We start from the raw sequence: 72,089 nt of genomic DNA, 5'->3' as shown, positions 1-72,089 counted from the left end.
ATTCTTTCTCATCATTTTCTTCTGTATCTCTCTCTCTGCAGACATACCAACATCTTCTAGTCATGTTTCTTCCTCTCTGTTTGACCTACATTCTTTTGCCAAGTGACCTCTTTTACCTCACAGGAAACACTCCCCTCTCTTCTTTTTCCCCTCATAGTCCTGAATGCGGGGCCTTGTTCAGGTGTTTCCCATCCTTCTGTTCTCCTTCTCAATGACATACACATCATTACCTTCACCTACCATAAACACTTTCCCTTTCTTTACTCTCTTTTTTGATTGGAAGTGCTGCTCAGCATGCCTCGCATACTCAATCAGCTCCTGAAGTCTGCAGATCCTATGGCTGATCATGTGTTTGGTAACAAACTTGATATAGGGGCAAGCAGCCCCTTCAAGATTGCATTCTTTAGCTGTTGTTCATATGGGCTATCGTTTACTTGATTTACTGGGACTTCTATTCCTGAGTGATTATTGAAAATCTCCCTCATCCTAACAATGAAGTTGTCCACTGTTTCCTCTTCTCCCTGCACACACTGATTTATAATGGACCAGTCGGCTCGACATATCCATCTATTCTCTATCCTTGCTATAAGAGCATTTCTCCTGTTTTCGAGTGCTGCATCATCATGAGGCAACACCACTCCCTGATTGTTTAATCCACTCCAATCTCCCACTACATGATGCCAGTCGGGACCCAGGATCTGTCTGATGACCTGCTCTATTTCCCTCCCAATAAGATGATAGTTAGCAATCATTCCCCTGATACCATCCCTGATTTGAGCTATGTTGACCTTGGGATGTGGTACCCCTTCAGTAGTTTTTTTAACATCCTTGGGGGTCCAGGGGCGATATACCATCATAGTGTTGGGGACTACTATACCTCCTACATTTTGTCCTGCCCTAGGGTTGGGAACTTCAATTAGTGGAATTCTTCCTCTCCACATTCTGTTTGTTCCCCAGCTGAGGGGGATATCAATTTGTTCACCAGGTCCCCGAAAAATGTTGTAACCGTTGCTGTAAAGGGGGTCCCTTGTGGACTCCTCTAGACAGCAAGAGTCATCTCGAGAGGGGGTTTAGCTGCAGCCATAGGAGAATCGGTTGCATCTGCGGGTGACCCTGGTGACCACAGGGGAACAACAAACAGTGGAGAGTCAGGTTGCATTTGGTTTGTTACATTTTGTTCAGTCAATACTTGCTGAACTAAACTTCAGAGGACGGTCATATTATTGTCCTCCTCTTTGTTCAAAAACATAGTCTTTTTATGGTTTTCTGAATTTAACCTATGGTTAGCCTCCTCAAGCCATTTCTTTGCCTGGGGAAGGCCTAGTTTCTTCTGTTTTCTTATTTTCATGCCGGCATAATTTTTAAGCTTTCTACACAGTATTACACAACAATCCTTATTTAAAAACGCATTAAAATCATACTTTGTTTTCCACATTTTAAGAAGTGTCACATTCTCTTTGTCTAGACTACACATATACTTAACATCTTCATTCATACCAACAGATTTTCCATGGATCATACCTACTTTGTTTATCGTGCACACGGAGCTCTTTTTTTTGTTAATGTCTTCTCACAATGACACAACACACAATATCTTACACTTGCAATCACTCACAGACTTTCTAGTCATGATATATCACTTCTAGATTATTGATCTTGTGTATTGCTAAAACACTGGTGTCTTAGAGAATTACAGAATTACAAGGAGACTGAGTTCTCCTGACTGTTCTTTCATCGTTACTTCACTAACTTGTAGAGAGCATTTACAGAATTACAAGGAGACTGAGATCTCCTGACTGTTCTTTCATTGTTACTTAACACTTCACTAATTTGTAGAGAGCATTTACAGAATTACAAGGTGACTGAGTTCCCCTGACTGTTCTTTCATCCTATCAAAACATTTAATATTTCAGTCCTTGATCCAAGGGTATTTATGTGCCTGCTCAGGATTAATACAACATATGAGGCTGGCATGAACACTGCGGGTCCGTCAAATGTCCTCTTATTGTTACCTGGAAATCTATCAGGCCACACCCTTGTATCAACGGGGGGTTCTTTAGGTTTTTTATCTTGGAGTATTCTTGATCCAAGGGTATTTATATGCCTGGAAATCTATCAGGCCACACCCTTGTATCAATGGGGGGTTCTTTAGGTTTTGATCTAGGAATATTTATGTGTCCCCACAGGAATTTCTGCAGTTTACAAGGCTGTCAAACCGACAAATTTCCTTTATCTGCACCTGGATATTAGTATGGGACCATACCCCTATATCAAATGACAATTAACCAGGAGAAACAAACAAGAACACACAAGAGAGAACACCCGCAGTGCTCGACTGCCGCCAGGTCGCCCTGAGCGCGTCTTCCCAAAACGCGGGCTAGTCACTAGGTCTGCCCATCCAGGATGGCCACCAGATGGATCTATATGGGGAATACGTGACCACTTATTTCCCCTCAACAAGAGTAAAGCAGATAGGACAGAAACAGATAAACATTCGATTGATCTCTATATTGTATGTATGTATTCAAATTCCTTATTCATCAAATTCCTAATCAAGTCTAACACAAAAGGTTAATAATAAAATAAAAATAAAAATCTTACCTTGTCCCGAGAGCGGTCTCTTGTGCTGATCCGGTAAGTCGCTGCCCGGGAGGCACTAGTTCAGCGGACCAGCCTCTTTTTAACGTCTAATTTAAGACGGAGGACTTACAGTTTTTGCCGTACAGTCATCGGTCACTGAGTTGGCCAGTGCGTCTCGGGGAAATTGGACTCCCGGCTCTTCGAAGGACCAAATTGTTAGAGACATAATTCACCGTCTCAGACCATCCTCGGGCATCAAGGTAATATTTATTGCATATGGAAGAGAAATGAATTGAATTACATGTTCATGCTGTCATCGTCATTTCGGAAGAGAATACTGTGGTACATGTCTTTTTTATAAGCCCTGGACACCCCCCTTTCCTGTCTTAAAACATGCCCAGTCTCATGTATTTTCAACTTTATTCTGGACACAACAGGAAAGGTGGAAGTGTCTGTTACAGACTTTATCATCATCTAACAATGGTTACAGGATACTGACTTGAAAACTCCCCAAGCCAACACAAAAATACAGGATATATTCAAAAAACTGCACATCTAAGCTAAAATAGTGCTGACTCCATTTTATTACTAGTCTTTAGCTTAATCATAGATTCATAGTTTATTTCTAGGCCATGATAAACAAAATGGCGTTTTTCATAACTAACATTTAAAGTAAAATTTCTCTAACACAAGGTGAGAACTGAACTGCATTGTGGGAGGATATAAAAGGGTAAGGAGTGGCCATCTTAGGTCTCTTTTTCCTGGGACGCGTGGCCTGCCAGCAGAACCCTGCGTGTGTGTATGTGTCCTACAGGGTTGCGGCCTACTTTGCGAAGGAGCGGAGCGGCTGCAAGGATCCTGCCATTACATCACAGCATGCTGGAGCAGCCAAAGTGATCGTTCCGGAGACCCGTGGGGAGATAACCAAGGATTCCTGGTCTTTTGTGAATGAAACGGTGTGACAGCGTGGTGGTGTCTCGATATGGACTGAGAACTGCTGAGATGGAGACATCCATCTGCCTGGATCTCGTGTGGTGAGAGGGTTAACACCCAGAAGTTTGTTTAACTATTACACACACAGTTAGAACTGTTACACAGCATTGCTGGGACTGATAGTCCCACAGAACAAGTGAAGTTGGAGAACTTTACACCTGAATAGACTTCAGTATTCAAGAACGGATGCTAGATGCTTATTTCTTCATATAAAAAAACACTTAGTCAACCTGTTGGATTACAATTTGTTTTAGTGTGATACATTACTCTGCGCAACACCCAGGAGAAACCCCTTCTGGATTACAATTTTAAAAGCTAGCAAAGACTGAAGAAGTTCGGACTATCTTATCATTGCAGGGCCCTGCATTTAGTTACAAAGGATAGTGACTTTAAGGTCTAGAGCAGGGGGAGCTCCCGGGTATATTTATAGATAATTAGATATATTTGTGTCTGTTACTGATTGTCACAACTATTCCTTATACTGTCACACTACGTTGGTGTGATAGTATAGTCATTGTAATAATTCTTTATATAAATATATTATTTACTCAAAGAAAGAAGTTATTTTTGGTTATTACTAAAGTTTGTGTGCAGTGTTGTTATTTCCCCTGCAGGTGGAGCTACCAGCACCCAGGTAGAGGTAACTATAACTGTAAGTGTATATTGTGGGTTAAAGTTGATACTCGTATTATCACAACACTGCACTACATTTGTGTCAAGGGGATTGAACAATTTAAGAAGGGTGAAGAGCATAAAGGACAGGCCCGCTTTAAACCAGCAGCTCCACCGAGAGTTATTGCTACATATACATATTCATAACTGAGTACATGCTGTATAAAAGCCGAATTGTCTTGGCATCACATGAATGGAAAACTAATTTTTGCAGCAATTAACCTCATTTAAAGTCCCATTATTTTTCTTTGTTTCTATTTTAAAGGTCAGTACAAAGTGAGGTGGCATTCAGGGGTCAGTAATAAGTGAGGAAGTTGAGAGGTCAGTAGTAAGTGGTGCAGAGTTCAGTAGTAAGTAAGGCAGAGTTCAGGGGTTAGTAGTAAGTTGGGAAAAGTTCAGCGTTCACTAGTAAGTGAGGCAGAGTTCAGGAATCAGTAGTAAGTAAGGTGGAGTTCAGAGGTCAGTAGTGAGTGGTGCAGAGCGTTCAGAGGTCAGTAGTAAATGAGGCAGAGTTCAGGGGTCATTAGTAAAGGAGATGGAGTTCAAAGGTCAGTACTATGTGAGGTGGAGTTCAGAGGTCAGTATTAAGTGAGGCAGAGTTCAGAGGTCAGTAGTAAGTGGTGCAAAGAGTTCAAAGGTCAGTAGTAAGTGGTGCAGAGTTCAGCAATATGTGAGGCGGCGTTTTGGGGTCAGTAGTAAGTAAGGCAGAGTTCCAAGGTCAGAAGTAGGGATGAGCATAATTTCAAACATAAGTTTGACTCAACAAACATCAGGTGTTCGTATGTTCTAAAATGAACCAAACATATAGGGCGTTCACGGGAAATTTGAGCGCCAGCAAGATTGCAGTGCATTGCTGTATGATGATTGGCCAAAGCATGCACCTGACCTGCATGCTTTGGCCAATCACAGTATGCTCTGCTGAGAGAGCCATGATTAGCCAAAGGCAGGGTGCCTTTGGCCAATCATGGCTCAGGGGGACTAAGTCCACGCCCTACAATATATAAGGCTGCTAATATAGCGGCCGTGTATAGTGTATGGATGGAGATAGATTGAGCTAGTTTAGGCAGGATAGTTAGTGGCAGTGTATTTGAGATATATATATATATATATATATATATATATATATATATATATATATATATATATTGAGATATATATATATATATATATATATATATATATATATATATATACTCTCTATATTTAGTATACCTATATATTCAGTTTATACTCTATATTCAGTCAGTGCAGGCAGTGTAGTTTATATAACACAGTGTATTGAAGTGATTAAAGGTTTTTCCGGGTTTTTTTTTTTCTTGGGACCTTCAACGCTGTGATTGACAATTTACATCACGGGACACTTTTTGTTTTTTAATAAAGGAATTGGCAAAAACTGTCTGCTGTCGTTTTTACTTTTCTTACACTTTTTTGGTGAATGGGTAGGGGTACAATGTACCCCATACCCTTTCACATAGGGGGGTCGGGATCTGGGAGCCTCTTGTTACCATGTGGCCTGGTATGGTTCATGAGGGGGAAGCTCTTTCACCCCCCCTTTTCCTGCGGCCTGCCAGGTTGCATGCTCAGATAAGGGGATTTTGGGGGGGACCCACACACAATTTTTTTTTTCATTTGGCACGGGGTTCCCCTTAAAATCCATACCAGACCTGAAGGGCCTAGTATGGATTTTGGGGGGACCCCCACGCCATTTTTTAAAAAATTTTGGCGTGGAGTTCCCCTTAATATCTCTACCAACTTCTGGTTCCAGTGCCGTATGTGAGGGATAGGGAGACCGGTGGCTCCGCTCCAGCCCACAGAGAAATCTGCATATTAAGCCTCGGGGCAGCTCTCCCCCCACCAGAAAACCTCCAAACAACCTCCTCGCATTGCTATGGATGGAGCAGTATCTCACATGGGCACGATCTCGCTCCAATTCTCAATTGAGGGACACTTCCCCTTCTCCCTCAGGAGCTCCAGGGAAACCTAAGATGGCCGCTGCAGCACTAGCCTCATCTCCCGCACAGAGCAAACATCACAGGACACAGGTAACCTCAGTGAATGGGAGACTCTCTATGAGGACATGGAAGCTAGTGGGATATGGAACCAGGAGACAAGGGATGAGCTTTCTGTTCGGGTCGAAGATGAGTTCGACTTGCACATCGGCTGTTTGATCGTTCAACGAAGACCGAACATAATGGGGCATTCGTGCCAAATTCGAGCGGCGCGTCACGGCCCATAATGCACTGAGTCATCCCAGTGCATTGTTGGCTGATGATTGGCCAAGCATGCACTATGACCCGCATGCTTTGGCCAATCACAGCGCCATCAGCAAAGAGAGCCATAATTGGCCAAAGGCAGGGTGCCTTTGGCCAATTATGGCTCAGGGGTTTAAGTCCACGCCCCACACTATATAAGTGTCTGCTGTCTGCCTTGTGTAGTGTGTTCTTGGTCGGAGAGAGAGAGAAAGAGAGAGAGTGTAATTTCATTCACTTTGAGCAGGCAGTTTATTCAGTTAGCTGCAGTGTATTTAATATATATATATCCACTGTATCCAGTTTAGCTATATCTCACTGCAGTCCATTCCTAGTGTACTCTTTCTAATATACTTCAGACAGACAGGTGATTCAGTTAGCTGCAGTGTATTTAGTATATCTATACATCCCGGCTTTGTGTGTATATATCTATATATATCTATATCTATATAGATAGATATAGATATATATATCGATAGATAGGTAGATAGATAGATAGATAGATAGATAGATAGATAGATAGATAGATAGATAGATAGATAGATAGATAGATAGATAGATAGATAGATAGATAGATAGATAGATAGATCTACATACATATCTATCTATCTATCTATCTATCTATCTATCTATCTATCTATCTATCTATCTATCTATCTATCTATCTATCTATCTATCTATCTCTCTCTCTCTCTCTCTCTAGGCCATTCCTGGTGTACGTATTCAAAGACACTTTCAGGCAGGCAGGCCAGGCAGGTGATTCAGTGATCTACAGTGCATAAAGATATATATACAGTCTCCTACATATATATCCACTGCATTCTAGTCTAGCCAAGCCTATATCTGACTGCAGGCCATTCCTGGTGTACTTTTTCTAGTAAACTTCAGGCAGTGTTTTGCTAATCCAATTTTACAGCATGTCTGGAAGGCTACCAAGGAAAGGCAGACACTCACAGGCCACTAAAAGAGGGCAAGCAGGCTCTGTGTCTACAGCCAACAGTGCTGGTCGTGGACACGGTGTATCCTCAGCACGTGGCCGTGGGGCACGCTTGTCCTTTTTTTCGACAGCTGGCCGTGTTGAGCCACAACATGCAGAAGAGTTGGTAGAGTGGATCACAAAGCCGTTCTCATCCTCCTCATCCTCTGTCACCCAGGCTAAGAGAAGTTTGGATGGCAATGCAGCTGCCAAAGTGGCCTATTCCATTGGCTCAATGGCATCAGTCACTCCTTCCCTAGCCCCACCAACTTGTCCTGAGGATTCCCCCGAACTGTTCATCCACAGTGTCGGGTACATGCTGCAGGAGGATGCGCAGCGTTTTGAAGGCTCCAATGATGGTACCGAGGTTGAGGATGAAGGCATTAACGTGAGCCAGAAAGAGGTGGTGTCCAAGAAGGACAAGAAACTGGCAGTCATGTTCCCCCAGCTGCAGCATACTGCCAGGTTTTCTCCAGTAGTGAAGAGGGAGGGGATGATGAGGTCACTGACTCTATGTAGGTGCCTGATAGAAGAGAGGAGGAGGCACATCTCCAACAAGGCAGGATGCCCTCCAGGGCCAGCTTAAGGACAGCCAACCGACTGCATCACACCGCAGAGCTCCACATGTGCAGGGTGCTGCTGACTCCCCCCGTTTTTTCAAAAGTTCTTTGGTGTGGGCCTTTTTTGAGATGTGTGCAGCAGATCGCACCGTTGTTTGCAACATATGTCTGAAGCGTATCAAGCGTGGCCAAAACAGCAGCTGCTTGGGCACCACATGCTTGACCAGACATATGTCGAGCTCCCATGCAGTCCATTGGCAACAGTACTTAAAAGACCCACACCAAAGAACAAGGCGGACCTCTCCTTGCTCCTTATCAGCTGTGATATTAAACCCCACTATACTTTCAGTCCTCTCAGAGACCTGCACTGAGAGCAATGATGGTGTAGAATTAGGTGTCCCAAGCACTTGCGGGCAATCTGCTAGCGGTACACCTAAATCTGATTGTAGAAGGCAAATTTCCCTACTCCAGTTGCTAAACCGTCAAAAGAAATTTGGTCCCAGCCATCCACATGCTCAGCGGCTGAATGCTAGTTTGGCTAAATTGCTAGCACTCCAACTGCTGCCTTTTCAGCTGGTAGACTCTGCCCCCTTTCGAGAATTTGTGGAATGTGTGGTACCTCAGTGGCAGGTTCCCAAGCACCATTTTTTTTCTCAGAAGGCCATTACGGCTCTCTACCGGCAATGTCTTGGTGTCATTAGACAGGTTGGTTAGCGGTAAGGTGCATATTACCACTGACTCATGGTCCAGCAGGCATGGGCAGGGATGTTACCTTTCTTTCACAGTGCACTGGGTAACTCTGCTGGCAGCTGGGAAGGATGCAGGAAAGGGTGCAGTAATGTTGGAGTTTCTTCCACCACCACGCCTCCAAAGTGCTGGTAGTGGTGATTCTGCCACACCTCTCTCCTCCACCCCCTCCTCTTCTTCTTCCTCTATGGCCTCTTGCTGTGCAGATTTGTCCTCGGAACCAGTGGTGCTCCGTAGGCATTCTAGGGGCTACGCAAGCACTCAGACAAAAAGATGCCATGCAGTACTTGAGTTGGTCTGCTTAGGGGACAGGAGCCACATTGGGGCAGAGATTCTGGTAGCTCTGCAGGGGCAAGTTCAGAGGTGGTTGATGCCACGCCAGATTCAGCCAGGAATGGTGGTTTGCGACAATTGCACCAACCTCCTCTCCGCCCTCCGACAGGGACACTTCACCCATGTTCCCTGTTTGGCTCACATCCATAATTTGGTGGTGCAGCGGTTCTTGTGCAGGTACCCAGACTTACAGGATCTCCTGAGGCAGGCCAGGAAAGTCTGTGGGCATTTCCGCCGGTTATATAATGCCAGTGCTTGGCTGGCTGACCTTCAAAAGGAATGCAACCTGCCCAAGAACTGCCTCATCTGTGACATGCCCACCAGGTGGAACTCAATATTGGAAATGCTACAGCAGCTGCACACGCAGCAGAGGGCCATCAATGAGTACCTCGGTGAGTATGGCACCAGGACAGGGTCAGGGGAGCTTGGCTTTTAACACCACGCCAGTGGCTAATGATCAAGGACTTACTTACCCCTCAAGGCCCCCTTTATCCAGACAGTATTCCTGCAGGCCTGCCTATCACACAGGAAGAGTAGGAGGATTGTGTCAGCATGGAGGTGGAGCCTAGCACTCAGCATCAGCTGAGTCTTCAAGGGATCATTTTCAGTCCCCAGAAACCCATGGATTTGTATGTGGCTGGGAGGAGATGGCTGTGGATCATGTCGTCCTTAGTGACCCAGAGGACCAAATGCCTCAGCAAACCTTTGCTGCATGGCCACCCTGATCCTGCAAAGCCTGCGAAAGGACCCTCGGATTCGTGGTATCAAGGAGAGGGATCAGTACTGGCTGGCAACCCTTCTTGATCCATGTTGCAAGGGTAAGGTTGCGGAACTTATCCAGCCTTCGCAGAGGGAGCAGAGAATGAAACATCTTTGGGAGGCCTTGCAGAAAGGATTGTGCAATGCGTTTCCAGAGCCTGGGAGGTTCCAATTTCCTGGTCCTCCTGGACAACGTGTTGCTGAGGCTTCGGTCAGTCACAGAAGGAGCGGTGGAGAAGGTGGCTGTTTGACCGATGCCTTTAGACAATTTTTTAGTCTGCAGCCCCAAGGTCTGATCGGTTCCAGCAACCATCGCCAGCATTTTGCAGGAATACCTTGGGGCAAGATCAGACTTGGAAACCTTTCCAACCAAAAATCCACTGGGTTACTGTGTCTTGAGGATGGATCACTGGCCAGAGCTTGCACAGTATGCAATTTAGCTACTGGCCTGTCCTGCTTCCAGCGTTCTATCTGAACGCACATTCAGTGCTGCTGGAGGCTTTATAACCAATCACAGAGTGCGCCTGTCCACAGACTCAGGTTGGTCGGCTCACCTTCATAAAAATGAATCAGTTTTGGATCACCAGCTACCAAGCACCTGATGCTGTTGTAACCAATTAATTTTTTTATGAATGTGAGATTCCTTGAAGACTGCCTATGCTGATGCTGAGTGACTATCCTGTTATGCTGAGTGACTATCCTATTCCTCCTCAATGTTCATGTTGATAGCTTCTAAGAACGTTTTTGGTTCTGGGCACCACCACCAGTGCCTAAAGCCCAATTTTTCTGCCCCTTTTAACCACTTGCCGACCGCCTAACGCACATATACGGCGGCAGAATGGCACGGGCAGGCAGAATCAAGTACCTGTACGTGATCTGCCTCCCGCGGGCGGGGGGTCCGATCGGACCCCCCCCCGGTGCCAGCGGCGGTCGGCATTTGACTGGGAGCGTCGGGAGGCGAGGGGGAGACCATCCGATTGTGGCCCCCCTCGCGATCGCTCCCAGCCAATCGGAATCCTCCCCTGCCTGTGTGTAGTTTCACACAGGCAGAGGATGTGATGTCATCTCTCCTCGGCTCGGCAGTTTCCGTTCCAGCGCCGAGGAGAGAAGACATGTAAGTGCACAACACACACACACACAGTAGAACATGCCAGGCATACTTTACACCCCCGATCCCCCCCCCGATCGCCCCCCGATCCCCCCCCAATCACCCATCCCCTGTCACAAACTGACAGCAAGCAGTATTTTTTTTTTTTTTTTTTCTGATTACTGCATGGTGTCAGTTTGTGACAGTTACAGTGTTAGGGCAGTGAGTGTTAGGCCCCCTTTAGGTCTAGGATACCCCCCTAACCCCCCCTAATAAAGTTTTAACCCCTTGATCACCCCCTGTCACCAGTGTCACTAAGCGATAATTTTTCTGATCGCTGTATTAGTGTCGCTGGTGACGCTAGTTAGGGAGGTAAATATTTAGGTTCGCCGTCAGCGTTTTATAGCGACAGGGACCCCCATATACTATCTAATAAATGTTTTAACCCCTTGATTGCCCCCTAGTTAACCCTTTCACCACTGATCACCGTATAACCGTTACGGGTGACGCTGGTTAGTTCGTTTATTTTTTATAGTGTCAGGGCACCCGCCGTTTATTACCGAATAAAGGTTTAGCCCCCTGATCGCCCGGCGGTGATATGCGTCGCCCCAGGCAGCGTCAGATTAGCGCCAGTACCGCTAACACCCACGCACGCAGCATACGCCTCCCTTAGTGGTATAGTATCTGTACGGATCAATATCTGATCCGATCAGATCTATACTAGTGTCCCCAGCAGTTTAGGGTTCCCAAAAACGCAGTGTTAGCGGGATCAGCCCAGATACCCGCTAGCACCTGCGTTTTTCCCCTCTGCCCGGCCTGGCCCACCCAAGTGCAGTATCGATCGATCACTGTCACTTACAAAACACTAAACGCATAACTGCAGCGTTCACAGAGTCAGGCCTGATCCCTGCGATCGCTAACAGTTTTCTTGGTAGCGTTTTGGTGAACTGGCAAGCACCAGCCCCAGGCAGCGTCAGGTTAGCGCCAGTACCGCTAACACCCACGCAAGCAGCGTACACCTCCCTTAGTGGTATAGTATCTGAACGGATCAATATCTGATCCGATCAGATCTATACTAGCGTCCCCAGCAGTTTAGGGTTCCCAAACACGCAGTGTTAGTGGGATCAGCCCAGATACCTGCTAGCACCTGCGTTTTGCCCCTCCGCCCGGCCCAGCCCACCCAAGTGCAGTATCGATCGATCACTGTCACTTACAAAACACTAAACGCATAACTGCAGCGTTCGCAGAGTCAGGCCTGATCCCTGCGATCGCTAACAGTTTTTTTGGTAGCGTTTTGGTGAACTGGCAAGCACCAGCCCCAGGCAGCGTCAGGTTAGCGCCAGTACCGCTAACACCCACGCACGCACCGTACACCTCCCTTAGTGGTATAGTATCTGATCGGATCAATATCTGATCTGATCAGATCTATACTAGCGTCCCCAGCAGTTTAGGGTTCCCACAAACGCAGTGTTAGCGGGATCAGCCCAGATACCTGCTAGCACCTGCGTTTTGCCCCTCCGCCCGGCCCAGCCCAGCCCATCCAAGTGCAGTATCGATCGATCACTGACACTTACAAAACACTAAACGCATAACTGCAGCGTTCGCAGAGTCAGGCCTGATCCCTGCGATCGCTAACAGTTTTTTTTGTAGCGTTTTGGTGAACTGGCAAGCACCAGCGGCCTAGTACACCCCGGTCGTAGTCAAACCAGCACTGCAGTAACACTTGGTGACGTGGCGAGTCCCATAAGTGCAGTTCAAGCTGGTGAGGTGGCAAGCACAAGTAGTGTCCCGCTGCCACCAAAAAGACAAACACAGGCCCGTCGTGCCCATAGTGCCCTTCCTGCTGCATTCGCCAATCCTAATTGGGAACCCACCGCTTCTGCAGCGCCCGTACTTCCCCCATTCACATCCCCAACCAAATGCAGTCGGCTGCATGAGAGGCATTTTCTTTATGTCCTCCCGAGTACCCCTACCCAGCGAACCCCCCCAAAAAAGATGTCGTGTCTGCAGCAAGCGCGGATATAGGCGTGACACCCGCTATTATTGTCCCTCCTGTCCTGACAATCCTGGTCTTTGCATTGGTGAATGTTTTGAATGCTACCATTCACTAGTTGAGTATTAGCGTAGGGTACAGCACTGCACAGACTAGGCACACTTTCACAGGGTCTCCCAAGATGCCATCGCATTTTGAGAGACCCGAACCTGGAACCGATTACAGTTATAAAAGTTAGTTACAAAAAAAAGTGTAAAAAAAAAAAAAAAAAACACAAAAATATAAAATAAAAAAAAAATAGTTGTCGTTTTATTGTTCTCTCTCTCTCTATTCTCTCTCTTGTTCTGCTCTTTTTTACTGTATTCTTTTCTGCAATGTTTTATTGTTATTATGTTTTATCATGTTTGTTTTTCAGGTATGCAATTTTTTATACCTTACCGTTTACTGTGCTTTATTGTTAACCATTTTTTTGTCTTCAGGTACGCCATTCACGACTTTGAGTGGTTATACCAGAATGATGCCTGCAGGTTTAGGTATCATCTTGGTATCATTCTTTTCAGCCAGCGATCGGCTTTCATGTAAAAGCAATCCTAGCAGCTAATTAGCCTCTAGACTGCTTTTACAAGCAGTGGGAGGGAATGCCCCCCCCAACGTCTTCCGTGTTTTTCTCTGGCTCTCCTGTCTCAACAGGGAACCTGAGAATGCAGCCGGTGATTCAGCCAGCTGACCATAGAGCTGATCAGAGACCAGAGTGGCTCCAAACATCTCTATGGCCTAAGAAACCGGAAGCTACGAGCATTTTATGACTTAGATTTCGTCGGATGTAAACAGCGCCATTGGGAAATTGGGAAAGCAATTTATCACACCGATCTTGGTGTGGTCAGATGCTTTGAGGGCAGAGGAGAAATCTAGGGTCTAATAGACCCCAATTTTTGCAAAAAAGAGTACCTGTCACTACCTATTGCTATGATAGGGGATATTTACATTCCCTGAGATAACAATAAAAATGATTTAAAAAAAAAAAATGAAAGGAACAGTTTAAAAACAAGATAAAAAAATAATAATAATAAAGAAAAAAAAAAAAAAAAAAAAAAGCACCCCTGTCCCCCCTGCTCTCTCGCTAAGGCGAACGCAAGCGTCGGTCTGGCGTCAAATGTAAACAGCAATTGCACCATGCATGTGAGGTATCACCGCGAATGTCAGATCGAGGGCAGTAATTTTAGCAGTAGACCTCCTCTGTAAATCTAAAGTGGTAACCTGTAAAGGCTTTTAAAGGCTTTTAAAAATGTATTTAGTTTGTCGCCACTGCACGTTTGTGCGCAATTTTAAAGCATGTCATGTTTGGTATCCATGTACTCGGCCTAAGATCATCTTTTTTATTTCATCAAACATTTGGGCAATATAGTGTGTTTTAGTGCATTAAAATTTAAAAAAGTGTGTTTTTTCCCCAAAAAATGCGTTTGAAAAATCGCTGCGCAAATACTGTGTGAAAAAAAAAAATGAAACACCCACCATTTTAATCTGTAGGGCATTTGCTTTAAAAAAATATATAATATTTGGGGGTTCAAAGTAATTTTCTTGCAAAAAAAAATTATTTTTTTATGTAATCAAAAAGTGTCAGAAAGGGCTTTGTCTTCAAGTGGTTAGAAGAGTGGGTGATGTGTGACATAAGCTTCTAGATGTTGTGCATAAAATGCCAGGACAGTTCAAAACCCCCCCAAATGACCCCATTTTGGAAAGTAGACACCCCAAGCTATTTGCTGAGAGGCATGTTGAGTCCATGGAATATTTTATATTGTGACACAAGTTGCGGGAAAGAGACAATTTTTTATTTTTTTTATTTTTTTTGCGCAAAGTTGTCACTAAATGATATATTGCTCAAACATGCCATGGGAATATGTGAAATTACACCCCAAAATACATTCTGTTGCTTCTCCTGAGTACGGGGATACCACATGTGTGAGACTTTTTGGGAGCCTAGCCGCGCACGGGACCCCGAAAACCAAGCACCGCCTTCAGGCTTTCTAAGGCCGTAAATTTTTGATTTCACTCTTCACTGCCTATCACAGTTTCGGAGGCCATGGAATGCCCAGGTGGCAAAAAACCCCCCCAAATGACCCCATTTTGGAAAGTAGACACCCCAAGCTATTTGATGAGAGGTATAGTGAGTATTTTGCAGACCTCACTTTTTGTCACAAAGTTTTGAAAATTGAAAAAAGAAAAAAAAAATTTTTTTTCTCGTCTTTCTTTATTTTCAAAAACAAATGAGAGCTGCAAAATACTCACCATGCCTCTCAGCAAATAGCTTGGGGTGTCTACTTTCCAAAATGGGGTCATTTGGGGGGGGTTTGTGCCACCTGGGCATTCCATGGCCTCCGAAACTGTGATAGGTAGTGAGGAGTAAAATCAAAAATGTACGCCCTTAGAAATCCTGAAGGCAGTGATTGGTTTTCGGGGCCCCGTACGCGGCTAGGCTCTCAAAAAGTCCCACACATGTGGTATCCCCGTACTCAGGAGAAGCAGCTAAATGTATTTTGGGGTACAATTCCACATATGCCCATGGCCTGTGTGAGCAATATATCATTTAGTGACAACTTTGTGCAAAAAAAAAAATTGTCACTTTCCCGCAACTTGTGTCAAAATATAAAACATTCCATGGACTCAACATGCCTCAAAGCAAATAGCTTGGGGTGTCTACTTTCCAAAATTGGGTCATTTGGGGGGGTTTTATGCCATCTGGGCATTTTATGGCCTTCAAAACTGTGATAGGTAGTGAGGAGTAAAATCAAAAATGTACGCCCTTAGAAATCCTGAAGGCAGTGATAGGTTTTCGGGGCCCCGTACGCGGCTAGGCTCCCAAAAAGTCCCACACATGTGGTATCCCCATACTCAGGAGAAGCAGCTAAATGTATTTTGGGGTGTAATTCCACATATGCCCATGGCCTGTGTGAGCAATATATCATTTAGTGACAACTTTTTGTAATTTTTTTTTTTTTTTTTTGTCATTATTCAATCACTTGGGACAAAAAAAATGAATATTCAATGGGCTCAACATGCCTCTCAGCAAATTCCTTGGGGTGTCTACTTTCCAAAATGGGGTCATTTGTGGGGGTTTTGTACTGCCCTGCCATTTTAGCACCTCAAGAAACGACATAGGCAGTCATAAATTAAAGGCTGTGTAAATTCCAGAAAATGTACCCTAGTTTGTAGGCGCTATAACTTTTGCGCAAACCAATAAATATACACTTATTGACATTTTTTCTACCAAAGACATGTGGCCAAATACATTTTGGCCTAAATGTATGACTAAAATTGAGTTTATTGGATTTTTTTTTAGAACAAAAAGTAGAAAATATCATTTTTTTTCAAAATTTTCGGTCTTTTTCCGTGTATAGCGCAAAAAATAAAAACGGCAGAGGTGATCAAATACCATCAAAAGAAAGCTCTATTTGTGGGAAGAAAAGGACGCAAATTTCGTTTGGGTACAGCATTGCATGACCGCGCAATTAGCAGTTAAAGCGACGCAGTGCCGAATTGTAAAAAGTGCTCTGGTCAGGAAGGGGGTAAAACCTTCCGGGGCTGAAGTGGTTAACAGGGGCACGTAATTACAATTTTTACTGTAATATTTTGCAGCAGGGCATGTTCCTGCGCTCAACGAGAGTATCTGTGAGGGGTTGCAGTTTTGTGGCACCAGTGCCTAAAGCCCAATTTTTCTGCCCATGTTAGGGGTGCGTAATTACAAATTTTGCTGTAATATTTCACAGCAGGGCCCGTTCCTGCGCTCAACAAGAGTATCTGTGAGGCTTTACAGTGTTGTGTCACCACCACCGCCACCGCCGCCTAAGGCCCAATTTATATGCCCCTGTTTAACAGGGGCACGTAATTATAATTTTTGATCTAATATTTCACAGTAGGGCTCGTTCCTGCGCTCAACAACAGAATCTGTGAGGGGTTACAGTGTTGTGGCACCACCACCACTGCCTAAGACCCAATTTTTCAGCCCTTGTTTAACAGGGGCGTGTAATTACAATTTTTGATCTAATATTTCACAGCAGGGTCCATTCCTGCACCCACCAAGAGTAACTGTGAGGGCTTACAGTGTTGTGGCACCCCCAGGGCAGGCCATATAGTATATGCAGGTGGTCCCCTACTTTCAAACATCCGACTTACAAACGACTCCTACTTATAAATGTTCCTATGTTCCCTATGTTATCCAAAAAGCTTAAAAATTGATTTTTTTGGCTGGAGCTACACTTAAAAAATGTATCTGTTCCAAATTACAAACAGATTCAACTTAAGAACAAACCTACAGTCCCTATCTTGTTTGTAACCCGGGGACCGCCTGTATACTGCTGTTCAGAGTATATAGGGCCTGGGGGCCCCACACCTTTTCTTTTTTTAATTTGGGTACGGGGTTTCCCTTAATATCCATACAAGACCCAAAGGGCCTGGTAATGGGCTGGGGGTTACCCATGCCATTTTTGTCAATAATTTTCATCCATATTGCCAGGACCCAACATTACATTACAGCTGCAAGCAGTTTTAAATGACTTTTATTCCTTTAGAAATGTAATTTTGTGCAGGGATTGTTCTAAACACGTGCCACTTTACAGGCATACTATAGACACCCCCCAGGTACGATATTTAAAGGAATATTTCACTTTTATTTTCTCACTTTAAGCATCATTAAAATCACTGCTTGGGAAAAAACGTCTGTTTTTAAAACTTTCTTTTGCATTGATACATGTGCCCTGGGGCAGGACCTGGGTCCCCATACCCTTTTTAGGACAATACCTTGCATATTAGCCTTTAAAATTTGCACTTTTGTTTTCTCACATTCGAGTCCTATAGACTTTAATAGTGGTTGAATGTTCGTGCGAACTTTCGGTCTGTTCGCATGTTCTGGATGCAAACTTTCGGTCTGTTCGCATGTTCTGGATGCGAACTGAACCGGGGGTGTTTGGCTCATCCCTACAGGAGACACATAACTCCTATGACAAGGTGGTGGCAGCTCTGCTGTCCTTCCTCTATTTTACAGCCACAGTAGACAGAGCGGTGTCATCAGGCATAATTTAGCTGAGAAAAGAGCTAGGAGAGCACTCACAGAGGCTGACTGAAGCTGAACAGCGTATATCTTCAATAGAAGATGACCAATATTGTATGAGCGCAGCCATGAAAAAATACACCCAAGCTCAGCAACATCTGCATGAACGAATGGAGGACCTGAAGAATGGTTCCAGAAGGAACAATCTGTGGATAATCAGCCTCCCTGAATCCCACAAACATGGTTCACTCCTAGATCTATGCACCTCCGCCCTTCCAGAAGCCCTCAGTTTAAATCGCAGATGCACCATGGAAAGGGCTCAACGGATCGGGCCCCAGCAAATGATCGCAAGCACCCAAGACCAATCATAGCAAAATATCTTAACTATGCCGACCACACGGACATTTTGCAGAGCTTCTGGAAAGCACACTCCGTGGTGATATAGGGTCACAAGCTTCTCATCTTCGCAGACTATTTGGCGGAAGTATCCTGCAAACGCAAGGAATTCGAACACGTATGCGCAGAGCTATACCAAAAGGAGTGTCCGTTTCACTCTAGCCTACCCTGCAATTCTTTTCCTGCATGCCCCGGATGGGGAACAGCTCACCTTTCAATCTCCAGAAAAGGTGAACGCCTTTCTGTGCTCACTTTCATTCTCACCCAGGCAAATCCCATCCGGAACAAACACATAAAAAGTGAAATATGGTACTAGAGAACAGAGGAACCCTAGGAGGGACACACCAAAAAGTCTAAGGCACACCTCCCAAATTAATCAGCCTGCTCACCACTGAAATCACCCTCTAGCAGGTGCCTAACACCCATTGGTGTATGGGTAAATATCTCTTTTGAGCTCCTGCTTTCCAGGAGCCTATAGCCTCTAGGACAGACAGCAAAGTATGAACCTATAGCTATCACACGCTACTTGCCAGTTGAGTTTTCTTTTTCTTGTTATTGTTCTTTTTTAAGTGTTTTAATAGATTCATGTGCTGTTTCATCAATATGTGATCTGTTCTCAGTTATGTTTTCTGCCATCAGACCTCACCATGTTTCTTCCCTCAGGAGAGGTGAATATGCTCCTTAACCACTTGTTCTACCCATTATGGGAATTCACAAGCCAAGGTAATGTGGATGTCCACTCCTCAGACTACCACTTTGTGGAGTAGGGCCCAATCTCAATCGTACATTTTTCTGGCATGCGGGCTAGCGGTTCGACCGGTTGTAAAATTGCATATGGACAAAAGTGAAGTCAGAAAATGTTTTGTTTCTCAAGGACAATCTATTTTCTTTATCTATTTTCTTTAGTTCCCTTCTTCCTTTTGTATATGCCCTACTCTTTTAAGAAGGGATGGTTCCTCCAGCCACAAAACCAGAAACTTGAACTACTTCACCTGAATGTTATTGTCGGTCACTTTACACAAGTAAATTCCACACACTACCCCATACACTGTTTTCCCCCTACCTGACCCATGAATACTTTACAAATAACATCCTGGAACCTTAAGGGGCTGTGTTCCCTGACAAAAAGAATGAAGATCCTCAGACATCTGAAAAGATTAAAATCAGACATAGCATTGCTCCAGGAGACACACTTAGTGGAAAGCAACTTCTTACGAATGCAGAAGTTATGGGTAGGAAAGGTGATAGGTTCAGCATCCAAGGGTCACAAGGCAGGCACAATTATACTTTTACACAAAAAATGTACTTGCGACGTAGTATCCATCGACAAAGATGAGGCTGGCAGGTTAGTTTCAATTCACCTCAAATTACCATCAAGAGAAGTAAGGATAACAAATATCTATGCACCTAATTCCCCAGACAAATCCTACTTCACTGACCTAACTTCCCAACTAGTGGCAGAGACCAGCTTCCCTCACCTCCTAGGAGGTGATTTCAATTCAGTCATTAACAATAATGAAGATAGGTCCAATCCCCACTATAGACCAAGACCGAATACACGAGAACAGTTCACCCACTTCTACCACATGGTGAACGCCCTTCAATTCATAGATAGATATCAATTGATAGATACATGGAGAATACAACATCCCCTAGATAAAGAATAGGGATGAGTTTCGTATTTGAATCGAACGCATGTTCGACTCGAACATTGCCTGTTCGGATGTTCACCGAATTCCAAACAATATGGGCTGTTCGCGCCAAATTTGAGTGGCGCGTCATGGCCCATAATTCACTGCGGCAGCGCCGTCTGTACAGAAAGCCATATTATGGCTCAGGGGGTTTAGTACATGCCCCACACTATATAAGGCCGCCTGCACGGTGGCCCTGTGTAGTGTGTTCCGGCGTTGAGAGAGAGATAGATAGACAGAGAGACAGTGTCATTTGATTTAAGTCAGATAGAGTAGGCAGGTGAGTCAGTTAGCTGCACTTACAGTGTATTGTGTGTATATATACATCCTAGGTGTTGTAAATAAATAAATATATATATATATATATATATATATATATATATATATATATATATATATATATATATATATATATATATACACTGTATTCAGTTTAGCTAGATCCGTTCCTGTTATTCTCTTCCTACTACTGACAGGCAGGCAGGTGTTTTTACAGTATTTACAGCTACCTGAAGAAAATTGCTGGTGTTCTTCTGATCCTATTAGTCCTATTAGCTACAGTATTTACAGTTAGTGTAGTGCATCCTCTGCATCCTCTGTAGTGCGTCTGTAGTGTGTCCTCTGCACAGTGTGCACCTAAAGCTACCTGAAGAAAATTAGTGTTCTTCTGATCCTATTAGTACAGTACCGCAGGCAGCTGCAGTATTTACAAGTTAGTGTAGTGCGTCCTCTGCACAGTGTGCACCTAAAGCTACCTGAAGAAAATTAGCGGTGTTCTTCTGATCCTATTAGTACAGTACCACAAGGAGCTGTAGTATTTACAAGTTAGTGTAGTGCGTCCTCTGCACAGTGTGCACCTAAAGCTACCTGAAGAAAATTAGTGGTGTTCTTCTGATCCTATTAGTACAGTACCGCAGGCAGCTGCAGTATTTACAAGTTAGTGTAGTGTGTCCTCTGCACAGTGTGCACCTAAAGCTACCTGAAGAAAATTAGCGGTGTTCTTCTGATCCTATTAGTACAGTACCACAGGAAGCTGTAGTATTTACAAGTTAGTGTAGTGCGTCCTCTGCACAGTGTGCACCTAAAGCTACCTGAAGAAAATTAGTGGTGTTCTTCTGATCCTATTAGTACAGTACCGCAGGCAGCTGCAGTAATTACAAGTTAGTTTAGTGCGTCCTCTGCACAGTGTGCACCTAAAGCTACCTAAACAAAATTAGTGGTGTTCTTCTGATCCGATTAGTACAATACCGCAGGCAGCTGCAGTATTTACAAGTTAGTGTAATGCGTCCTCTGCACAGTGTGCACCTAAAGCTACCTGAAGAAAATTAGTGGTGTTCTTCTGATCCTATTAGTACAGTACCGCAGGCAGCTGCAGTATTTACAAGTTAGTGTAGTGTGTCCTCTGCACAGTGTGCACCTAAAGCTACCTGAAGAAAATTAGCGGTGTTCTTCTGATCCTATTAGTACAGTACCACAGGAAGCTGTAGTATTTACAAGTTAGTGTAGTGCGTCCTCTGCACAGTGTGCACCTAAAGCTACCTGAAGAAAATTAGTGGTGTTCTTCTGATCCTATTAGTACAGTACCGCAGGCAGCTGCAGTAATTACAAGTTAGTTTAGTGCGTCCTCTGCACAGTGTGCACCTAAAGCTACCTAAACAAAATTAGTGGTGTTCTTCTGATCCGATTAGTACAATACCGCAGGCAGCTGCAGTATTTACAAGTTAGTGTAATGCGTCCTCTGCACAGTGTGCACCTAAAGCTACCTGAAGAAAATTAGTGGTGTTCTTCTGATCCTATTAGTACAGTACCGCAGGCAGCTGCAGTAATTACAAGTTAGTTTAGTGCGTCCTCTGCACAGTGTGCACCTAAAGCTACCTAAACAAAATTAGTGGTGTTCTTCTGATCCGATTAGTACAGTACCACAGGCAGCTGCAGTATTTACAAGTTAGTGTAGTGCGTCCTCTGCACAGTGTGCACCTAAAGCTACCTGCAGAAAATTAGCGTTGTTCTTCTGATCCTATTAATACCACAGGCAGGCAGCTACAGTATTTACAGTTAGTGTACTGCGTCCTCCGCACAGTGTGCACCTAAAGCTACCTGGAGACAATTGCTGTTGTTCTGCTCCTATTAATACCACAGGCAGGCAGCTACATTATTTACAGTTAGTGTACTGTGTCCTCTGCACAGTGTGCACCTAAAGCTACCTGAAGAAAATTAGTGGTGTTCTTCTGATCCTATTAATACCACAGGCAAGCAGCTACAACATTTACAGTTAGCGTAGTGCATCCTCTGCACAGTGTGCACCTAAAGCTACCTGAGGACAATTGGTGATGTTCAGCTCCTTATAATACCACAGGCAGGCAGCTACAGTATTTACTGTTAGTGCACTGTGTCCTCTGCACAGTGTGCACCTACAGCTACCTGAAGAAAATTAGTGGTGTTCTTCTGATACTATTAATACCACAGGCAGGCAGCTACAGTATTTACAGTTAGTGTAGTGCGTCCTCTGCACAGTATGCAAATAAAGCTACCTGGAGACAATTGCTGTTGTTCTGCTCCTATTAATACCACAGGCAGGCAGCTACAGTATTTACAGTTAGTGTACTGTGTCCTCTGCACAGTGTGCACCTAAAGCTACCTGAAGAAAATTGGTGGTGTTCTTCTGATCCTATTAGTATAGTACCACAGGCAGCTGCAGTATTTACCATTTAGTGTAGTGCATCCCCTGCACAGTGTGCACCTAAAGCTACCTGAAGAAAATTAGTGGTGTTCTTCTGATCTTAATAATACCACAGGCAGGCAGCTACAGTATTTACAGTTAGTGTAGTGCATCCTCTGCACAGTGTGCACCTAAAGCTACCTGAAGACAATTGCTGTTGTTCTGTTCCTATTAATACCACAGGCAGGCAGTTACAGTATTTACAGTTAGTGTACTGCATCCTCTGCACAGTGTGCACCTAAATCTACCTGAAGACAATTGCTGGTGTTCTCATACTAATAATACTACAGACTGGCAGTTGATTCTGCTAGCTGCAGTATCAGTATATATACATCCCAGCTTTGTGCAGCTACATGTCACTGCAGGCCATTAGTATGTCTGGAAGGCCAACAAGGAGAGGCAGACAGTCACAAACCAATAAAAGAGGGCAAGCAGGCTCTGTGTCTAGAGGAAACAGTGCTGGTTGTGGAGATGGTGCATCCTCATCAGCACGTGGCCGTGGGACACGCTTGTCCTTTTTTTCAGCAGCTGGCCGTGTTGAGCCGCAACATGCGGAAGACTTGGTAGAGTGGATGACCAAGCCGTCCTCATCCTCCTCATCCTTTCTCAACCAGGCTCAGGGTACTTTGTCTGGCAAAGCAACTGCCAATGCAGCCTATTCCCTTGGCTCAATGGCATTAGTCACTCATTCCCTAGCCCCACCATGTCCGCCTGAGGAGTCCCCTGAACTGTTTGACCACAGTGTGGGGTATATGCTCCAGGAGGATGCCCAGCGTTTTGAAGGCTCCGATGATGGTACCCAGCTTGAGGAAGGCAGTAATGTGAGCCCAGAGAGAGGGGGTGCCCAAGAAGGACAGCAATCTGGCAGTCATGTTCCCCCAGCTGCAGCATACTGCCAGCTTTGCTCCAGTGATGAGGAGGGAGGGGATAATGAGGTCACTGACTCCACGTGGGTGCCTGATAGGAGAGAGGAGGAGGAGGCACATCACCAACGAGGCAGGATGCCCTCCAGGGGCCAGCTTAAGGGCAGCACACCGACTGCATCACACGCAGAGCTCCACATGTGCAGGGTGCTGCTGTCTCTGCGCGTTATTCCAAAAGTTCTTTGGTGTGGGCTTTTTTGAGACGAGTGCATCAGATCACACCACTGCTATTTGCAACATATGTCTGAAGCGTATCTCTCTTGGCCAAAACATCTCCCGCTTGGGCACCACATGCTTGACCAGACATATGTTGACCTGCCATGCAGTTCGTTGGCAAGCATACCTAAAATTCCCACACCAAAGAACAAAGAGGACCTCTCCTTGCTCCTCATCAGCTGGGATCTCCAACCCCACTATACCTTCAGTCCTCTCTGAGACCTGCACGGAGAGGAATGAAGGTGTAGAATTAGGTGTGTCGCAGCCAAGTACTTAGGGGCAATCTGCTATCGGTACACCAACGTCAGATTGTACCAGGCAAATTTCCCTGTCCCAGCTGCTGCACCACCGAAAGAAGTTCGCTCCCAGCCATCCACATGCCCAGCAGTTGAATGCTAGCTTGGCTAAATTGCTAGCACTTCAACTGCTGCCTTTTTAGTTGGTAGATTCTGCCCCCTTCCGTGAGTTTGTGGAATGTGCGGTTCCTCAGTGGCAGGTTCCCAAACACCACTTCCGGCTCTCTACCGGCATGTGGAAGGCAATGTCTTGGCCTCGCTGGACAGGGAGGTCAGTGGTAAGGTGCATATTACTGCTGACTCATGGTCCAGCAGGCATGGGTAGGGACGTTACCTATCTTTCACCGCGCACTGGGTGACTCTTCTGGCAGCTGGGAAGGATGCAGGACAAGGTGCAGTAGTGTTGGAGGTTGTTCTGCCACTACGCCTCCAAAATACTACTAGTGGAGATTCTGCCACACCTCTCTCCTCCACTCCCTCCTCTTCTTCTTCCTCCATGGCCTCTTCCTGTGCTGATTTGACTTAGGAACCAGCGGTGCTCCGTAGGCGTTCAAGGGGCTACGCAAGCACGCAGACCAAAAGATGCCATGCGGTGCTTGGGGGACAGAAGCCACACTGGGGCAGAGATTCTGTCAGCTCTGCAGGGGCAGATTCAGAGGTGGTTGATGCAACGCCAGCTTAAGGCAGGCCATATTGGCCCCTTAAAGAATAAGGAAGGACATCTGGTTACAAAGGATGGGGAGATGGTGAAGGTATTGAATTCATTCTTCTCCTCAGTCTTCACAAGGGAATCGGGGGGCTTCAGTAACCAAAACTGCAGTGTTTATCTTCATGACACAACACAGGAAGCACCTCCATGGTTAACAGGGGACAGAATTAAAATTAGACTTGATAAACTTAACATTATTAAATCACCGGGACCAGATGGCTTGCATCCGAGGGTACTTAGGGAACTCAGTCAAGTGATTGCCAGACCGTTGTTCCTAATTTTTACTGACAGTCTACTGACTGGAATGGTACCAGCTGATTGGAAAAAAGCCAATGTAGCACCAATATTTAAAAAGGGCCCAAAATACATCCCTGGGAATTACAGACCAGTTAGCCTAACATCAATAGTATGTAAACTCTTGGAGGGGATGATAAGGGACTATATACAAGATTTTAGTAATGAGAACGGTATCATTAGCAGTAATCAGCATGGATTCATGAAGAATCGTTCTTGCCAAACAAATCTACTAACCTTCTATGAGGAGGTGAGTTGGCATCTAGATAACGGAGGGCCCGTAGACGTGGTGTATCTGGATTTTGCAAAAGCATTTGACACAGTTCCCCATAAACATTTACTGTGCAAATTAAGGTCCGCTGGCATGGACCATAGGGTGAGTACATGGATTGAAAACTGGCTACAAGGGCGAGTTCAGAGGGTGGTGATAAATGGGGAGTACTCGGAATGGTCAGGGGTGGGTAGTGGGGTTCCCCAGGGTTCTGTGCTGGGACCAATCCTATTTAATTTGTTCATAAATGACCTGGAGGATGGGATAAACAGTTCAATCTCTGTATTTGCAGACGATACGAAGCTAAGCAGAGCAATAACTTCTCTGCAGGATGTGGAAACCTTGCAAGAAGATCTGAACAAATTAATGGGGTGGGCAACTACATGGCAAATTAGGTTCAATGTAGAAAAATGTAAAATAATGCATTTAGGTGGCAAAAATATTAATGCAATCTATACACTGGGGGGAGAACCTCTGGGGGAATCTAGAATGGAAAAGGACCTGCGGTCCTAGTAGATGATAGGCTCAGCAATGGCATGCAATGCCAAGCTGCTGCTAACAAAGCGAGCAGAATATTGGCATGCATTAAAAAGGGGATCAACTCCAGAGATAAAATGATAATTCTACCACTCTACAAGACTCTGGTCCAGCCGCACCTAGAGTATGCGGTCCAGTTCTGGGCACCAGTCCTTAGGAAGGATGTACTGGAAATGGAGTGAGTACAAAGAAGGGCAACAAAGCTAATAAAGGGTCTGGAGGATCTTAGTTATGAGGATAGGTTGCAAGCACTGAACTTATTCTCTCTGGAGAAGAGATGCTTGAGAGGGGATATGATTTCAATATACAAATGCCTTACTGGTGACCCTACAATACAAATAAAACTTTTTCGCAGAAGAGAGTTTAACAAGAATTGTGGCCACTCATTAAGATTAGAAGAAAAGTGGTTTAACCTTAAACTACGTAGAGGGTTCTTTACTGTAAGAGCGGCAAGGATGTGGAATTCCCTTCCACAGGCAGCGGTCTCAGCGGGGAGCATTGATAGCTTCAAGAAACTATTAGATAAGCACCTGAATGACCACAACATACAGGGATATACAATGTAATACTGACACATAATCACACATAGGCAGGGCCGGATTCCTCACAAGGCCACCGAGGCCAGGCCTCGGGGCGGCAGTGGTGAGGGGGCGGCGCCACTCCTGTGGCGACTTCTCGGCCGCATCTCCCCCCCGCACTAACATAGCCCCTGCAAAGTTTCTTAGTCCTGTCAAGCAGGGGCGAGCAGGGGCGGGCTGGGCCGAGGGCGTGTGACTGTATCATACTGCGTTGCACTCTGGGAGTTGTAGTCTGGCCTCACTAAAGTTTCTGGTGGTGGGAGGAATTCAGCAGTGCAACAGACTACAACGCCCACCTCCCAGGAGCCTCAGAGGCAGCCGGCACGTCAAACGTGACCTGAGCAGTTGTGAGCTGGGACCGGGCGCTGGCTTGAGGAGAGGCAGAGACGAGAAGTGACTGAGATTTATCACCCCCTCCGAAGAGGCCGTGCAAGGAGAGTAAGTACCTAGCTGTAACACAGACCCTGACACACCCCCAGCTGACCCCCCACATTCCATTGGCACTGATCAGGCTGCACTGATGATGGGCACTGGTGAGGCAGGTGGCACTGATTAGGCTGAACTTATGGGCACTGTCTGCATGGGTGAGGTGGCACTGATCAGAAGGCACTGATGGGCACTGTCTGCACTGGGGAGGAGGCATGGATGGGCACTGATCAGGCTGCACTGGTGAGGCTGCATTGATGGGCACTGATGATGGTGAGCTGATTCGGTGGTTTAACCACTTCAGCCCCGGAAGGATTTACCCCCTTCCTGACCAGGCCATTTTTTGCGATACGGCACTGCATCGCTTTAACTGACAATTGCGCAGTCGTGTGATTTTGTACCCAAACAAAATTGACGTCTTTTTTTCCCTCACAAATGGAGCTCTCTTTTGGTGGTATTTGGTCATGGTTTTTATTTTTTGCGCTACAAACAAAAAATCAACCAATTCTTTTAACTTTTTGCTATAATAAATATCCCAAAAAATATATATATATTTCTTCATCAGTCTAGGCCAATATGTATTTTTTTTTACATATTTTTGGTAAAAAAAAAGTTATAGCGTCTGCGTCTAGAAAATATGGAATAGATTTGACATTTTTTATTATTTTTATTTTTTTCTAGTAATGGCAGTGATCAGCGATTTTTAGCGGGACTGCGACATTGCAGCAGACAGATCGGACACTTGACACGTTTTTGGGACCACTCACATTTATACAGCAATCAGAGCTAAAAATAGCCACTGATTACTGTATAAATGTCACTGGCAGGAAACGGGTTAACACTAGAGGGTGATCAAGGGGTTAAATCTTCCATAGGGAGGTGTTTCTAACTGTGGGGGGAGTGTAGTGACTGGGAGTTGAGAGAGATCGCTGCTCCTGATCACTAGGAACAGCAGATCTCTCTCTCTCTAACTCCCCTGTCAGAACGGGATGTCTGTTTACATTGACAGATGCCCGTTCTGTCTCTCTCAGGAGCGATCGCGGGTCACCGGCAGATATCGCGGCCGCTGGCCACACACATCGGCTCCAGCGTCATGCCGCGGGCGCTGGGGAGCTAACCTGCTGCCGTATAACGACGGCAGCTGATCGGCAAGGTTTTAATAGGCCACTTGACTGGACTTGCCCCCAAGGCCTAAGGCTGCCAGTCCTCCCCTGCTGGCAAGGGCGTCAGATTGAGTGCTCTGTGCGCATGTGCAAAGGTCTCCGAACTGACAATGCTGCTGAGATGAAGATAGTGTGTTCCTTGCTTCGGGGCTCAAGGAGGAGAAGAGGAACCCACCACCTGACAAGATGAGATCCAAGGTGAGGGCGAGGAAACTGGCCAAAAGTAGGTTCCTTTTCTTTCCATGCAGCCCCCCTGGCAGGCAACACAGCCTCCCCCAGAGCTGATCCCTTCTGGCAGCAAGGCTGCACCTTCTTCCCCACTCTGCCTAGGCAGGCAAGGCTTACAAAAAAGGGATATGTGCTTCTATTTTCCTGACCTCCAGAGGAAGCTTCCCAGGCAAAGCAGTGAGCTTTGTGCCCTGTGCCAGTCCCTGTGGAGCACCAGGTAGCTCCCCTGCACCATCCCTGGCACCCACAAAATCTGTGCAAAAATGAAACTTACCTAAAAGTTGATGAGAGCCATTTTTTTCTCTCTATCCTTCCCTTTATTGAAACGTTCCAAGTCTTGTCAAACTATATTCCTGGCTTTTGATATAGAGGGCGCTAGAGGACTGCCCACGAGTCATCAAAACTGACTGAGCTGTGTGACACCAGCCCAGAGCTCACTCCTGCCTCCATGCATTTTTCTGCCATCATTTGCTGCTAATCGCCAGATCTAGGCTGCAGAATTTGGACAGGAGAAGGGAGACGGGGGAGCTGGGGGATGCAGGAGTTTTTTGTGTGTGTGTGTGTTGCAATTTATGTATTGCTTTGCACCCTTTGAAATTCCTTCATGTGTTGCTTTTGGGTTTTGTTTTGCGTTCTATGCAACGTTGTGCAGTGTAGTTTGTAGGTGCATTGTGTTGGAGATTTTATTTTTTTACTTTTTGTTATTAGGCATTGTGATGTCAGAGTGCTGCAGACTGTCAGCCCAGCTGTTTTGTGGAGTGTGACAATAGGGGCACAGATCAGGGCTGTCAGTGTGTTTGTGGCTTAGTGCAAAACAGCTGGACTGTCCTGCAATGCTGCCTGGGATCTGATCTCTATTATTATCATTATTATTTATCATAAAAAATACAGTACTGGTTAGGATTTACACTGTGCACTGTATTATTATTATTATTATTATTGTAGACATTTTCTGCATTACAGAGTATTTTCAGTCTGTACAATTAAAGCCAGTTATTTTCAGTGTTCTCGTGTGTGGAGATATGTTTTTAATTGATCTATTGTAGCAGTCATCGATAAAGGACGAAAATGGTTGTGTGTGTGTATGTGTGTGTGTGTGTGGGGAGGGCGGCATTGAAGGACCCGGCCTTGGGGCGGCAAAGGGAGTGCACATAGGTTGGACTTGATGGACTTGTCTCTTTTTTCAACCTCACCTACTATGTAACTATGTAACTATGTGGTTTGTGACAATGGCACCAACCTCCTCTCCGCCCTCCGACAGGGACAACTGACCCATGTGCCCTGTTTGGCTCACATCCTTAACTTGGTGGTGCAGCGGTTCTTGGGCAGGTACCCGGGCTTACAGGATGTCCTGAGGCAGGCCAGGAAAGTATGTGTGCTTTTCCGCAGGTCATATAATGCCAGCGCTCGGCTGGCTGACCTCCAAAAGGAATTTAACCTGCCCAAGAACCGCCTAATCTGTGACATGCCCACCAGGTAGAACTCAACGTTGGCCATGCTGCAGCGGCTACACATTCAGCAGAGGGCCATCAATAAGTACCTGTGCGAATATGGCACCAGGACAGGGTCAGGGGAGCTTGGTTTTTTCCCCACGCCAGTGGGCCATGATCAGGGATGCATGCACTGTCCTGTCACCATTTGAGGAGGCCACGAGGATGGTGAGCAGTGACAGTGCATGCATCAGTGACACTGTCCCCCTTATCCACCTGTTGGAACACACGCTGCATGGAATAATGGACAGGGCACTTGAGGCAGAACAGAGGCAGGAGAGGAGAGGAGAGGAGAGGCATGTAGTGATGCTACCACACGATCTGGAGAGGAGGACGGGCTCCATTCTGTGTTTGTTTATGCCGGCCGGCTTTTTACATATGCGATACCAATACTTCTCAACTGTAAGTGCATTACCACGTTTTATTAAAGTTACCTTGGATATATTACATTATGGCCAGTTCTCTTCTCTTTTGGGTTATATACTGAGGGAATGGAAACCATAGCCGGAGTACATGAGGGATTTCAACCATCCAAATCATCATCCCTATCATGATCATTTGCAAGGATTAGAGGACCCGGCTGGGTTGAAAGCCATCCGCCTTTAATGCTTGCTGTCTGGTAAGCCTAATCTACAGCTACGGTGGTTGGGCATTTCACCTTGTTTATATGTGCACACTATGGTGTTTGCAAGATTTTAAGTGCTTCTATTGGATGTTCATAACCTTTTGGACATACTTCTATCTTTTTTAGCGCAGCTTTTTTATTATATAAAAATGAATCACTCTTGGATCACCACCAGCTACCAAGCACCTGATGCTGATGTAACCGAATAATTTTTTTTGAAATGTCAGATCCCTTCAAGACTGCCTATGCTGATGCTGAGTGACTATCCTGTTATGCTGAGTGACTATCCTCTTCCTCCTCAATGATCATGCTGATAGCTTGTAAGAATATTTTTGGTTCTGGGCGCTGCCACCAGTGGCTAAGGCCCAATTTTTCAGCCCCTGTTTAACAGGGGCGTGTAATTACAATTTTTGATGCAATTTTTTGCAAGGAGGGTTCATTGCTGCACTCAACTAAAGTATTTGTGAGGGGTTGCAGTGTTGTGGCACCAGTGCCTAAGGCCCAATTTTTCTGCCCCTGTTCAACAGGGACATGTAATTACAATTCTTGATCTAATATTTCACAGCAGGGCCCGTTTCTACGCCCACCAAAAGTAACTGTAAGGACTTACAGTGTTGTGGCACCAGCACCACCACCACCAAAGGCCCAATTGTTCTGCCCCTGTTCAACAGGTGCATGTAATTACAATTCTTGTTCTAATATTTCACAGCAGGGCCCGTTCCAGCTCCCACCAAAAGTAACTGTGAGGACTTACAGTGTTGTGGCACCAGCACCACCACCACCAAAGGCCCAATTTTTCTGCCCCTGTTCAACAGGTGCATGTAATTACAATTCTTGATCTAATATTTCACAGCAGGGCCCGTTTCTGCGCCCACCAAGGGTAACTGTGAGGACTTACAGTGTTGTGACACCAGCACCACCACCACCACCACCAAAGGCCCAATTTTTCTGACCCTGTTGAACAGGGGCATACAATTACAAAAATGGGTCTTTTACCCTATGTCTCCAGGTTACTTCCAACCCCATGTTCCCCCTTGGTTTTCAGTACAAACCATTCTCCAAATGGAGAGACAAAGGGTTAACCACAGCATATTCTCTATATCACAGCGAAAATGGTTCTCTTAAACCCTTCCACCTCATTGCGGAAGAATTCAACCTACCTACCCACCACTTCCTACAAGTGTTGCAATACTCAGATTTCATCAGTAAAACCTGCCCAAAGAAAAACATCAGATTCCAATAATCCTTCTTGGACAAGCTACTTGCGAAATATAGACACTCTATCACAGACATCTATCACCCTTTAAATGAGAAATTTACAAAACCCATACACAAAACCTCGATTAAATCCTGGATAGCGGATGGTCAAGCCAACATAGAAAACATCCTAACAAGCTACAGGATCACGAGAAACATTATACCAAATGAATCCTGGAGGGAAACTCAATTCAAACTAATGCACAGGGCATATTACCCATTTTCATCGAAGCTCCCCTCCACCACAGGAGCTTCCTGCCCATGGTGTTCACTTCACAAACCATCTCTACTCCATCATCTCTGGCTTTGTTCACGGATCAACATCTATTGGTTCACAATCCTTAAGTTCATACAAGAAGCGGCTAATTTCCAACCCGAGAAAGACCCTATGCTTCTTTTTTTCGGATACCCACCAACGAAAAATGAATCCCCAATTTCCTCCAACATAATACCCCAAGAAAATCTTCAATGGACCCTCCTGATGCTACTCATAGCCCACAGGAACATCTTCACTCATTGAATCTTTCCCACACCTCCGACCGTATCCAAAACGACACGCCAATGATTTCAATGATTTTTTATATATATTGCCGGGATCCGGCAATACATTACAGCCGCGAGCAATTTTAAATTACATTTTTTCCTTTAGAAATGTCAGTTTGTTGTGGTACTGGTATAAACATGGGAAAGAGGCGTTACTTTACAGGCAGACTAAGGGGACCCCACCAGGTACGATATTTAAAGGAATATTACATTTTTATTGTTTCACTTTAAGCATTATTAAAATCACTGCTCCTGAAAAAACGGCCGTTTTAAAAAACTTTTTTTCAATTGATACATGTCCCCTGGGGAAGTACCCAGGTCTTCAAACACTTTTTTATGGCAATAACTTACATATAAGCCTTTAAAATGAACACTTTTGATTTTTTACGTTCGTGTCCCATAGACTTTAATGGTGTTAGCACACATTTTTTTGTCTGTTTGCATGTTCTGGTGCACACCAAACCAAGGGATGTTCGGCTCATCCCTAGTCAGAAGTAAGTAAGGCTGAGTTCAGAGGTCAAAAGTAAGTGGGGCAGAGTTCAGAGGTCAGTAGTAAGTGAGGCAAAATTCAGACATCAGTAGTAAGAGAGGAGGAGTTCAGAGGTCAGAAGTAAGTGGGCCAGAGAATTCAGAGGTTAGTAGTAAGCGATGCAGAGTTCAGGGATCTGTAGTAAGTGAGGCAGAGTTAAGGGGTCAGTAGTAAGTAAGGCAGAGTTCAGAGGTCAGTAGTAAGTGATGCAGAGTTCAGGGGTCAGTAGTAAGTGAGGCAGAGGTCAGAAGTAAGAGAGGCCGGGTTCAGAGGTCAGAAATAAGTGATGCAGAGTTCAGAGGTCAGAAGTAGGCAGGGTGGAGTTCAGAGGTCAGTAGTACATGGTGCAGAAAGTCCAGAGGTTAGTAGTAAATGAGGCAGAGTTAAGGGTTTGGTAGTAAATGAGGAAGAGTTCAAGAATTAGAAGTAAGTGAGGCTGAGTTCAGAGGTCAGTAGTAAGTGAGGCAGATTTAAAAGGTCAGTAATATGTGAGGCGGAGTTCAGAGGCCAGTAGTAAGTGGTGCAGAGAGTTCAGAGGTCAGAAGTAAGTGGTGCAGAGTTCATAGGTTAATAGTAAGTGAGGTGGAGTTCAGGGGTCAGTAAAACGTGAGGTAGAGTTCAGAGGCCAGTAATAACTGAAGAAGAGTTTGGAGATCAGTAAATGTAAAAGGAAGTTCAGAGGTCAATAGTAAGTAAGGCAGAGTTAACAGGTCAGTAGTAAGTGGTGCAAAGAGTGTACAGGTCAGAAGTAAGTGGTGCAGAGAGTTCTGAGGTCAGAAATAATGGGGCAGAGTTCAGAGGTCAGTAGTAAGGTATTGAAAACATTTCACAGTTCATTAGTAAGTGAGGCAGAGTTCAGGGATCAGTAGTAAGTAATGTGGAGTTCAGAGGTAAGTAGTGAGGCAGAGTTCAGAGGTAAGTAGTAAGTGGTGCAGAGAGTTCAGAGGTCAGTAGTAAGTGGTGCAAAGAGTTCACAGGTCAGAAGTAAGTGGTGCAGAGGGTTCAGAGGTCAGTAGAAAGTGAGGCAAAATTCAGACATTAGTAGTAAGAGAGAAGGATTTCAGTGGTAAGAAGTAAGTGGGGCTGACAATTCAGAGGTCAGTAGTAAGCGATGCAGAGTTCAGGGATCAGTGGTAAGTGAGGCAGAGTTAAGGGGTCAGTAGTAAGTAAGGCAGAGTTCAGAGGTCAGGAGTAAGTGGTGCAAAGAGTTGACAGGTCAGAAGTAAGTAGGTGCAGAGAGTTCAGAGCTCAGTAGTAAGTGAGGCAAAACTCAGACATCAGTAGTAAGAGAGTAGGAGCTCAGAGGTCAGAAGAAAGTGGGGCAGAGAATTCAGAGGTCAGTAGTAAGCGATGCAGAGTTCAGGAATCAGTAGTAAGTGAGGCGGAGTTAAGGGGTCAGTAGTAAGTAAGGCGGAGTTCAGACGTCAGAAGTGATGTGGAGTTCAGAGGTCAAAAGTAGGGGAGACAGAGTTCAGAAGTCAGAAGAAGGTGGGGTGGAGTTCAGAGGTCAGAAGTAAGTGGTGCAGAAAGTTCAGAGGTCCGTAGTAAATGAGGCAGAGTTCAAGAATTAGAAGCAAGTGAGGCCGAGTTCAGAGGTCAGTAGTAAGTGAGGCAGATTTAAAAGGTCAGTAATAAGTGAAGCAAGGTTCAGAGGTCAGTAGTAAGTGGTGCAGAGAGTTCAGAGGTCAGCAGTAAGTGGTGCAGAGTTCTTAGGTTAGTAGTAAGTGAGGTGGAGTTCAGGGGTCAGTAATAAGTGAAGCAGAGTTCAGAGGACAGTAGTAAGTGATGAAGAGTTTGGATGTCAGTAAAAAGTGAGGTGGTGTTCAGAGGTCTGTAGTAAGTAAGGCAGAGCTATGAGGCTAGTAGTAAGTAAGAGGTCTGTAGTAAGTGGTGCAAAGAGTTCACAGGTCAGAATTATTTGGTGCAGAGAGTTTAGAGGTTAGTAGTAAGTGAGGCAAAGTTCAGACATAAGTAGTAAGAGAGGCAGAGTTAAGTGGGGCAGAGTTCAGAGGGCAGTAGAAAGATGTTTAAAAAATTTCAGAGTTCAGTAATAAGTGAGTCGGAGTTCAGGGGTTAGTAGTAATTGGTGCAGGGAGTTCAAAGGTCATTAGTAAGTGATGCAGAGTTCAGAGGTCAGTAATAAGTGAGGCAGAGTTCAGAGGTCAGTATTACATGGTGCAGAAAGTTCAGAGGTCAGTGGTAAGTGAGGCAGAGGTCAGGGTTCAGTAGTAAATGAGGCAGAGTTCAAGAATTAGAAGTAAGTGAGGCCGAGTTCAGAGGTCAGTAGTAAGTGAGGCAGATTTAAATGGTCAGTAATACGTGAGGCGGAGTTCAGAGGCCAGTAGTAAGTGGTGCAGAGAATTCAGAGGTCAGTAGTAAGCGATGCAGAGTTCAGGGATCAGTAGCAAGTGAGGCGGAGTTAAGGGGTCAGTAGTAAGTAAGGCAGAGTTCAGAGGTCAGAAGTGAGGTGGAGTTCAGAGGTCAAAAGTAGGGGAGGCGTAGTTCAGAGGTCAGAAGAAGGTGGGGTGGAGTTCAGAGGTCAGTAGTAAGTGGTGCAGAAAGTTCAGAGTTCTGTAGTAAATTAGGCAGAGTTCAAGAATTAGAAGCAAGTGAGGCCGAGTTCAGAGGTCAGTAGTAAGTGAGGCAGATTTAAAAGGTCAGTAATAAGTGAAGCAAGGTTCAGAGGTCAGTAGTAAGTGGTGCAGAGAGTTCAGAGGTCAGCAGTAAGTGGGGCAGAGTTCTTAGGTTAGTAGTAAGTAAGGTGGAGTTCAGGGGTCAGTAATAAGTGAAGCAGAGTTCAGAGGACAGTAGTAAGTGATGAAGAGTTTGGAGGTCAGTAAAAAGTGAGGTGGAGTTCAGAGGTCAGTAGTAAGTAAGGCAGAGCTATGAGGCTAGTAGTAAGTAAGAGGTCTGTAGTAAGTGGTGCAAAGAGTTCACAGGTCAGAATTATTTGGTGCAGAGAGTTTAGAGGTTAGTAGTGAGTGAGGCAAAGTTCAGTCATAAGTAGTAAGAGAGGCAAAGTTAAGTGGGGCAGAGTTCAGAGGTCAGTAATAAGTGAGGCGGAGTTCAGGGGTTAGTAGTAATTGGTGCAGGGAGTTCAAAGGTCATTAGTAAGTGATACAGAGTTCAGGGGTCAGTAATAAGTGAGGCAGAGTTCAGAGGTCAGTAGTACATGGTGCAGAAAGTTTAGAGGTCAGTGGTAAGTGAGGCAGAGTTCAGGTTTCAGTAGTAAATGAGGCAGAGTTCAAGAATTAGAAGTGAGACTGAGTTCAGAGGTCAGTAGTAAATGAGGCAGATTTAAAAGGTCAGTAATATGTGAGGCGGAGTTCAGAGGCCAGTAGTAATTGGTGCAGAGAGTTCAGAGGTCAGCAGTAAGTGGTGCAGAGTTCATAGGTTAGTAATTGAGGTGGAGTTCAGCGGTCAGTAAAACGTGAGGTAGAGTTCAGAGGCCAGTAGTAACTGAAGAAGAGTATGGAGGTCAGTAAATGCAAGTTGGAGTTCAGAGGTCAGTAGTAAGTAAGGCAGAGTTAAGAGGTCAGTAGTAAGTGGCGCAAAGAGTGTACAGGTCAGAAGTAAGTGGTGCACAGAGTTCAAAGGTCAGAAGTCATTGGAGCAGTTCAGTAATAATAATAATAATAATAATACATTTTATTTATAGTGCCTTTTTCATCAAAAGATCTCAAAGTGCTACAGGTTAAAAACAACAACAAAAAAAGAAAACTGAGCAGTTTATACGATAAAAATGAACATCTAGAAGGAACAAAAAGCTTTGCTAAAAAGAAATGTCTTAAGCCCTTTTTTAAAAGTCAGTAGATTGAGGAGCCCTCAAGGTGTCGGGTAGGACATTCCACAGGCGCGGGACAGCTGCACAAAAGGCCCTGTCTCCCATTGTCCTGATTCTAGTTCTGGGTATATGAAGAAGGTTTGAGTGAATTGAGCGTAGGGGACATGTTGTGTGTAGCCTCCCAGGTGGTTTTCCCGAGTGTGGCCATTAGCGGTAACCCCGAGCCACACTCGGGATTACATCGCAGGATCCTGGTGTGCTTTACTTACCTTGTCACCGGGATCCTGCGATGTCCCCCGCTGTGTCCGTGGGCTCCTTCCTCCTCCGAAGCCTCTCTGTGCCAGACTCCGTTCCCTGTGAGCGTCGCGACGCACGGGGGTGGAGCCTGGCGGCAAATTCAAAAAATTGTAACAATCATAACACATACAGTACTGTAATCTTACAGATTACAGTACTGTATGAAATGATTTCACATCTCTTTTGTCCCCAGTGCTTTGGCCCATGCCCTGCATGCAGTTTTATGTTATATATACTGTTCTTTCTGCCTGGAAACTGGAGATTGTCCATAGCAACCAAAAAGTGTCCCAAAAGTGGCTTTAGACCAGCTAGAAAACAGCGATAGTAAATTAGAACACTTGCAGAATTGGACGATAGTGAATCGTGGGGAAATTTATTTTATTATTATTATTTTTTTTTAATTATTTATTTTTATTTATTATATTATAATTTATGTTTTTGTGTTTTAAACTTTATCATACCCGGGATATCTACTAGACTCTTGTTTGGACAGATTTAAGTGTGTTATTGTTAAGAATTACAGACCTACAATATAAAACGCCAAATTTCCATGCAAAATAATTGTACCGCTTTCAGCACCTAAAATCCAAAATAATCATACCGCCAGGGAGGTTAAGGGTTTAAGAAGGTCAGAAGTAGGTGGGGTGGAGTTCAAAGATCAGTAGTATGTGGTGCAGAAAGTTCAAATGTCAGTAGTAAGTGAGGTGGAGTTCAGAGGTCACTAATAAGTGAGGCAGAGTTCAGAGATCAGTAGTAAGTGTTGCAGCATTTAGAGGTTAGTATTAAGTGAGGTGGAGTTCAGAGGCCATTAGTAAGTTAGGAAGAGTTTGGAGGTCAGTAAAAAGTGAGGTGGAGTTCAGAAGTCAGGAGTAAGTGAGGCAGAGTTCAGGGGTCAGTAATTAATGAGGCAGAGGTCAGAAGTAACTGAGGTGGAGTTCAGAGGTCAGAAGTAAGTGGTGCAAAAAATTCAGAGGTCAGTAGTAAGTGAGGTTGAGCTCAGGGGTCAGTAGTAAATGAGGCAGAGTTCAAGTATTAGAAGTAAGTGAGGCAGAGCTCAGAGGTCAGTAGTGAGGAGAAGTTCAGAGGTCAGTAATAAGTGAGGCAGGGTTATGTGGTCAGTAGTAAGTGGTGCAGAGAGTTTAGAGGTCAGTAGTAAGTGGTGCAGAGAGTTCAGAGGCCTGTAGTAAATGAGGCAGAGTTCAGGGGTCAGTAGTAAAGGAAGTGGAGTTCAAAGGTCAGTACTAAGTGAGGTAGAGTTCAGAGGTCAGTAGTAAGTGATGCAGATCTCAGGGGTTGGTAGTAAGTGGTGCAGAGAGTTCAGAGGTCAGTAGTAAGTGAGGCAGGGTTCAGAGGTCAGAAGTAAGTGAGATGGAGTTCAGAAGTCAGAAATTATTGATGCAGAGTTCAGAGGTCAGAAGTAGGTGGGGTGGAGTTCAAAGATCAGTAGTATGTGGTGCAGAAAGTTCAAATGTCAGTAGTAAGTGAGGTGGAGTTCAGAGGTCACTAATAAGTGAGGCAGAGTTCAGAGGTCAGTAGTAAGTGTTGCAGCATTTAGAGGTTAGTATTAAGTGAGGTGGAGTTCAGAGGCCATTAGTAAGTTAGGAAGAGTTTGGAGGTCAGTAAAAAGTGAGGTGGAGTTCAGAGGTCAGTGGTAAGTAAGGCAGAGTTAAGAGGTCAGTAGTAAGTGGTGCAAAGAGTTCAGAGGTCAGTAGTAAGTGAGGCAAAGTTCAGGCACTGTTAGTAGGTGAGGCAGTGTTCAGAGGTCAGTAGTGAGCAGAATTCAAAGGTCAATAGTAAGTGCTGCAGACAGTTTAAAGGTCAGTAGTAAGTGGTGCAGAGAGTTCAGGGGTTAGTAGTAAGGAAGGCAGAGTTCAGGGGTTAGAAGCAATTGGGGCTCAGTACAGAGGTCAGTACTAAGTGGTGCAGAGAGTTCAAAGGTCAGGAGGAAGTGGTGCAAAGTTCAGAGATTAGTAGTAAGTGAGGTGGAATTCAGGGGTCAGTAATAAATGAGGCAGAGTTCAGAGGCCAGTAGTAACTAAGGCAGAGTTAATAGGTCAGTAGTAAGTGGTGCAAAGAGTTCACAGGTCAAAAGTAAGTAGTGCAGAGAGCTCAGTGGTCAGTAGTAAGTGAGGCAAAGTTCAGACATCAGTAGTAAGAGAGACGGAGTTCAGAGGTCTGTAGTAAGTGGTGCAGAGTTCAGAGGTCAGTAGTAAGTGAGGTGGAGTTCAAGGATCAGTAGTAAGTGAGGTGTAGTTAAGCAGTCAGTAGTAAGTAGGGTGGAGATCAGAGGTCAGTAGTGAGGCAGAGTTAAGAGGTCAGTAGTAAGTGAAGCAGAGTTCAGAGGTCAGAAGTAAGTGAAGTAGAGTTCAGAGGTCAGAAGCAGGTGGGGTGTAGCTCAGAGGTCAGTAGTAAGTGGTGCAGAGAGTTCAGAGGTCAGTAGTAAATGAGGCAGAGTTCAGGGATCAGTGGTAAAGGAGGTGGAGTTCAAAGGTCAGTACTATATGAGATTGAGTTCAGAGGTCAGTAGTAAGTGGTGCAGAGTTCAGTCGTAAGGTGGAGTTCAGGGGTCAGTAGTAAGTTAAGCAAAGTTCTAAGGTCAGAAGTTCAAAGGTCAGTACTAAGTGAGGCAGAGTTCAGGGTTCCGTAATAAATGAGACAGATTTAAAAGGTCAGTAATAAGTGAGGCAGAGTTCAGAGGTCAGTAGTAAGTGAGGCGGATTTAAAAGGTCAGTAATAAGTGAGGCGGAGTTCAGAAGTAGTAGTAAGTGGTACAGAGAGTTCAGAGGTCAGCAGTAAGTGTTGCAGAGTTCAGAGGTCAATAGATAGTGAGGCAGAGTTCAAAGGTCAGTAGTAAGGGGTGAAGAGAGTTCACAGGTCAGTAGTAAGCAGTGCAGAGAGTTTAGATGTCAGTAGTAAGTGAGACAAAGTTCAGATGTCAGTAGTAAGTAAGGCGGCAGAGGTCAGCAGTGAGGTAGAGTTTAAAGGTCAGTAGTAAGTGATGCAGAGAGTTTAGAGATCAGAAGTAAGTGAAGTAGAGTTCAGAGGCCAGAAGAAAGTGGGGCAAAGTTCAAATGTCAGTAGTAAGTGGTGCAGAGATTTCAGAGGTCAGTAGTAAATGTGGCAGAGTTCAGGGGTCAGTAGTGAATGAGGCAGAGTTCAGAGGTCAGTAGTAAGTGGTGCAGAGTTCAAAGGCCATTATTAAGTGAGGAAGAGTTCAGAGGACAGTAATAAGTGAGGCAACATTCAGAGGTCAATAGTAAGTGGTGCAGAGAGTTCAAGGTCAGAATAAAAAGTGGTGCAGAGAGTTCAGATGTCAGTAGTAAGTGATGCAGAGAGTTCAGAGCTCAATGGCAGGTGACCTGCTGGTTCTTCCCTGCAAAGCTTACCATTCCCCCTGGACTGTGGTCCCATTTGCCCACAGCATTACCTCTCTTCCTTCTTTTTTCTGGGTAGGTGGGGGAGATTTAACCACTTTAATACAGGGCACTTCCCCCCTTCCTGCCCAGACTAATTTTCAGCTTTCAGCGCTGTTGCACTTTGAATGACTATTGGTTATGCAACACTGTATCCAAACACATTTTTTTATTATTTTGTTCCCACAAATAGAGCTTTCTAATGGTGGTATTTGATCACCACTGTTTTTTTTTATTTGCTAAACAAATAATAAAAGACTGAATTTTTTCAAAAAATAGTCTTCCTTTGTTTTTGCTATAAAATTTTGTAAATAAGTAATTTTTCTCCTTCACTGATGGGTGCTGATGAGGGTGCACCGACGGGCACTGATAGGGCAGTACTGATGGGCACTGGTGAGGTGGCACTGATGAGGTGGAACTGATGATGAGGCACTAATATGCAGCACTAATGGGCACTGATAGGCGACACTGATGGGCACTTATAGGTGGCACTGATGGGCACTTATAGGCATAACTGATAGGCACTGATAGGTGGCACTGATGGGCACTGATAGCCGGCGCTGATGGGCACTGACGGGTGACACTGATGGGCACTGATGGGTGGCACTGATGGGCACTCATAGGTGGCACTTATGGACACTGATAGGTGACACTGATGGGCACTTATAGATGGCACTGATGGGCACTTATAGGCATCATTGATGGGCACTTATAGGCATCACTGATGGGAACTTATAGGCGTCACTGATAGGCACTGATAGGTGGCACTGATGGGCACTGATAGCCGGTGCTGATGGGCACTGATGGGTGACACTGATGGACACTGATGGGCGGCACTGATGGGCACTGATAGGTCACACTGATGGACACTGATGGGTGACACTGATGGGCACTGATAGATGGCTCTGATAGGCAGCACTGATGGGGAGGCACTGGTAGGCATTATTGCTGGGCACTGATTGGTATCTACAATGGGCACTGATTGGCAACCCTGGTGTCATGGGTGGGAATACCTGCTGGTCCTCTGTGGCATACCTGGTGGCCCTGGGTGGCATCCTGAGTGGGCATCCTTGGGGGAGCTGCACTGATTGACCCCCCTGCCAGAAGAATAGCCGATCGGCTTTCCTCTACTCGCATCTGTAAGACACAATAGAGAAAAAGCCGATACATGGCTTTTCCTGTTTACACCGTGATCAGCTATGATTGGACACAGCTGATCATGTGGTAAAGAGCCTCCATCTAAGGCTTTTTTCCCAGATCGGAGATGTGGTGTGTCAGAATCACACACCACACCAACGATCGCCAGGTTATCCTGCTTCATGTCAGCTGCAGGTCCTAATTTGACAAGTGTGTGGGTACAGGTGTATGGCCCCAAACACAGATAGTATGCATTCGGGTCCACTAACACAAACCTGTCAAATTAGGTTCCCGCACCCACACACGCATTGCATTTTTAGATGCTTGGGGGTGCCATTAAGACCCCTTTCATACTGGGGCGGTGTGGGCATTAGTAGTAAAACTAGCGGCGCTTTAGCACTGTTATAGCGGCGCTCTTAACCCCCGCTAGCGGGCGAAGATAGGGTTAATAGCACCCATGTTGCGGTGCTGCAGGAGCACTTTGCAGGTGCTTTGGCAGCGCTGTCCATTCATATCAGTGGGCAGGGCATTTTGGGAGCGGTGTATACACTGCTCCTGCACCTCCCCAAAGATGCTGCTTGCAGGACTTTTTTTCCTGTCCCGCCATCACACCGCCCTAGTGTGAAAGCACTCAGGCTTTCACATTGGCATGGCTTGAGAGGCACTTTTCAGGCGCTTTACAGGTGCTATTTTAGTGATAAACGCCTGAAAAGTGCCCCAGTGTGAAAGGGGTCTAAGAATTAGTGTCATCCCCATGTGTCTATAAAGAGCAGCAGGTGTTTTGGCTGTGGGTGGTTGCAGGTACGGGGACAGGTGTGATTCCCACACCTGCGACCACCCGCTATAGTGTTAACTTAGCCCTAAAGGAGAAGTTCACCTTTTTGTAACATGTTACACCCATATTCAGGGTGTAATACAGTATGTTGGACCGTATTAGCTCAAATTTTATTATGTTTTATTTTGCTATAACAGTAAATGCAGGCAATACTGACAAAGCCAGTGTTACATTTTAAAAATATATTCTTTGCATTATAATTTTAACAGGAAAGTAGAATAGAATATAAAGAGCCCTTTCAGTGACTTCTACAGTCACTAAAGTCTGCTGTTTTACTGAATGTGTGTGCTTAGATCATTCTGCCTGGAACAGGGAGGCAGAAGGGGGGAGAGGGGAAGTGGAGAGCAGCTCTGTGTGTTGTGTGAAGTTTCGGGAGCGAGCAGAGAGCCCAAAGCCGACATCAATCTCCGTTTGACCATACATTATACAATTTTCTTATTCAAATTCCCTTAGATTTACCTTCAACCATGTAGTGAAAGGGCCTGCCTGATTGCATACAAATTGAAAGTGTTTAGGTTTGACCTCATATTCTATGGTTTTGGTAAATCTAAAGGAAAATTGTACAAGAAAATTGTATAATGTATGGCCAGCCTCAGAAAGGCAAGGAAGGAGATGGATCCAGAATAGATTGTCAGCATGACACTCCAGCAAAGTCTGTAGCACCGCCCATGGTAAATTAAGTCTATTTTAACAGAAAGGGTGCATTTCTCAGATAGCAGCAGATAGCAGGAAAGATTTGAAGATACTAGCAGCTCATAAGGATTAGGATTAAGCAAACAAAGGAAACCCATACTTCTCTTTTAACGCTACTCTGTGGATGATATGGTTTACAGTGGTACAGTGGTTTATGGACTAGATATTTTTGAATTACAATGTTGTCATGTTTTTTAATTGGTGAATGATGGAGGTGGTATATCTAGAGTGACATAATACTAATATTTTTGTAGACAATAAATAAATAACGCTTTGGTAACACTGCCTGGTCCTCTTTTACGCAACTACTTTATTGAGGCTTCTCTTCGCTTCTTGTCGCTGAATTACTATTAGACATTTGCCGTTTGTTTAGTTACAAATGTGTTTTCAGACGAAATTTGCCATATTCATTCATTCAGAAGCATCCGAAAGACTCTTTTGATGAATGCATATGAAAACGAATTGTCAGGAAGAACAAAAATCCAAAGAACGAAAATCCGAGAATACAAAAATCTGAAAGAGTGAAAAACGTTTCAACCTACCAGTTTAACAAATCGATTACATTCAAATAATTTTGTTTTTCATAATTTCTATTATAATTAAATTATCAACTATTATTATTGTTTTTATTATTATTATTATTATTTATTATTATAAACTATTATATTATAGGTAAAATAGCTGAAGTCAGTAATTCTTCTATTCAAGTCTCTGCACCATAGCAGCTAATTCGGGATAGATTAGATTTACATTTTTATTGGAATTTCCTTTAACATTTGGCTAAAGTAACTGTTAGTGAACGCAACGATCACAAATGCATCCGAAGTTACTAATTATCCAAAGTAACGAATGCCGCATCTAAACGAATGGAAGGGAACAAATACGAATGCATCCAAAGTTACGAATGATTTGAAATAACGAATGCCGATCATAATGAATGATCTGATAAACGAAAAAAACAAAAACAAATGGAACGAAAACTAAACTAAACACGTTTTTCGGTAGTGCACATGTCTAATTGCTATATTGTTATTTTAGTTATGAGGACAGCACCAGTTGGAATTTTTTATGGTGAGTCAGTGAGCCAGAGCACTTGCTTAATTCCAATTTTTTATTCCAATATTATCTCCCCATAGATCCCTAGGCTCCCTCCTCTGCACATGTTTTCATCCCACTGGCCACTAGTCAGTGTCATCCAATATTTTGTCATCCAACTTAAGACCCATCTCATTGCTCGCATTCACCTCTAAACTTCTAGAACGCTTAGTCTACAACCGTCTTAGCTCTTACCTCAGTGAAAATAACCTTCTTTAGCCCGTACAGTCTGGCTTTCATTCGCAGCACTCTACAAAACTGCCTTACTAAAACTCACTAACGATTTACTAACTGCTAAAACCAACAGCCAGTACTTCATACTCCTACTACTTGACCTCTCTGCAGCCTTTGATACTGTTGACCACCCACTCCTTCTCAATAAACTACATTCCTTTGGCCTCCGAGATTCTGCTCTATCCTGGTTCACTGCCTACCTATCACAGCGCTCCTTCAGTGTCACTTACAACTTTATCTCCTCCTTTCCAGTGCCCCTTTCTGTGGGGGTCCCCCAAGGCTCTGTTCTTGGGCCCCTTCTCTTCTCTATCTACACCTCCTCCCTTGGTTACTTGATAACCTCCCATGGCTTCCAATACCACTTATACGTCGATGACACCCAAGTCTATCTGTCTACACCTCACCTCTCTCCTTCAGTCTTCTCTCGCATTAATAACTTACTAACTGATATATCAGCATGGATTTCACACCACTTCCTTAACCACTTCGTGCCCCCGCTATAGCCGAAAGATGGTGGCAGCGCGGACGCTAACTACCGGGAGGCCATCCCTGGACATCCTGCTGTTTACTTTCGCGATGTGCGCTCCCATGGGCGCGCATCGGGGAAGTTCTGTGCTGGCCGTGTCACTTGGACACAGCCAGTCACAGATCGCCATAAACGGCCAATCACAGCGGCCGCTTACGGCGAGATCGCAGCTTCCAGTGGGAGATGATCTCAAATGTAAACATATGAGATCATCTCTCATTGCCGGCTCTCCCTCCTCACACAGAGACTGCGTGTGAGGAGGGAGAGCGACCTGTGCTTCAGAGTGTGAGATTGTGAGTGCAAACACATACACAGTGCCCACAGTACCTATCAGCGCCATCTGTCAGTCCCATCTGCCAGTGCCATCTGCCAGTCCCATCTGCCAGTGCCATCTGCCAGTACCATCTGCCAGTCCATCTGCCAGTCCATCTGCCAGTCCCATCTGGCAGTGCCATCTGCCAGTGTTATCTGCCATCAGTGCCACCTGCCATCAGTGCCACCTGCCATCAGTGCCACCTGTCATCAGTTCCACCTGTCAGTGCCATCTGTCAGTGCAACCTGTCAGTGCAGCCTGTCAGTACCATCTGTCAGTACCATCTGTCATCAGTGCCACCTGTCAGTGCCACGTGCAATCTGTTATCAGTGTCACCAGTGCCACGTATCTGTGTCATCAGTGTCACATGTCATCAGTGCCACATAAGAGTGCCAGCTATCATCAGTGTCACTTGTCATCAGTGCCTTCTGTCATCACCAACAATGGCTAGAAGATTATATTCAGCTGAGGAGGCGTACAATATTCTTGCGGGTGACGAGAGCAACGGGGAGCTCTCCACTTTGGATTCCTCATTTTCAGATTCTGAGTCTGACGTGGACTACGAGCCTGTCCTAACCAGTGGTACACTGAGCCTCAGAGGATGAGGATGAGAGTCCGCCCGCCAGACAAAGGCGTAATGGTGAGGAGGCAGTGCCATCCACCAGCACCGCAGTGCCATCCACCAGCATCGCAGTGCCATCCACCAGCACCGCAGTACCTCGGCAAAGGCCATGTACCAGTGGGGTGTCACCTCAGTCCCAAAGGGTTAGGTCCCATGCCAGCCTTACCTATTCCCTTCAGAACCCCTTGTGGCTGCGTCCTAATTCAGGAGAAGCTAACGTTCCCCCTTTCACTGCCCAGCCAGGAGTCCAGATGGACACAGAAACTTTTTCCCCGATAGACTTTTTACATTTCATTTTTACTGAGGACATGCTTGCAACGATTGTGGCCCGGTGCAACCTGTATGCACAACAATTTATAGCAAGTAACCCAACATCCTTCTATGCCCGTCCCTACGAGTGGAGAGCCCTAACAGTGGAGGAGTTTAAAATTTTTTGGGGCCTCACATTATGTATGGGACTAAACAGAAAAAATGAATTACGTTCATATTGGTCTACCCTCCCCATCTACCACATGCCCATCTTTTCCTCAGTAATGCCCAGGATCAGATATTTCATGATCATGAGATTCCTACACTATAACGACAATACCCAGTGCCCTCCCTGAAATCACCCAAATTTTGACAAGCTTTATAAAATTTGTCCGCTAATAAATTATTTTTCTGAAATCTTCCCCCAGTTGTTTACCCCAGACCAACACATATGTGTGGATGAGTCCCTTATCAAATTTTCTGGCAGGCTGGGCTTAAAACAATTTATTCCCACCAAAAGGGCCCACTATGGGGTGAAGATGTACAAATTGTGCGATCGAGCTACAGGGTATACCTATGTCTTCATGGTATACGAAGGGAAGGGCACCCTACATCCTCCTAATTGCCCAGAATACATTGGATCAAGCGGGAAAGTCATTTGGGAACTCATAAACCCACTCCTGGAGAAAGACTACCATTTGTATGTGGACAATTTTTATTCTAGTTTGCCCCTGTTCCGAAAACCTTCACAGAAAGAACACTCCAGCATGCAGCACCGTAAGGACGAACCGGAAGGGCTTTCCTCAAAGCCTCATCAACAAGAAGTTAAGAAAAGGGGAGGCGGTGAGCTTACGGAATGAGGAAATTCTGGCTGTGAAGTGGAGGGACAGAAGGGACGTCTACATGCTTTCTTCAGTCCACAACAATACATTTGTTGAGATCACCAGGAGGAATGGCCCAATCCAAAAGCCAACATCTATCCATGAATACAACATGTTTATGGGGGGTGTCGACTTCAACGACCAGATGCTCGAACCCTACCTTTCCACTAGAAGAACATACCAGTGGTATAAAAAAGTTTCAATTTATTTGTTTAATTTGGCCATATACAACACCTATGTAATCTATCCCAACTCCACTGAAAGACCCAAACCCTTCCTTGGCTTCCAGGAGGAAATCACCATTATATATCCGAACGGCCCACCAGAAAACATTCGATCCAATGTGATTAGCAGACTCTCTGAACGCCACTTTCCCGATAAAATCCCTCCCAGACCAACAGGCCAAAAACATCAGAAAAAATGCCAGGTGTGCTCCAAACGAGGAGTAAGAAGAGACACCACTTATCATTGTCCCCAATAGTTGACTGTTTCCGCCGTTACCATACTTCACTAAATTATTAGTGAAGTATGGTAAACATAACCCTCACTTCCTGCCAATTACCTTCACACCCCTTATGCCTCTGCTTGCTCTGTGACTGACCACTGGCTTGTTATTCGACCATGCTTCTGCCTACCAATTCTGTTTATATCTCTGCCTAATCTGGAACTGACCCTGGACTGTTATTTGACCACGCTTCTGCCTAGCAATTCTGTTTATACCTCTGCCTGATCTGGAACTGACCCTGGACTGTTATTCGACCATGCTTCTGCCCACTGATTCTGTGCATACCTCTGCCTGATCTGGAACCGACCCTGGACTTTTTGACCATGCCTCTTGCCTGCCTCTTGGACTGATCTTGTACCCTGCCAGTGGACTAGTGGGATTCAGAACACAGGGGTCTCACATATGTGAGGAGCTCCAGAATTGTTTTTCTGGATGAAGAAAACAATTTCATTTGTTTTCTCATTCCTAGATTAGGGTCTGGAGACTTGGAGGCTTCAAAGAGATTTGGGTGGGAAAAGCCTCTACCCCTGTCCCCATTCTGTCCTGAACAAGGCCCTACTTTTGCCTGCTGCCTGTAGGACCTATGCCATCATGCCTCTGCCTGTCCCATGTACTGACCACACCACATGGACCTGCCTACTACCAGGACCAATATATTGGCACTGCTGACAATCTCTGCCTGCACTGACCCTGGACTGTATATGGACAGTATCCCTGCCAGCTGCCTGTACTGACTATGGACAGTATACCTGCCTGTTGCCTGGAAAATTGTGTTCGCTTTTGCTGACCAAGTCCCTGCCTGCTGCCTGGTACTGTGCTATTCTCCTGTGTACAACTGCCCTACTACAACCACAGATAATCTTTTGTTTACTCTTTGCTCAGCATAATGTATTTTGGTGTGTATTTCTTGGTATGTGAATGGTATGTGTCCCTAGAACACCTGATGGTGTTCCTTGCATGTTGGGTCTCTGTATGTGGCCAGGCTGTGTAAAAGTCTCACACATGCATTATCGCCATACTCAGGAGGAGTAGCAGAATGTATTTTGGGGTGTCATTTTTGCTACGTACATACTATGTGTTGGAAATATCTTATAAATGCACAACTTTGCGTAAAAAAATGCGTTTTCATTTTTTTTCCACATTTTCCAAAAACTTCTGGAAAAAAATGAACCGTTCAAAAGACTCATTATGCCTCATAGATTATACGTTTAGGTGTTAGCGTTCCAAAATGGGGTCACTTTGTGGGCATTTCCATTGTCCTGGTGCTCCAGGGCCTTCAAAAGTGTAATAGGTGGTTGAGAAATGAGATGTGTAATTTATGCTCCTAGAACACCTGATGGTGCTATTTCAATATTGGGCCTCTGTATGTGGCCAGGTTGTGTAAAAGTCTCACACATTTGGTATTGCCATACTCAGGAGGAGTAGCAGAATGTATTTTGGGGTGTCATTTTTGCTATGTACATGCTATGTGTTGGAAATATCTTATGAATGCACAACTTTGCGTAAAAAAATGCGTTTTCATTTTTTTCCCACATTTTCCAAAAACTTCTATAAAAAAATGAACCGTTCAAAAGACTCATTATGCCTCATAGATTATATGTTGGGGTGTTAGCTTTCCAAAATGGGGTCACTTTGTGGGCGTTTCCATTGTCCTGGTGCTCCAGGGCCTTCAAAAGTGTAATAGGTGGTTGAGAAATGAGATGTGTAATTTATGCTCCTAGAACGCCTGATGGTGCTATTTCAATATTGGGCCTCTGTATGTGGCCAGGCTATGTAAAAGTCTCACACATTTGGTATTGCCATACTCAGGAGGAGTAGCAGAATGTATTTTGGGGTGTAATTTGTGGTATACACATGCCATGTGAGAGAAATAACCTATTACAATGACAATTTTGTGGAAAAAAAAAATCTTCATTTTGCAAAGAATTGTGGGAAAAAAATGACAACATCAAAAACCTCACAATGCATCTTACTAAATACCTTGGAATGTCTACTTTCAAAAAAGGGGTCATTTGGGGGGTATTTGTGCTTTCCTGGATTGTTTGGGTCGCAAGAAATGTGATAGGCAGTCAGTACATCAGGTGTGATTAATTTTTTTATGATTTGCACCACAGCTTGTAGACTCTCTAACTTTCACACAGACCAAATAATATCCACTAATTTGGGTTTTACCAAAGATTAGGGATGAGCTTTGAGTTCAAGTCGAACTCATGTTAGACTCGAACATCGGCTGTTCGCAAGTTCGCCGAACAGCGAACAATTTGGGGTGTTCGCGGCAAATTCGAATGTCGCGGAACACCCTTTAAAAGTCTATGGGAGAAATCAAAAGTGCTAATTTTAAAGGATATATGCATAGTATTGTCATAAAAAGTGTTTGGGGACCTGGGTCCTGCCCCAGGGGTATCAATACAAAAAAAGTTTTAAAAACTGACTTTTTTTGGGAGCAGCGATTTTAATAATGCTTAAAGTGAAACAATAAAAGTGTAATATCCCTTTAAATTTCATAGCTGGGGGGTGTCTATAGTATACCTGTAAAGGGGCGCATGTTTCCTGCGTTTAAAACAGTCTGACAGCAAAATGACATTTCAAAGGAAAAAAAGTCATTTAAAACTACTCGCGGCTATAATCAATTGCCGGTCCGACAATACACATAAAAGTTCATTGATAAAAACGGCATGGGAATTCCCCACAGGGGAACCCCGAACCAAAATTTAAAAAAAAAATGACGTGGGGGTCCCCCTAAATTCCATACCAGGCCCTTCAGGTCTGGTATGGATATTAAGGGGAACCCCGGCCAAAATAAAAAAAAATGACGTGGGGGGTCCCCTAAATTCCATACCAGGCCCTTCAGGTCTGGTATGGATGTTAAGAGAAACCCTGCACCAAAATTAAAAAAAAACGGCATGGGGTCCCCCCAAAAATGCATACCAGACCCTTACCCGAGCACGCAACCTGGCAGGCCACAGGAAAAGGGGGGGCGAGAGAGGCCCCCCCTCCTGAACTGTACCAGGCCACATGCCCTCAACATTGGGAGGGTGCTTTGGGGTAGCCCCCCAAAACACCTTGTCCCCATGTTGATGAGGACAAGGTCCTCATTCCCACAACCCTGGCCAGTGGTTGTGGGGGTCTGCGGATGGGGGGCTTATTGGAATCTGGAAGCCCCCTTTAACAAGGGGATCCCCAGATCCCGGCCCTCCCCCCTGTGTGAAATGGTAAGGGGGTACAAAAGTACCCCTACCATTTCACTAAAAACTGTCAAAAATGTTAAAAATGACAAGAGACAGTTTTTGACAATTCCTTTATTTAAATGCTTCTTCTTTCTTCTTTCTTCTATCTTCCTTCGGTTTCTTCCTCCATCTTCTTCTTCTGGTTCTCCTGACTCTTCTGGTTCTTCCTCCGATGTTCTCGTCCAGCATCTCCTCCACGGCGTCTTCTTCCCTTCTTCTCCTCGGGCCGCTCCGCATCCATGGCATGGAGGGAGGCTCCCGCTCTTCTCTTCATCTTCTTCTCTTCTTCATCTTCTTCTCTTCTTCATCTTCTGGACGAGAACACCGGAGGAAGAACCAGAAGAGCCAAAAGAACCAGAAGAAGAAGAAGATGGAGGAAGAAACCAAAGGAAGATAGAAGAAAGAAGAAGCATTTAAATAAAGGAATTGTCAAAAACTGTCTCTTGTCATTTTTAACATTTTTGACAGTTATTTTGTGAAATGGTAGGGGTATTTTTGTACCCCCTTACCATTTCACACAGGGGGGAGGGCCGGGATCTGGGGGTCCCCTTGATAAAGGGGGCTTCCAGATTCCGATAAGCCCCCCGTCCGCAGACCCCCACAACCACCGGCCAGGATTGTGGGGATGAGGCCCTTGTCCTCATCAACATGGGGACAAGGTGTTTTGGGGGGCTATCCCAAAGCACCCTCCCAATGTTGAGGGCATGTGGCCTGGTACAGTTCAGGGGGGCGCTCTCTCGCCCCCCCTCTTTTCCTGCAGCCTGCCAGGTTGCGTGCTCAGATAAGGGTCTGGTATGGATTTTTGGGGGGACCCCACGCCGTTTTTTTTTAATGTTGGCACGGGGTTCCCCTTAAAATCCATACCAGACCTGAAGGGTCTGGTATGGAATTTAGGGGGACCCCCACATCATTTTTTTTTTAATTTTGGCCGGGGTTCCCCTTAATATCCATACCAGACCTGAAGGGCCTGCTATGGAATTTAGGGGGACCCCCCATGTCATTTTTTTTTTTAAATTTTGGTTCACGGTTCCCCTGTGGGGAATTCCCATGCCGTTTTTATCAATGAACTTCTATGTGTATTGTCAGACCGGCAATGCATTAATTTTGCTGTCAGACTGTTCTAAACAGGGAAACATGCGCCCCTTTACAGGCATACTATAGACACCCTCCAGAAATTTAAAGGGATATTACACTTTTATTTTTTCACATTAAGCATTATTAAAATCACTGCTCCCTAAAAAACGGACGTTTTTAAAACTTTTTTTGCATTGATCCATGTCCCCTGGGGTAGAACCCAGGTCCCCAAACACTTTTTATGACAATAACTTGCATATAAGCCTTTAAAATTAGCACTTTTGATTATTCATGTTCGTGTCCCATAGACTTTAACGGTGTTTGCGTGTTCGAACAAATTTTTTTTCCTGTTCGTGTGTTCTGGTGCGAACCGAACGGGGGGGGGTATTCTGCTCATCCCTACCAAAGATATGTATCAGTATAAAGTGTGGCCAAAATTTCTGAAGAAAAATTAATAATTTGCAAAATTTTATCACATAAACTAAGAAAAATGCCTTTTTTTAGTAAATTTTCGGTCTTTTTTTCATTTATAGCGCAAAAAATAAAAAACCCAGAGGTGATCAAATACCACCAAAAGAAAGTTCTATTTGTATGAAAAAAGGACAAAAAATTCATTTGGGTACAGTATTACGTGACTGAGTAATTGTCATTCAAAGTGTGACAGCGCTGAAAGCTGGAAATTGGTCTGGGAAGGAGGGGGGTTTGCTCAGTTGTCAAGTGGTTAAACTAAATCTCTCTAAAACTGAGCTAATAATATTCCCCCCTGCCCGTGCCCCCCTCCCTGACTTTTCCATCAAAATCAACAATGCAACTATCAGTCCCTCCCCTCACGCCAGGGTACTAGGTGTAATCCTAGACTCTGACTTGTCATTTCAGTCCCAAGTCCAATCGTTGTCAAAAGTTTGTAGAATTCACCTCCGGGGGGAGGGTTTTGGCAGGTGACAAGAAAGTTCCCATGTTGCAAACCATTGGAAATTATAGTGCCATTTGTACTACTAAACATGATAAGAAAAACACCAGAGCAAAATGTAATAATGCATTAAAGTGTGTGTTCACCAATGGTAGAAGTCTGCCAAGCAAAAATAGGTGAGTTGGAAGCTTTGGTGCACGAGGAGAGCTTTATTGTAATTGGTATTGCTGAAACTTGGCTTAATTCCTCACATGACTGGGCTATTAATATTCCTGGCTATGCCTGGCATATCACTTGACTTCTAAAGCTTCCACCCTGACCTCCTTCCTATATACTCCATAACTATAATTTAGTTTTAAAATTTCACATTGAATAGTAGCCCTTGTGATCGGGCAGTGACATGATTAGAGGTCTAATAGACTTCTAATCCCTTCCCTACCCTTCAAAGAAATTTGTTTGGCTGTAATGACCAGAAAAACACAGCACTGAAACTGGAAGTAACAAAGTCCTAGTCCCTTATGTCTTTATGTGTCACGTCCATTCCTCCCTCTTTTCTGTGGGCAGCTAATCTGACCACTTACAGCAGTCCAGGCTCCCCGGTGGTACAGGAGAGCCCAGGAACAGTGGTGGCAGGGGGCCCTTGCTCTGGGTTTTCTTTCATGTTTTTTAATGTGTTTAATGTGTTTCAATGTGTTGCTCATAAGGCAGCCTATGCATAACAAACGCAAACGAAGCTCACAAATGTTTTTGAGCACAGTCCACTGTGCAAAATTGTGAAAACACATTTCTCTTGTGGTGATTCACTTCTCATATGTTGCACTCCTCCCCCCGTGACACTCCACACTGCTCACCTGTGTACCATATGAGGAGTGAATCACCACAAGAGGAGTGTTTTTTTTACAATTGACTTAAACTGTGTTTTTGCATACAGGCACATATTCCGGTGGTCACCATTACACTGGGATTTTGAACTTTCATTAGCTGTATTAATTGCATGATTATGTATTTTTATTTATTGTGTTACATCTGCACTTTAGTTACATCAACAGAATGGTATATTTGTTACATTAATTGCATGTTTATGTATTATTATTTATTGTGATACATTTACACTTTAATTGCATACAGTATACAGATTTGTAGTGATGTACTGTTATATTTTGCATTAATGCACTTTTTTTTTTATTTAAGGGGTTTTTGTTTGATTTTCAGTGGTTTCTAGTACGAGTGTTTGCAAGATTAGTTCATTCAGTCACAGCCAAGAGGGCTCTGTGTCACTGGGTGGTGGACAGGGTTTCCAAACAGGCTCTCTGTAATATCCGCTATAATGGGAAGTTGTTATTTGGCAAAACACTGGATGACGCAAATAAACGATTGACAGGAGGAACATGTTGGCTATTACCACATTCTAATAAGAGGAAGCAGCAATCTTTTCGCTCAAATCAAGCAAGCTTTAGAAAATTTCAAGAGGCATAAAATCCAGGCAGTGAACTCAATAGATCTCAGTGGAGGGGGACTCAAAGTGTCTGGGGAGACAGGTTCAGGGTAGATGGAACCCATTGGAATGCAGATGCTCCAACTTTCTGTAACTGAAGGCGGCCTTCCTAACATTACAAGCCTTTCAGGATCTTCTTTAGGGGACATGAGTGAAGCTAATATTCTACAAGACAGCAGTAGCCTGTATAGCCTGCTGTATAGCGAACACAAAAAGTCTCTCTCTGTTGCAATTCACAAAAGAAATGTTCAGATTTGTGGAAATACATAACCCCTAATGGAGGCCTATTTGCCTATTTGTCAGTTCGGTCTGACTATATTCCATTTCCAGTCAAACTAGATCTTTTGTTTCAAGTCAATGACAGCACACAAATCCAGCGAGGCTATGTCTATTAGCCTGGCTATTGAATCGGCCAGAGTAGAAGGGCAGAGATTTTCATATGAAGTTATTCAGATCTTGATGAGGACCAGGAGATTGTCCACAAACTATACTTGGGGGATATGGAGGGAGTTTGTTTGCAAAGCAAAGAGAGTTTTCTTCAGTGGCTCTGGCTTTATCCAACATCTTGGACTTTTTGGACTCAACTCTGGATGTTGGCCTGGCATATAACTCCACTAAAGTGCAGATTCACATCTTATCTTCTTTCACAGGCTGCAGATGGAATGAGGAACAGTTGAGCAAATGCTTAAGCAAGTGGCAATTCAATTAGGACTGCCCAGGGAAATCCCTGTTCTCTTTGTGGGATTTAGACCTGTTTGAGAGTGCTGAGACAAGTTCCCTGTACTCCAATAAAATCATGTCCATTGTAGTTCCTTATATTTAAATTAGTCTTTCTGATTGCAATTATGTCAGTCAGGAGGGTGTCATAAATTGCAGCATTTTCTTGCAGAGAACCCTTTGTTTGAAAAGTGGTATCCAATTTTCATGAAAATTGGGAGGCAGTCCTCCAGAGTTTCCCACAGGAGTGATTAAGTTCACACCAACCCTGCTCCCCACTCCCTCCCCACTGGTTGTGATTGACAGCAGCAGGAACCAATAGCTCCCACTGCTGAGAAAGAGCCTCTGCTATTGGGCACATTGCTTGATCGAGATAGAGCTCAGGTAAGTATAAGGAGGGTCTGGGGGGAGCTGCATGCAGATGTTTGTTTTTTTTACCATATTGCAGAGAATGCATTAAGGTTAAAAAAAAAAACACTTTAAAATGCACTCCCCAATCCCAAAGGGAATGTGATATATTATTATGAACAAGCAGAGGGGTGCACACTTGCTAATCTCTTGCTGTGGGGATACCAGCCTGCATGCCTGGTGTGCTAGGGTGGTCCATCCCAGGGAGGATGGGACATTTCTTTTTTAATTAGAAAGAAAGAGAAAAGTAGTACTATTAAAACCAGCATATCCTACTTCAAACAGGGAATAGTTTGAACATTATGCTAAGGAAAAAATGGGCAAATGTTTAGAATGATTCTTCTTTACCTAAGTTATAAAAAGAACAAATAGTGCAGTAAAGCACTTTTTCATTGAATTGAATTCTGTTTGATTAGATTTTCTCATGGGCAAATTATTGAACTTTACAAAAAATCCACATAATATATAACAAATATATTTAATTTAATATTTTGGGTATTTTAAAAGGACCTGTATCTCTGCACAAAAAAGACAGAATTTATTAAATCTCAATCTTTCTTCAGTTTACATGCATATAAGAACATGTTACTTAAAATTTTCATTCTTGATATGTTTTATTGATGTGTTAGGTAATGTATTATGACATCTGAAGACATAACAGCATATGCCCCACACCTTCGAGGATATTTACTGCACTTGCTGGTGAAGATAATTTCATGGGAGATTTCAAGGATCAGTTACGCAAATAACTAATAAAGATTAATGCTTTTTCATTATTGTTCTAGGTAAACATTTTAACTTTTCTATAGCTAATCTATACAAGAATATTCTACTAAACTCAGATGTTTCTTGGAATAATGTATTGTAAAGCATAAAGCATGTTATTATGTTTGCAAATATGTACAGATATGTATATACATAAAATATGGTAGCACAGAAATGAGACTTCATTGGTCACAACCTAAACCAGACCTAAAAGGCCATCATCCTTACAACCAGCTCCATGTTTACAATGTTTCCCTGTATTATATTTACCAATCTGGTACAGCATATATTATTTGCCTTATTCCTGCAGGTATCAGCCACAGAGAAACTCATAACAGGGTCAAAACTAAATCAGTCCCTGCAGAAGGGCTTCTGGGAGAATTTAATTCTCAGAAATAGAATGTGGATTTTCACGTAGGCACAGGAGCTCCAAAAATCTCTAAAGAGTGAAAGGTTAGAAAAGAAAAACTTTGGAACATTCACTTTAGAATAAACCATACTCAGTTTGAATCTAAGTGAATAACTGAAAAAGCCTTTATTATTTATTATACAGAAGGAGTTGTTATTAAAGGCTAACTTTTGGGGGGGCCATTTCATTTTTCACAATAAATAGAAGTCTTTTCTAATGTCTTTTCTGTGCAAGCCATCCCAGTGTGCTTAACTCTCACTTACCTAGCCCATGGCAGCCTTCAACTTTCACCTCTCAGTTCAAAATTTTTTAAAAAATGCACTCCAATGCCCCATACACACGATCGGACTTTCCGACAAAAAAAAGTGTATTTTTGTTCGAAGGATGTTGGCTCCAACTTGTCTTGCATACAAACAGTCACACAAATGTTGGCCAACAATTACGAACGTGGGAACGTGGTGTCGTACAAGACGTACGACAAGCTGAGAAAAAGGAAGTTCAATAGCCAGTGAAGCTCCATCTGCTTGATTCCGAGCATGCGTGAACTTTTGTGCGTCGGGCTTGTGTACACATGATCGGAAATTCCAACAACAAAGTTTTGATGGAGGAAAATTTGAGAACCTGCTAGCCAACATTTGTTGGTGGAAAGTCCGACAACAAATGTTCAATGGAGCATACACAAGGTTGGACTTTCAGCCAACAAGCTCATATCCAAAATTTGTTGTCGGAAAATCCGACCGTGTGTACGGGGCATTAGAGATGACTTCCTGTCCCATCATGTGATCTTCTTGAAAACTTCATATCCCATCATGCACTGCCCTACTGCATCACAGAACAGGGCATGTTTTACTCCTCCGGACCACACCTCCCTCATTACTATACCACCTCTTTTTTATTTCCACCCACTTTCCAACTTCTTCCTTTAAGGTGGCCATACGCCGTACCATCTGATTGTACAACCTCCTTTAAATCTACCCTCAGCAATGTAGTGCAAGGGCCTGCCTGATTTGATAAAAAATTTAATGGCTCAGGTGAGTCCTCCTATTACATAAGAGGAAATTATACAGAAATTGTACATTCAGATTGCACAGTGTATGGCCAGCTTTATACAAGTGCATGAGAAGGAGAGGAGTACATGGAAGGGAGACATGCGGCTGGCAATGTTCTTGTAGTATGTAATCTTATCCTGTTTTCAAAACTATAGCTCTGCTCCACATAGGCTGTTATGTGATCACTCAGCACGTGCACACTCTGCCAAATGAATGACATATGCAAAATGAGGGCACAAAACAATTAATTGCTGTGTATTTAGTAAGAATGGTGCTCACTTGACACTGCCTGCATTAGGTAAGCATGAAACTGCAGAGGAGGGCAGGAGTAAGCTTCTTGAGTGGGAGTGCAGGTGCAGGGTGTGTGTTAATGAGGTCAGCTGCTGAACTACTTCCTTAGTTCATTAACAGTTTTCCCTTCCCAAATACCAAATACCAGGACATGTAGCAGGAAGTAATAGAGGCATTTTCCATATAAGAGACTCTGAAGGCTGAGATAACGCCTGTCCTAGAAGATAGATAAAACTTTTTCTTTATGGGTTCTGTTATTTGCATGTGACTGTGTATTGCACTGTTGATGGAACCTCACCCTGCTTTGTTGATATCTTTTTATATATACTTTTTGTATTGTCTGTTAAAAAATTCTAATAAAATCTTTATGGAAAAAAAAATAAAAAAATGTCTTTTTTGCAACAGGTGCATTAATTGTATTGGTACACAGGGGAGCTGGAATTTAGAAAAAATAAAAAAAATGGTGAATCTAGCCATTAAATCCACTTTTATTATGGAATTTTAAACAAGGAATGGTGCCAAACAATCACAAAGTGAAGTGAATGATGAGTAGAGCTGCCCCTTTCACAAGTGAATAGATCACCTAACGAATCATTTGGAAATATATAAAAGGTAGGCTCTAACTCAAATAAACATATAACTTGAACATATTAATGCATAATAATTAACCACACAAAAAATTAATTTTACAAAAAAAAAATCCTCAAAAAAAAAACTCACCAGATGATTGTTTAATCATCTGGTGAGTCTGTATTTCTCTGACATGAAGGTGGAGCATGGCTAATTAAGAATACCTGTCATCACACAGACTTTTCTCTTTGGTGCTTGGTTTCTTCTTCTTTTTTTTGAGGATTTTTTCTACAACGAAATCTTTTTGTGGTTAATTATTATGTATTAATATGTCCAAGTTATATGCTTATTTGTGTTAGCACCTACCTTTTATATGTTTCCAAATTAAATCCACTTTATCTTCCACCAAACTTTACTACTAGTTTTAGTTAAAAAAGAGTTACTTGCCTCTACAGCAACTGTCTTCCTCAATGCAAATACAGGCATACCCCACTTTTAAGTACACAATGGGGTTTATTTACTAAAGCTGGAAAGTGCAAAATCGGACTGACTTCTCCATAGAAACCAATGAGCTTCTAACCTCAGCTTGTTCATTTAAGCTTTGGTAATAAAACCTGGAAGCTCATTGGTTTCTATGCAGAAGTGAGCCTGATTTTGCACTTTCCAGTTTTAGTAAATAAACCCCATTGTGTACTTAAAAGTGGGGTATGCCTGTAGTGTTTTCCCCTGCTGTCTGCAGCAGCCAAGAAGACTAAAGGCAATTAGACTGTATACTATGTACATGCAATTGCACTAGTTTTCCCTAGAGCTTAGTAAATGTGGTAAAGTTCTGCTGATTTCCAACACCCAATCATGTGCAAGCAAAAATGCTGTTTTCTTTTATTTTCCTTGCACACGATGAGGCATTCTTTACAAAATTAAGCATTACCACATTTACTAAGATCTAGGGAAAATAATTGCAACTGCACTTACAAAGTGCACAGTCTATTTACTTTTAGTAAATCCACCCCATTGTGACTGATTACCCCTCAGCCTGCTGTAGCCAGGTGCATGGTTAAACTGCATATATAACATGTTTTTAAATTAAATATAATAGTATGCGTTAGGGTTGCATTAGGGTAGCCCATTATAAATAATAGGTTGCCAATGCACTAAAACATTCCAAAAATCAGATGTGCCACAAACTTTTTGACTCAAAGCACTTCAGTGCGCTAAGATGCATTGCCTGCATTGCAGTGTGTTGCCTTAATGTGGATGTTATTCAAAATGCATGGCACTGCAACACATTAACACATGTAACATGTATTGCCACACATTGTAGTAATGTGTGCATTCCAGCAATAAATAAATATGGATTAACAATTTCAGGTTTTCTGTACTAGGGTGACAAAGTTCACTCACTGTACTGTATCTATGAAGGAGTAGCATCGTCAAACTAGGACAGAAAGTGTGTTAGGACTACAACCTCCCCACCCTTCTCGTCTTCGTGACAAGGGTAGGAGTATTCTGTAGTCCTAACACACTTCCTTTCCTAGGATGACAATGCTCACTCAATGAAGATATGAAGGGAGAGGCCACACACTAGTGATGTTACTCAGTTCAGTCAATTTTTATTCAACCATAAAAGTTTTCATGGTTAAATAAAAACTGACTGAGCCAAGTAATGTCATTGGCGTTTGGCTTCTCTTTATCTGTATTTCCACAGAGTGAGGATAAGCTCCTTAGATTAGCAAACAGTTGGATGTGCAGCGGTGGAGGCTTGAGGCGGTGACTCATGCAGAACGCTTACTCAATGTAATGAAATGTAATAGATATTACAAAATACTTTTATTCGTATCTTTAAGGTGATTGTAAAGGCTCAAGGTTTTTTACCTTCTGTGTGCAGCAGTGCCCCCAAACCCCCCCAATACCTACCCGAGCCCCCTATGGATCCAGTGCTGTGCACGAGAGCCTCAGCTCTTACGGGTTTCTCCCTCCTCATTGGCTGAGACAGCAGCGATAGCCATTGGCTCACAGCCAGTGAGCCAATGAGGAGAGAGCGGGGGTGGGGCAGAGCCCCACTCTGTGTGTGAATGGACACACGGAGCAGCAGCTCAGAAGCGAGCCTGCTCGGGTGCCCTCATAGCAAGCTGCTTGCTGTGGGGGCACTTGACAGGAGGGAGTGGCCTGGAGCACCAACAGGTGACCTGAGAAGAGGAAGATTGGTGCAGCTCTGTGCAAAACCATTACACAGAGCAGATAAGTATACCATGTTTGTTATTAAAAAAACAAAATAACAAAGAAAAGCCTTTAATATTATTTTAACAGACAAAAAGGAGCTGTTATCTTTATGTTTGTTCTCATCCTAATCTCCTGTAACTGCAGAAATCAGACAGCAAATGGGATTATTAGTACTCCAGTACAAATATGGTTCTATTACATTGCACAGTTGTTATAATTTGTTTTTGGCCCTGGAAACAGTGGGGTCAATTTAAGGCCATACATTCTCCGGAGTATTTTTGGATGGAGTAAGGAAGGGCTATAACCCCTGTCAGCAGCGGCCCATCCATACAGGGCGCAGGAGCACCACCCCCCCTAATCCATGCATCCAGCCCTTAATTTACATGCAGGGCATCATAGATTTCAATGGGAGGTTGTTGTTTTTTTAGAAGCACACGATGAGAGACCTGCTCATCCTGCTTCTCTTCCCAGTCAATCCCAGCTCAGGAAGCAAGTCCTGAGACCGGATTGGCTGAGAGGAGAAGCGATCCTATTGGCCGCTGAGGAGGAGGAGATGCAGGGGAAGATACGCCATCATGAAGCTGGGAAAGGAGGAGACGCAGAGGCCCAGAGGAAGCCTGCGACCTAGATGGGGTAAGTATGAGGACCGACCAACCGTGGTTGTGTGGGAGACGGATTGTCGCCCCCTCCTCCAAAAATATACCACCAGCCACCACTGACCCCTGTAAAGTTTTATTTTCTTGTGATCTGTATCCCATTGAGGAAATTCTCTTGTTCCATAGCCAATATTGGAACTGAGAGGAAATCCTTCAAAAGTAAGGCAATTCCTGGTTATCGCCAGTGTCCCTATTTGGAGATTCCCCCTCTGTTACTGTTACTGGGGACAACCCAAAATTTGTGATTATCTTTCACTTTCCATAACAGTAAAAATGAGAAATAGAGACCATAAATCTCTCTAAAGGGGGCACAGACAGCAATAAAATCCTGACAGGGGTTCTAATTCATCTCTATTCTTTCCAAATTGTAAAAGTTTGCCTTTAGTTATACTTTAGGCTGGGTTCACACTTATGCAAATAGGATGGAGGTTTCCCCCACAGCCAACTCACATGAGAGTGTGACCAGCTCTCAATGGAGCCAGTTCACACATCTCTGGGGCGGCCACGGAGTGCATAGCACAAGGGTCCTGTGCGTTTTTGGCTTAGTTTAAGGTCTGAATTTAGGCAAAAATTTGGACCAAATTCAGACCTGAAACGGAGAACAGGGATGCACCAGACCCCCTGCTGTGCCCCGTGGCCGCACATAGTGTGAACCCAACCTTAAGGCATGCTTAAGCAGCCTCTCATTCAATATTATTGCATGTAATTTTAGGCATGCTTTAAGTGTTCTTTAGCACATATTATCTTCAATTGTAGCACAGGACCCATGTCCTGGTATATATATAACGCTTTCTCCTGTGTAAAATATGCTTGACCGACAATTTGTTCAACATTAGGCAACTTTTCAAAAACCCTTTATTTTCCATTTTAACTAATAATTATCCTAATAAAAAAACTAAATAACAACCTATATGGGATATTTTTTAAAAAATCTAGTCTATATCTCTCACTGATTGAACATACAAACGCTTAATCATTTTATAACAATTTTTAAAATATCAAAGTAATCTTCAAATTTCAGCTTAATGTAAATCTTCCCAGATGAATTCAAGTCAGTGAAGATTTCAGCTCTAATAATGTTTAGTCTGGTGTATCATACATCACATATTGTTTTAGTCCTAACACTTTTTTTCTTTACTTTGTGTTTCTTCACATTTCACACATCCTCAAGTACAAATGTCTTCTCATTTTGTGTTTCTCTTTTCCTATCTTCATGTTTTCCCCAGTGCCTTTACTTCATCCATATTTATACACTTTTCAAAATCTCAACAAGTTTATTTTTTTATGCTGACCTCCTATTCACCTCCAATGTAGGTTTAATAGACACCAAGGTTGAATTCAAGTGGGAACATCTACTTATATAGATTGACTTCACACAAATATACCTAAATTCCATTCTCATTTTTCATAACATCCCGAGGGCTCTTCTTTTGCTTTAAGCAATTTTATGATTTTTGTGTTAAATGTCCTGGGACATTGCTTGGTCTATTTTCGTTTTCCAGACTAGTAAATTTCATCATAGAAACATTTCAAGTTTTAGAAACTCTCTTAACTAATAGAATACTTAGTATTTTCAAAGTCTCACAGATGTTTTTCAGTGATTAGGAAACAATTGTGCACTAAAACCATTCCTGAAAAAAGACATACATTTTATTTTTATTAAAGAAACAAAGCTTGAACATTGACCATGAGATTTTCTTTGCTCAATTGTTGGCTGATTCATAAAGATGTGCAAGCATTTTCCCATGGTACCCTTTAATGTCAAAGGTTGTCTGTAACTTATGGAAAATTTTGTAGGTAATAATATCACTGAGCAGCGCATTGACCTTCTTTATAACAACTGGCTCCCTTGCAGATAAGTATCAGGCCTGCATGGCACAAGTGATACAGTTAGCCAGTAATGTCTAAAAGACTTGTCACTGAGCCATTGTTGAATTCCCATGAAATCCTCTTTTTTCAATGACAAGGTCATAAGCATTGATTCTGTCTCACAGCGGAGGGACCTACTTCAATACGTTTCCAGCATTTTATGCCTTGTATAGAGCGGTGCACTGATGCACCTAACCCATGTGAGTACCCTGCATTGGGGTTTTTTATAAAATACATTTTATGATTTAAAAGCAATATCACACTATTGAGCCTTCTTTACTATTGTCTATATATGAGGAGACAACATCATTGGGCAGCCCAGGATCCCACAGTTACCATAGAATCCAGAGGTGATTCACATGCGTGTTTTGACCAAGCTTAGTTATGAGGTCACGCGCTCAGAGGTGATCCGCTATTGCTATTGTTATTGGGGGGGAGCACCAGAGTGTGGACACCTCAACACGTTGTTATTACTTCAATCAATGGATTTATGTTTGATAAAGACTTTATGATATATATATTGCACTGATTCATACGTCATATGGTCAGGGCACCATAAATGTTTTGCACAGTAGCACTTTATCTCACTTTTGTCATGTTTGATCTGTGTGATTTATTTAATCAATTTATGCACCTTTGGAGTATCAATCCACTGCTATTCGAGTAGTGCTCATATTAATTTGATTATGCATTTTTGGATGTGAGTAATTCATGCACTGTAGTATCATTTTACACTATTGACACTTTATTTGTTCACTGCTGCTAATAGCAATATACCACTTAGATAGCGCAACATTTATTTTGAATTTAAGGTCATAAGCATTAAAAGTAATATATCAAGTCTATATGAAATCTAAAAGATTCACTTGTGTTAGTTTAAAAAATCCACCATGAAAAAGCACCTACGTCTTATGTGTTGCTGTCTCATAATTGCTTTAGAAAGTTACAATATTTTATCCATCTTCATTATATCTTCAGTGTAAATGATGCTGCAAGAGAGAGTGAAACTGAGTGAAACATAAAAGCTTGTTTTGTTAGGACCCCTGCTGCCTGCTTGGAGATCAAAGCTCAGGAGGAGGCTGGAAAACAGCCGAATCTACTGCACAAAAACACGGCCTGTGGCAGCCGCTCCGGGCACACTCTCATAACACATGTGCACCTTTTCTGACTCAACCTTTCCAAGTGAATCATGGGAGCAGGTTACCTCTCACTTTCCTTCATTATTTCAACCACAGTCACTGAGGAGATGTGGGTTCCATCCATCACAATGCACAAATTCACAGTGCATAGATTCAGCATAGGCCTAATTAAAGCTTTTCCTTTCATTTGTGAAGATAATTAGACTTTCATCTCACCAGGAAGCTTCTGAAAGATCTATTTCTTTCTTCAATAAAAGCTACATCAAACAAAGCAGATTTTAATCGTCTTTTCTTTGGGGCATAAGTCAATAATGAAAGATGTTATGGGTAACAAAAATATGTGTGTTCCTGCACACATGCACAGTAAAAATGTATGGCACATTTTGTAATTAATGTCATGTTTGTAAACACTTCAATTTTCTCATTAGAGATATTTTTGGAATCGTGCAAATGATTCTTCCAAGCACAAGTCATTTCGGCACCCTGTCTCTATTACTACGACACCTGTTTGCTTTTATGTAGAGGAAATACAGATGGCTTAGCAACAAGTGTGAACAATAAACAGGCAAATGTGCAGTTCGAGGATTTGTCAAAGTTGATTGTCTGGGCAAAAGAACAAAACGGCACAACCTGTGGCCTAGGCACCCTGCTTAGCACTCCTTTGTAATAAGAAAAAGCTTTCAACGTCATGGAGAGAAACTGATATGAATGTGTTTTCAGTGCTTTGAAAAATTAAATAAATCTTCCTTTAGACTGTATTTAAAGGGCCACTCTACTTCTAAATACTATTTAAATTATGAGTAAAACTTCAACCCTTTTTTTTCTTAGAGTGTTTTTTTTTAGGTTTTCCTAATACTTTTTCATTTTGCTACTTCTAAGTATAATGGCCATAGCAAGTGTCCTGGTACAACATTTAGCCACCTAAGTTCCTGGGAAATGTACAGTCCTACTGGCTAATTAAAACTCTGCAGAATGTGCTCAGTACTTGTAGAAACTGATCCTTTGATGTAACCTTTAAATTAAGTGCAGTTTGTTCTTATATGGGATGTTTCAGTTAGACAAATCTGACCACTAAGTGCCCAATTTAAAGAATGAAAAAGCAAAGTCTGCTTGTGTTTCTATTAGCGGTGTCCTTAGATTTTTTGGCACCTAGGGCAGATCATTTTTTTTAATAACCATTCTATACATTAAATATAATTTTTGTAAAAATCGTGGAATTAATTGTCATGCCACCAGGGGGTAGAAGCAGAATTGACAGCAGCAGCTGTAAGTACTTAATGAAGGGATTCTGAGCTTAGCATATCAATATGCCTGATGTACAGGATCTTAAAGACATTATATCCTGCAAAGCTGCAAATATATGAAAATAAAGTTTTACAGTGTAAGCTTGTAGTGTTGGAATAAAATAAGCCCCATAACTGGTGTCAATGGCAGTAATGGTAACCCACAGCATTGGTAAAAGTGGTCGCAAAAATCCCCCAATTAATGTGGTCTGTGGTAGTAATGTTAAAGCCCCAAGCATTGATAGTCAGTGGTAGGCTGTAATAATAACCGTCCCAGCTTTGGTGGTCAGTAGCATGCTTAGGCTGGAATTATAAACCACCCCCCAGGCATTGGTTGTAAGTGTGTAAGTGGCATGCTTATGCTTTAATAAACCCTACCCCCAGAAATGCAGAATTGATTAGCTTTAAAAGCTTTTTAATCAAAAGCTGTAATAAGAACCCCCCCCCCAACTTAGTTGTCAGTGCCAGGCTTAGGCTGTAATAAGAAATTAAAAAAAACAGCATTGCTTGTCAATGGCATGCTAAAGCTATATAGTAAGAGCATGAACAAAAGCTTGTACCACAATTTTATTTATTTATTTTTTACTTTGTCCCTTTATTTAATTTAATAATTTTTTATCACTTTCTTTATAACTATTCTTATTTCAAAAAATGTAAACATCCCTTGTAATAGAAATAAGACATGACAGGTCCTCTTTAGGGAGACATCTGGGGTCAATAAGACCCCAGATATCTCCTCTACCCTGAAAAACATGAGATAAAACAAAAAAACAAAACCCATCGATCTCTGCTTTCCAAGGGTTTTTTTATTGTTTGTTTTCTCTGCTTTCCTCTTTAACATTTCTTTTCCTCTCTGTCTCTCGGACACTCTGCCATTATCTTTACCTACCCCTACTGATATCAGCACCACAAATTAATAGGAAAACTATACCTTACTCTGAGAAGCAATCTCAACTTTTCCCCCAGGCTCTCAAGAAAAGGGATGAGCCGAACACTCCCCTGTTCGGTTCGCACCAGAAAATGCGAACAGGAAAAAAGTTTGTTCGAACACGCGAACACCGTTAAAGTCTATGGGACACGAACATGAATAATCAAAAGTGATAATTTTAAAGGCTTATATGCAAGTTATTGTCATAAAAAGTGTTTGGGGACCTTGGTCCTGCCCCAGGGGACATGGATCAATGCAAAAAAAAGTTTTAAAAACGGCTGTTTTTTCAGGAGCAGTGATTTTAATAATACTTAAAGTCAAACAATAAAAGTGTAATATCCCTTTAAATTTCGTACTTGGGGGGTGTCTATAATATGCCTGTAAAGGGGCACATGTTTCCCATGTTTAGAACAGTCTGACAGCAAAATGACATTTCAAAGAAAAAAAGTCATTTAAAACTACTCGCTGCTATTGCATTGCCGGTCCGACAATACACATAAAAGTTAATTGATAAAAACGGCATGGGAATTCCCCACAGGGGAACCCCGAACCAAAATTAAAAAAAAAAAAATGACGTGGGGGTCCCCCTAAATTCCATACCAGGTCCTTCAGGTCTGGTATGGATATTAAGGGGAACCTCGGCCAAAAGACCCTTCAGGTCTGGTATGGATTTTAAGGGGAACCCCGCGCCAAAATTAAAAAAAAAAACGTCATGGGGTCCCCCCAAAAATCCATACCAGACCCTTATCCGAGCACGCAACCTGGCAGGCCGCAGGAAAAGAGGGGGGACAAGAGAGCGCCCCCCCTCCTGAACCATACCAAGCCACATGCCCTCAACATTGGGAGGGTGCTTTGGGGTAGCCCCCCAAAACACCTTGTCCCCATGTTGATGAGGACAAGGGCCTCATCCCCACAACCCTGGCCGGTGGTTGTGGGGGTCTGCAGGCGGGGGGCTTATCGGAATCTGGAAGCCCCCTTTAACAAGGGGACCCCCAGATCCCCCCCTGTGTGAAATGGTAAGGGGGTACTTGTACCCCTACCATTTCACTAAAAAACTGTCAAAAATGTTAAAATTGACAAGAGACAGTTTTTGACAATTCATTTATTTAAATGCTTCTTCTTTCTTCTATCTTCCTTCATCTTCTTCTTCTTCTTCTGGTTCTTCTGGCTCTTCTGGTTCTTCCTCCAGTGTTCTCGTCCATCATCTCCTCCATGGCGTCTTCTATCTTCTTCTCCTCGGGCCGCTCTGCACCCATGGGATGGGGGAGGCTCCCGCTCTTCGCTTCATCTTCTTCTCTTCTTCATCTTCTTCTCTTCTTCTCTTCTTCATCTTCTTCTCCGGGCCGCTCCGCACCCATGGTGGCATGGAGGGAGGCTCCAGCTGTGTGACGCATCTCCTCTTCTGACGGTTCTTAAATAACGGGGGGCAGGGCCACCCGGTGACCCCACCCCCTCTGACGCACAGTGACTTAATGGGACTTCCCTGTGATGTCACGGGGAATTCCACGGGAAGTCCGTCATGTCCCATGCGTCATAGGGGGGCCTCCTCAGAAGAGGAGATGCGTCACACAGCGGGAGCCTCCCTCCATGCCAGCATGGATGCGGAGCGGCCCGGAGAAGAAGATGAAGAAGAGAAGAAGAGAAGAAGAGAAGAAAAGAAGAAGATGAAGAAGAAGATGAAGAAAAGAAGAAGATGAAGAGAAGAGCAGGGGACCTCCCCCCATGCCATGGGTGTGGAGCGGCCCGAGGAGAAGAAGATAGAAGACGCCACAGAGGAGATGCTGGACGAGAATGCTGGAGGAAGAATCAGAAGAGCCAGAAGAACCAGAAGAAGAAGAAGAAGAAGATGAAGGAAGATAGAAGAAAGAAGAAGCATTTAAATAAAAGAATTGTCAAAAACTGTCTCTTGTCATTTTTAACATTTTTGACAGTTTTTTAGTGAAATGTTAGGGGTACTTTTGTTAAAGGGGGCTTCCAGATTCCGATAAGCCCCCCGCCCACAGACCCCCACAACCACCGGCCAGGGTTGTGGGGATGAGGCCCTTGTCCTCATCAACATGGGGACAAGGTGTTTTGGAGGGCTACCCCAAAGCACCCTCCCAATGTTGAGGGCATGTGACCTGGTACAGTTCAGGAGGGGGGGCGCACTCTCGTCCCCCCCTCTTTTCCTGCGGCCTGCCAGGTTGCGTGCTTGGATAAGGGTCTGGTATGGATTTTTGGGGGGACCCCACGCTGTTTTTTTTTTGGCACGGGGTTCCCCTTAAAATCCATACCAGACCTGAAGGGCCTGGTATGGAATTTAGGGGGACCCCCACGTCATTTTTTTTTTTTTATTTTGGTTCGGGGTTCATGTCATTTTGCTGTCAGACTGTTCTAAACACGGGAAACATGCGCCCCTTTACAGGCATACTATAGTCACCCCCCAGCTATGAAATTTAAAGGGATATTACACTTTTATTGTTTGACTTTAAGCATTATTAAAATCACTGCTCCCGAAAAAACAGTCGTTTTTAAAACTTTTTTTTTGCATTGATCCATGTCCCCTGGGGCAGGACCCAGGTCCCCAAACACTTTTTATGACAATAACTTGCATATAAGCCTTTAAAATTAGCACTTTTGATTATTCATGTTCGAGTCCCATAGACTTTAACAGTGTTCGCTTGTTCAAACAAATTTTTTGCCTGTTCGCATGTTCTGGTCTGGTTCGGCTCATCCCTGGTGAGGATACTTGGAGCAAGACAACTGAAAAATTGGTTTTACCAATACCCACCTTTCAGACCCCCTAAAAAAGCATTACTAGACCCACTTAACCCTTGGTCTAGGGACCTGGTGAGTTTTAACCACATAGGGGGAGAGGGTGTGTGCACAACGCAAATCACATCTGCATGGACTGCAAGAGCTTGTTTGAAATTAGTTATTATATTGACTTTTGGTACTATTAATGGACTTTTTGTCATTTATACACTTTTTATAGGATGTTAATACAGTATATGCACTTTAATTGACATCAGAATCACGTGGGACCACATTCTATGTCTGCACTTTAAAAGCATTATTCACAGCTTTTGGTTATGCAGATTTATTTTATTTGTGATTTTTATTTTTTATTATATTTGATCAATAGGTTTGTATAACTCCTAGCATTCACTCTAAAGATGTGTACCTGTGTGTTTCACTGAATGAAAAAAACAGACACTCATCAAATTCAAACAATCAAATTCAATCAAACCTTGTTGAGAAACTTCACATCATATACATCCATGGAAATTTTATTTTAGTTGGATTTAAGAGGGCTGAATCAAACAACATTCTTTGCTACTTTTAGGGTAATCTTTGAGCACCTGTCACCACCCACTCATTTCCCTTCTCCCTCATTATGTGTGTCACAATTGGAGTGTATTTTTCATTACATGGAATGCATCGGGGGATTGAAATATCCTTGAATGGCATTGTATTGTTCATGGAGAGGGGTCAGAGTTGAAAATTCATACAATGCTGTGGCAATGGGGCTCCTTTAGGGGATTTAGTTGCATTAACATTCACAGTCATACATTTCTACAAAATCAGTCTTAATAGAAGTATTTCCCTGATGAACACAGAGAGTTAACCTTTGAATTCAAAGGAAAACATTAGGCTTTTATTATATTGGCCTTTATGTACTGTATAATAAAATAATCCAGTACTCATCCAATGTCACTCATGCTAATTTAAAAATTTTCTTTATGTTATAATTGATATAGAATGTTATTTAATGTTGCTATGTACATCGGGGTCAAATTACTAAAGGAAAACTGTGATTCAATTTGCAAGGGAAGTTTTGCAAGGCGTTAAAATCCCATTCTTACTATCAGTCTTGCACAGTTGTACAGGTTCCTCCCCAATACTGAAATTGCTTACTCTGATTTCTTTGCATGATTCAGGCCAGGTTCACACACATGCGAATTGGATGTGGGTTTCCCAGCATCCATTCCCATGACATGCGAGTGTGACTGGCTCTCAATGGAGCCAGTTCACACAGGTCCGGCGCAGCCGTGAGGAAAAGAGGGGCAATAGAGAAAAAGGGGAATGCAAAAAAAACACACTAATCTTCAACTTTAAAAGAAAATTTAATTTTTTGTTGTAATAAAGAATGTTTTTCTTAGTAACTATTTATACATTTTATATATGTATAATTAATTTATTTTTGATACATTATTTTATACACTATAATTCTTTTGTATACTGTATACTGTATGTCCATAGTTGTATTTTTAGACACTCACAAGAAAAAAAAATCACCTGCATGATGTCTCATATACCTGTCATTAAAATCTATTCCGAAAACTTAAAATGTGCCATTGCAAATGTCTTTCTTTGGGGGACATTGCCTGCTCTGCATAAAAGCATCACTCAGCATATTACTGAATGGACATATATTCTGAACTCGCGTCTTTGTAATTCAAACTGAAATCAAAGCATGTCGAAATCTTTCAGGCTGACAAACTGGTATATGTACATTCATGGTAAAAATCTATAGTATCTCAGCAGGAATGCAAACTAATGTTGTCATCGTGTAAGCAAATGCATGTCATGCTCCACAAAAAGCTGCTAGGATTAAAAAAAGTTGCCTTTAGAGCTGTGGAGATTTCACAGAGCAGTGAGGTGTTATGTGCCTGTCCTTTGAATTAAAGCAGATGCTGATCATTCAATGACCTTGAATTTTACTGTTTCAGTAATTACAGTTACCACATTTGTACCGTACATCCCAACACTAAAGCTAGCTACGCACTAGTAAAAAAAACTGTTCAAAAGTTTTTGTTTAAAGAACATTCATTTGATTTTGTAATTGTTAATGGGGGTCAAGTCAATGTTGGCTTTTGACCATAGTAGTGAGAAAATCCAGAGCAGGATGGACATTTTTTTCTCAAACAAAAGAATTTCTAACAGTTTATGTAGTTTTCCTTTCAGAAATTACATTCATTCCAAAATTGAAGGTTAAATTCTAACAAAAATTTGTACTTTCAAGTACTTTAAAACCACATTCATCAAGTCATCAAATGTACTGAAAATATTAACAAATGTTCATTTGAAAATGTTTCCAGTATATGACCAGCCTATTGCTGGGTATACACAGGAAGTTTTTTTTTTTCATTCAACCCAGCAGGCTGAACAAAAAACATACAGATTGCTCTACTAACACATCCGATGTTGGTGTGCTAAATTCTCCATTGAGCTAATGTGTTCTGACAGGGGGACTGCCTCCCCGCCAGAACACACTAATTAGTGCTCACAGCCATTGGCCTCCAGCCATTTTGGGACTAGCTTCTGTTGGACAAGGAGCTGTACACATGGGCCGAAAGTTGTCTGGTTCCTGCTGAACTGACTGTGTTCAGCCATTTTTGGCCCATGTGCACCCAGTTTAAGACAATTATGAATATGTGAGGTGGATTAGATAGGAACCTACCTTTTGGAATGATATGAATTTTTGCACAAATTGGTCATAAAAATATAATCTGATCTTCATCTAAGTCACAACAATAGACAATCACAGTCTGCTTTAACTAATAACACACAAAGAATTAAATGTTAAATGTTTTTATTGAACACACCATGTAAACATTCACAGTGCAGG

The sequence above is a fragment of the Aquarana catesbeiana genome, linkage group LG01 (genome assembly GCF_042186555.1).
Source record: "Aquarana catesbeiana isolate 2022-GZ linkage group LG01, ASM4218655v1, whole genome shotgun sequence".
Lineage (NCBI taxonomy): Eukaryota > Metazoa > Chordata > Amphibia > Anura > Ranidae > Aquarana > Aquarana catesbeiana.
Note: the sequence above shows the minus strand (reverse complement) of the source record.